The sequence below is a fragment of the Zosterops lateralis genome (assembly GCF_965231275.1).
Source record: "Zosterops lateralis genome assembly, chromosome: 14".
NCBI lineage: Eukaryota > Metazoa > Chordata > Aves > Passeriformes > Zosteropidae > Zosterops > Zosterops lateralis.
In genome coordinates this window covers 9,679,490-9,740,598 of record NC_139774.1, presented here as the reverse complement: position 1 = coordinate 9,740,598, position 61,109 = coordinate 9,679,490, and the positions used below count along the sequence as shown (strand labels likewise).

General features: G+C 42.5%; 1 protein-coding gene across 4 annotated transcripts; it reads right to left on the bottom strand.

The window, feature by feature from the left end:
- Positions 1 to 4,430: 4,430 nt before the first annotated feature.
- Positions 4,431 to 35,097, bottom strand: SMAD5 (SMAD family member 5). Of its 4 annotated transcripts, none has more exons than XM_083872004.1 (7): positions 35,006 to 35,097; positions 16,302 to 16,819; positions 14,847 to 15,098; positions 13,554 to 13,673; positions 12,720 to 12,941; positions 10,177 to 10,433; positions 4,431 to 9,264 (listed from the first exon to the last, which is right to left on the bottom strand). In XM_083872004.1, the coding sequence occupies exons 2-7, from the start codon at positions 16,702 to 16,704 to the stop codon at positions 9,121 to 9,123; spliced, it is 1,398 nt and encodes a 465-aa protein (XP_083728130.1). In that variant the 5' UTR covers positions 16,705 to 16,819; positions 35,006 to 35,097; the 3' UTR covers positions 4,431 to 9,120. The 4 variants fall into 4 exon arrangements, with proteins under 4 accessions (XP_083728130.1, XP_083728128.1, XP_083728131.1 ...); XM_083872002.1 differs by having other exon boundaries at positions 16,302 to 16,902; positions 35,006 to 35,093; XM_083872005.1 differs by lacking the exon at positions 35,006 to 35,097 and adding an exon at positions 26,525 to 26,581.
- Between the last annotated feature and the right edge of the window lie 26,012 nt (positions 35,098 to 61,109).

The following is a 61,109-nucleotide window of genomic DNA, read 5'->3' as shown; positions in this document are numbered from 1 at the left end:
CCCGGAGCTCCCAGAGCATCCCCACAGCCCCCAGCACATCCCGGCTGAGCAGCAGATGAACCAGCGCATTTCCCCAAACGAGGAGTGCTGGGGGAACCAGGGCCAGGACACGAGGTACCTGTATCGTTTTTGATTAATATTTGTGGATAAATGCTGTAAATATGAGCCAAGAAGATTTGAAAGAAAGTCACTGAGCCACGCAAGTGAATTAATTTGTTTTAGACAACATGCGGCTGGGTTGCAGCCTTTTACAAGCGGGAACATTGTTTCTTTCCTATGCCAAAGACTGACTGCGTTTTGCCCTCCTGTTTTTTACTTCTGCTGCGGAGGAAATTTAAGCAAGAACATGTATAGTGAATTGCTCAATTCAACCAGCGCCACTGAAGCTCACCTCATGATTCAGACCAACACGCCCTACCTGAGCAGCACCCCGAGACCCGTGAGCTCCTCTGCTCTCTACATGTCCACAGCCAGGGTGTTAAAAGAAGGGGAAATAAACAAGCCAGACCTGGTGACTTACATCATTCTGTTTTTCTTTCTGTTCTTGACTGTGACATTCATTGTGTTCTTCATAAACTGCCAGCTGAAAAACTCTTTTTTTGCTACTCTTCCTTACGACAGATCGCTCAGGGAGGCGAGGAACCCGTGGAGGACACAAGCTGTCTGACACTTCTCGTTCCAGCAGGAGCAGGCAGCACAAACCCTGTGCAGTGAGGAGTTAGTGCCATGTGCCAGGGCATGGATGGGACCCCCTCTAGAGCAATGGGCAGCGGGAGATTGCTGAAAATGATGCTGTATGCCAATCTGAGTAGCTGTAAATAAAAAGCTCTGTTATGAACTGAAGAGAAAGCTTTAGTAAATTTATACAGGTTTTTTTTGCAAAAACTTGCCCCGTGATTCCAGATTAAGCTCTGTGTGTATGCAAATGTCATCACCCACCCATTCAGTGTCCATACAAGGATAATTTTATTAACAACAGTCTCTGATTTGGGCATCTGGTGGAGCTTGTTCCCCCGTGTTTATAAAACCAAGCATCAAATGTAAAAAACCCCAGTGTTATTCACCTAGCAGCTCCACACTCAGATGAGTTTACTTCCCAGACCCTTTCTCCCAACTGCTGCTGGAACTGCATGGTGATGCTGTGGGAGGCCTGCCAGGCAGGAGGAGAAAATGAAAAATGTTTATTTAGGCTTTTGATTGTCATTCTGTTAAGGGTGGTTTTGATTGAATGCGTCATGGATCAAGTCTTGAGTTTCTACTTGTGTGAAACACTTATTACTTACAGAATTTATTTTCAACTTTCATAGCTGCAAAGGAAATTATTTGCCACAGCATGAAACCAAAATGATCAGGATGGGGAGAAGTGGGGAAAGAAAATGAATATATTTAATATTATGCAAACTAATGAAAGGAGTGAGCAGAGTGCTCCAAGTTTGCTACACAAAGTGGGTAAGTTCTGAAAGCCATAAAACACAGCTTTATAGGAACAGTTGCTTTACTGCACTTTGTTCTTCATCTAAACCTAGCCCAGTTAGAACAATGAATTATCAATAGGGGACAGCTTGATTCAACACCGGTCACTGGCAACTCCCACCATTTCAAATTACTAAATTACTAATTACTTTTTGTTCTAAAATCAGAACAAAAGAAGCTTCTGCTTAACACTGACAGCTGACAAGCTATTTTGTAGATTTGACAAGCTGATTTGTAAACTTGCAGTTACAGCTGCATGAAACTGGGAAGAGTGTCCATAATTCCCATAATTCACAAACAGTGGGCAAAGGGCTTGGTGGTTGTTTTTTTTTGTTGTTTTTTTTTTTTTTTTTTTTTTTTTTTTTTTTTTTTTAATCAAATGGCTCAACATACAGGAGAATTGCAGCTATCCAGGAACACACAGTCCTAAATCCTATTTTTGCTAGAGTTTTGGGTATTGAATCATCTGAAATGGGGTTCAAAGTGGTGTCAGATGCTGCTCCTAACCCTGTTCCTGACCTGCAGAGTACACTGTAGGAGCTGTGTGTATATTTGTGTACATAATTTATTCCATCCAAATGAAGAGATTTTGCAGTGCAATCATACACACATACACAGGCTTGCACTCGAGAACACAGACAAATTGTGTACATATGGAAGTCTGTTTGCAAGCTTTTTCTTTTTTAACCCAAAATTTCCACAGTTGTTAACACTTCCACGTCATTGTCTTTGTTACCATGTTTTATTTTGCTCAAATAAGCTAACTACATAACAGATTGCAATATTTTATTCCTTGATATGTGGCCAATATTTCCTCTGAACCAAATTTAACTGGTGTAATTCCAAGTAGTTACTCTTAATGCAGAAAGCAACAATAAATGCAAGTGTATTTCTCTCAGCCCTTTTTGAATAAATCAAGTTTTATCAAATCAGGCATTTCTTATTTATTTTTAAGTAATGACAGCTTGTTTTCAGCTACCAGCCATAATGAGTTTGGTTTAAGAATTTCTGCTGGCAAAAGCCTCAGAACCTGACAGAACACACGTTGCTTTGCACTCTTTATTTAAACATTCAAGTATAGCTCCAGAATAATCCTATTTTTCTCCACAGCCTGGTTGGAGTAATACCACAGAAGAACCTGTCATGCTGAGAGTGTTAACTGATTTTCTGGGAATGCTTTTATCCATGCCCTGTGTTTCTCTCAATATCCAGGATCATTTCTATTGCAGAAGGTGGTTCTATTAATGATATCCAGAATCATAGAACCCCAGAACAGCTTGGGTTGGAAAGGACCTTAAAGATCATCCAGTACCAACCTCCCTGCCATGGGCAGGGTCATTTTCCAATGCCAGGTTGCTCCAAGCCCCTTCCAATCTGGCTTTGAGCACTTCCAGGGATGGGGCACCACCACAGTTTCAGCTAATGTACAAAATGTATGTGTAGAAAACATTCTGTTTCACCAGGCTGAGAATTCAAGCTGACCAAAAAATCCACTTTCTAACCACAAGCACACCAGGCAGGGACTGACAGGCTTCATTTGCTGGAACTGTTTTAGTAGATGTATGACACGTGTGGAGTCCCACATGGAGTCTCCAACCCTTTCCCTCACTCTCTGCCAGTCACAGTCCTGCTCCTGACACAAACACACCATTCCCTGCATCTTTTACCAAACCCCGTTTTCTCAATGTGTCTTTTAAAAGACTCTGAACACAGCCCTGCAGCAGCCTCCCCTCTCCTGATGGCTTTTCCTCGAGGCAAACTGGAGGTCAATACACTGTAACACCAAGGATGGGTTGGGCACCAGGGATCTGGGGCACCAGGGATCTGGAGCACGAGGCCGTGAGAAGCAGAGTGGTCCCTGTTCAGAGAAATTCTTAATTATTGGCTTTGCTTTCAAAGGATGAGCAGCTCCTGTAACACTTTGAGCATCTGTACACCTTACATGCATGGCTAAGTGCTCTGCTGAATCAGGAGCTGCTGTGTTAAAGTAGGTTCTAACTCTCCCTCTGGGCCAGGGAAACAACTCCTCACTTCCACCTAGAAGTAGTGAGAAGCTTGGGAGCTGATGCCACCCTTTCAATGGACTATTATTATTGTGATATTTCATTCTGTGGTCTTCATCCTCTTAGTGGTGGATGGTTTTGAACGCAGCTGCCCCAGCCATTGGCACAGGCAGTGCCCACGGGGAGTTTGCCACAGCACTGGACTGAGTAACCAAGGAGAAACCAACAGCTCCATGCACCTCTGAGAGCACCCCATAACTGGGAGCTGGCTCATCCCATTGCTCTGCCTGAACACTGGGTTTGTTAACATTTTAGGGACCCAGCAGGACCCATCTTTCTTCTCACAGTTCCTCCTGTAGATGAGCTTCCCCATGAGCATTTGTTCTCCTGCACTTCCCCTTCCCCTAACAAAAATCAGGAGCTGAGGGTTTTCTATACCCCACACGGCCATGACAACTCCTGCCTGGAAAGAGCTCACCTGTAGGACTCACAAGTCAGTCAAACTGCACAGCAAGACAAAAGGCAAAGAATAAATCTTAAGAGCAAAATATTCCATGTCTGTCCGGGGTATCAGCCTGGTAATTAACCCAGGGCTGCATGACAAGGCTGTGTTGCACCATCTCCAAACCTGTACCAAACCACTGCAGCCAATGCAATTTGTACCTTACTTGCTTTAAGATTTCTTCTAGCAGGTTCAAGGAAAAAAAAACCTCTTTAAAATGAAGTAATGAAATAATTTAAGTCTCTGCTTCTGAGAGCACAGCAGCTTTTACCTTACCAAAAAGCTACAGAAAAGTATTTTTTAAAATTATAGGATCACCTTTTAAGAGGAGGAATATGTACATGGGAGAGGCACCAGCAGGAAGTTACATGTGATAAATTAACCCTTGTGTAAACAAATACTTGAGACACAGAGTTACAGATAAAAGAAAACAGGATCTGTGGGGTTTTTGTTTTGTTTATTGAAATATGAGCAGCAGTATGCAAAAAATATCTTTAAAAACATAACATAGCAAAACCTAGTAATCTTAAAATTACAAAATAAAAAGATGTTTAGAGTTAAATGAAAAAACCTCATTGCTAGAACTGTGTTTCCTACAATGTAAACAAAAGCATAAAGGTTATGCTTGCAACGAACACAGAAGCAGGTTTATGGGTTTATGGAGCAGCACAAGAAAGCAACATTATGTTGTAATCTGATGGTTTGGTCTATTGATTTGAATTCAGAATGGGAAACCCTCCTCAACAGAAACTTCACAACTAGAGAAGAAACTTAGTCAGTGTTTGTAATTTGAAGTAGAACATTTAAAAAATTGTTTGGTTTCGGTTTTGGTTTTGTTTGTTTGCTTGCTTTTCCAGAAATCGTATCAGCAACACTTTGAGCAAGTAAAACAGTATCCTGAAAAAGTTATTATTTCAGACTAGTGAGGAAGCCTGACACATTTTAATGTCCTCTAGAGTTAGTTATACTGCAAGAATCCAAGTTAATCTTACACCCAAGAATCGACAACTTTCACACTGTAATACTGTGGGGGAAAAAAAAAATCATTGCTTCAAGCAAAACGAAAAGAATTCCAGCATTTTAAACCATTCTATCCTGAATCCTAACACCTGGGCTGTTTCATCATTCTTTTGCCTGTTGGGCTGTTCTGTCAGGTCTGTCTCTCACCGGTCAGTCGTGCTAGGTGGTTTTATTTTGGTCCTGTAGATTCTATAACTCAGTGTCAGCCCTTCATGGACAACTACTTCATGCCTGATGCAGTTAATGAGTGTGATACACAGGGCACTGCCTGACTGCCAGCCCAGCCCAGGTGTCTAAGGAGCAACAGCCAAGCTGCTGTCTTATCTCAGGGACTGTAAAAGCACTCCCAGGAAAGCCTCGAGGGTAAGTCTGCTCCAGGCTCTGCTGGTATTGCCAAAGTTGTCAGTCAGTGCTGGGGTTGGTGCAAAGCAGAAAAATGTCCAGAAAGAGGAAAATACACTACAAAAGCCAAATCAGTTCTTACTGAGGAGTAACATTCAGTCTAAGCTGGGCTACACTGGAAAGGCTCCATCTGCCACTACACTACTGGCTGAGTAAATTTCCCCATCCCTCTCTCTAGACCATGGGCTGATTTCTGCACAATGTGCTGTACCAGGAGCAGCACTCCCTGCCCTTGCTACACTTTACACATCATTGGCACCAAATAACTTTCCATCTGATCTATCCAGGCACCCATATCTGAGATTTGTATCAGCAGCACCGATTAACAAAACAGGATTAGCAACACCATGAACCAGCAGCACACAAAATCTGCTAACCAGAAAGCTCCCAAAAAAGCCCTACTAGGAAGGAACAGAGAACACAGACAAATCTGACTGGGTTTGCTCCTGCAAGCCTGCCCTGCCAAAACCAGCAGTCACAAGGACATCCCAGCACTGCAGCTATTACAGTTCCAGAATATGTACACAAGCAGAAAAATGCCAGAGCACTTCAGTACTTAATGACAGCATCAGAAGTGGGTTAACTGGATATTATTGCAGAAATTATGGTTCAGTGCATGGGTAGCCAATCTAACCACAATACTAGCACTAAGCACCAGCTCTGGCTCACAACACCCACTGCAGCACCCATTCTTGAGTCATTCAGTTGGCCACATATAAGCATACAAGTGAACAGAGATGAAGCCAGGTGAAAAACATTTCAGATAAAGAAAAATCTTGTACCTACAACTGCAATCTTTCCTTAATTCAATGTGCCATACTGTTTATTACATAAGCTAGTCAAGAAATATAATATTCTGTAGTGTCAAATATACATATTCAGCAACTTGACAAACGTCAAGCCCCAAGAAGAAAATAGAAGCTGGATCCTGTGGCCAACTGACTTGGCATCTCATTCAATCACAAGAACTGTCTGTGGGTTGCAGCTCACAACAAGGAATGAAAGGGAAGAAATCAAAGCCAGAGTGGCAAATAATGTTACTCCCCTTCTCCTGAAGATGCACTCATCTGTTTTCAAACATACTTGAGAAACTGTTTAAAAAAACCAAACAAAACACAAAAAACTAAAACAGTAATACAGAAATTCCTGTACAAGAGAACATTAGGGTTCTGCAGAAGTGTTAGTTTATTCCTTTAAGGCAATTCATAGAAAACATTTTAATGACACGTAAACAATTTTAATCCTTTAAGATCATTTGTTACTTAGGTACCATAGGATGCATCATTTCCACATCTGAGGAGAAACTGGCATTCAAGAGAAGACACAAAAACTTGTTTCAAAAATATTTTTTTCAGGAATGCAGTAACTAACTGCAACACATAAGTATTTGCATATTAGTTTTCAGCCTCTCCCCCAAACACTGAACACTTTTCTGAAGAGGTGTTCAGAAGAGAAAAAGCAAGGTGGTTAAAAATATAATAGGGTTTTTCTGCATGCAAAATTTTGTATATAATTCACTTCTAAATCTCTTTACATGTTTCTTTCAGCCTCTTTTTTATGATATAAAGGAGGGAAATATGCATATGTTATGTAATTGATTTTAGTGTTTAGTATAGTGTTTAAATTCTCTACCAAAGTTTGCCAAATGCAAACACCATTCATTTCAACAGAGCCAAGTGCAAGGGCCTACAGCAGGGTCCCAGCAATCCCAGACACACACAGGCTGGGCAGAGGAGTGACTGAGAGCAGCCCTGCAGAGAAAGGCTTGGGGCTGACAGCTGGTGAAAAGCTCACCATGAACTGGCACTGAGCACTCCCAGCCCAGAAAGTCGAGGGAATCCTGGGCTCCATCCCAAGGAACATGAGCAGCAGGGCCAGGGAGGGCACTACCCCCTCTGCTCTGCTCCTGTCAGACCCCCCTGCAGTGCTGAGAACAGCTCTGGGCCCCCAGCAGCAGCAGGACATGGAACTGCAGGAGCAAGTCCAGAGGTCTCAATGCTGTAAGAGGACTGGAGCACCTCCCCTGTAAAGAGAGGCTGAGAAAGTTGGGACTGTTCATCCTGGAGAAGGAAGGCTGAGTGGAGACCTCATGGGAACCTTCCAGTATCTGAAGGGGCTACAGGGAAGCTGGAGAGGGACTCTTTGTCTGGAACTGTAGTGACAGGACAAGGAGTAATAGGTGCAAATTGAAAGAGGGCCAATTTAGCTTAGACATACAGAAGAAATTCTTTACTGTGAGGCTGGTAAGGCACTGGCACAGGCTGCCCAGAGAGGCTGTGGATGCCCCAACCCTGGTAGTGTTCAAAGCCAGGCTGGGGAGAACCTGGAGCAACCTGGTCTGGTGGGAGGTGTCCCTGCCCATGGAAGGGGGGTTGGGACTGGGAGATCTTTAAGGTCCCTTCCAACCCTTTACATTCTGTGATTCTTTAGATGTGGGAGAGAAATTCCATTAATCACATTAACACAGTCCTTCAATCCCATAAAGATGCCAACCACAGTTACAAGTCTTCTGATTGAAGCCTTGCCATCAGGGACAGGATCAAGAGCACTGTTTCATGCAGGCTACAAAGAAGTGATTACTTTTGGTCATTTCCAACAGGTCTCAATTAAATTACATGATCTGGAAGTAAAAGCTTCTGCATTCATTTACTCTCTTGCTAAGCCACTCACAGTCCCCAAAGAGACTCAAACTCATACTTGAAAGTGAATTAAATACAGTGTAATCACTAATACTGCATGATGTCTACTGAGAGACTAAAAAGGCCTAACACAGATCAATTCCAGACAGGTAAAATAAACAGCTAGAACACCAAAAAGAAAACAAAACACTTATTCCTTCCAAAGAGTAGTAAGCATTGCCATTTACAAATAGTAGTGTTTATGTTAAAATAGAGAAAGGTACCTAAAAAGAAATAGCCTTGGCAACCAAATCCAAACGGCATGAGTGTAAATCAAAGCAAAACAAGAATCACTACTCCAGAAACGTACAGGATGTTTACCTTGGATCAATTACTATTTTAAATGGTGGCTAAAAGAGATATTACAAAACCAAAGTGGGAAAAGGCTAAGAACTGCTATTCTGCATTAATATACAATGTATTTATGACAGCATTTTCCAATAGAAAATACAAGTGTTTTTACACCACTCCAATATTTGTAAAAAGTATATTTCATGTGTACACTTAAAAAAAAAAAATCACATTGTTCAATCTGAGGCAAATTAGCCATAATAAAGTCTAATCTTGCTTATGACAGATGTCAACCTTAAGATATTAAAACACTATGCTAAAAATACAGCTTGCAAGCTGGAGCTGCACATGTTCAAACAATTTCATAAACATTAAAAAATCCCAAATTATGGTATGCATTTGTTTTCTGAAGTCAGTCTTCATTAATTCTTGTCCCTACAGGACAAAAAGGTTTTCCAGTTAAGACATTTGTCTGTTTAAGTTTTAAGGGGAAGAAGGGGAAAAGTGTTCTGAATTTTTCAATAGACTATTTTTTCCCTTAGGGCTCAACTGTCACTTAAGCATCACAAGAACAATTTGAAATGTAAAACTGATTAGCTATACACAATGGAATTGGTCACAAAGGGATCTAAAAATAAAAAAAAGTTAAATCATAAGATCCATTCTCCATATAGCTCACAGTATCCACTGGAAGTTTCTCTAGAATTAGAATAAGTTCTCTAAAAATAAGGCTGAAGATGGAATTTCAGCACTATGAAACAGATGAGATGGGATTAAGAGGAGAACCCATTTGTGTAAGTACTTTATCCAGCCACTGGAGGGGCCCATGAAGATGAATTTCTATCCAGCACGGGGTGCTTGTGACATCCTGCCGGTGATATTCAGCTCCCCAGCCCTAGAAAATTAACAAAAAGCGACTGATCAGTTTGAGGACATGTCTTTTAAAATAACTGCAAACAAGAAGCAGGAAATCATGATCTCAAGACACTATCTGAAGGTAATTCACAATGAGTACCACTGATCCAAAGGACCAAAGCTAAGGCTGGGAAGGAGCAGGAGGGAAGCTGCACCTGGCAGCCAGAATCGAGCTGTGTGTGCTACAGCCTCCTGTGGAGCTCACTGCTGACTTGGGGATGACTCCTGGCCATGGCCACAACTCCCTTCTCTTTCGACCTCCTGCTCCCTCCCATTCACACCCTCAAACTGAGTAGTATTTGTCATAACCGACAAAAACCATGAGTTATCTTTTGGACAAGATGCAAATAAAATGCCTGGAAAGCCCAAGCTCCACACTAAACCTGAGACAGACTTGATTCTTGATTAAACAATGCTCAGGAAATGCTCCTGTGAGAATAACAGCACAGCTTGACTTCAGAAACTCAAATCATGTCTTTTTTTCCATAACCAGGGACTGTTTAAAACTAATAATCAGTTTGAAGAAGCTGAACATTTTCTTCCGTAATTATGCTCCTTTCTACTCACATTCTTTTATTGGACTTGTTATTCACTTTACTCCTTGAAATTCTGAGCATAAACTTAAAATCTCCTTTAACAAAATTACAGTAACCATAATGAATTAATTCCTGTCCTGAATACTGAAGTAACTGAATACAGAACCAACATTCAATACAGCAATCTCTGCTTTTCCTTCCTTGCACTGATTTCCTTCTCCCCAGTTAATCACTTTAAATATACTTATCATTGAAAGGAACCACATCAGGCCAGAACAGCTTTGCTACGGTGCCAATGGAATTACTGCTCAATACCCAAACCCACAATAAACTTAAATACCCTCAGAAGAATTTACCTTTACAAAACTCATGCGAATGGTGCACATTTTGGTGAGCTCATAGACTGCTTCAAATCCATGGTTGACAGACTGAGCTAAAAGCTGAGCAAACTCCTGATTGTTAAAAATTTTCAGACTGCATCCACTGGGAATCTTGCATACAGTTGTTGGATGAAAGCCATGGTGGTAGTTGCAGTTCCTGCTCTGTACAAATATGCTGCTATCACTTAAACACTCAGCATAGACTTCTCCACCAACATAGTAGAGATGAACTCCTTAAAAACAAAGATAAGAACATTTCAAATTACTTTGTTGTCTCTGATTTTGAGGTAGCTATTGTGAATTCTATTTTACTGGGAAAAATAAAGTAAATTTCTGCCTGAGGAGGTTTTCAGAAAAGCTTTTGCTCACACTATAATGCACTGTCTCATTTCAACACAGCAGGCTCATGATACACCAGCCACTAGATGTCCTTCTCTGATCAATTACAGAATAAAACGAAAAAATTACTGCCACATTTCAACTGGTATTTCAAGCTATTTTTCTAGAGAATTTATGTGGATTTTAAAACTCCGGTTTTATACACCTGGCAGCTTCTGAACAGAAATAGGTGTGTCCTGGGAGAATGATCAGTGATGGACATGAATGAGAAAGTACATCCACAGTCTGCTCTGATTTTCAGTACATTTTATCAAGCCAAAGGACAGGTAAGTCCAACTAGTTGCTCCACTTCATTACCATCAGGCTTTACAAACCTTAATACCAACAAAGCCCTTAGATTCATCATATCTGTCTGTGTTCAGCTATGCACATGTTTTGAAGTCTCTACAACATTATTACTGACTAAAAATTAATGTACAAAAGCTGCCCATCCCTTCAGCACCCAAACTCAGGTGCTCACTGCTGCTTTACTGAGACATCTGCATTCCTTCCCCTATCCCAGTTTTTACAGGGTTGGGATACAGCTCCATTGAAGTCTTCCCTGCAATACCCTCAGAATCCACTACGGATATCCCGTGGTGTGCCAGAGGGGGCTGCAGCAAGTCAACAGATGCAAGTTAATCTTTCAGACAGCAGCAACTGTTGTGAACATTGCTAGAGCCACTTGGGACTAAGGTACGATGGAGGTTACAGAGGAACTGCTGGCTTCACCAACTACAAGCAGCTGTCAGAGAATCTGGGGTGGGCAAGAATGCATTTTCACAACACAACCCTATTTATTTAAAAAGACAGACCACCATTTGCCAGCAGTAAAAAACCTTAGCACATAGGATGAGGTGGTTCTAAGGAGGCAAAACCTCAAGACCTTACAATCAAAAGCCATAAACAACAGTATTTTATCCCTAAGCAACCTTAATTGTTGTCAGAACAGTTACCATAAAGCAAAGTTTAGGTTCAATAATTGCTACTAGAGATGCAGACATTTTAAAGCTCATTACTATGCTACAACATGATGATGGGTCCTGGTTACACTTCTGACCTTAGGCAGATGCACAAGATTTCTCTGCCAATACCATCAAAAGGGGTGAGCCAAAACAAAAGAGCCTGACAAACCACCCACGCTCCACAAATCACTTGTTCCCCTTTGTAATATTATTTATAATTTTTTTTCGACAACTGCATTGCAGAGCCAAGTTTCCAACAGATACAAATAGAACTCCTGGTCTCCAAATTGTCTGCAAAATTTTGTCATATTTATAGTAGTTTCTAATTAAAAGAATGTTATGGGACAGGGTGAATTTTCATCATTCAAAACTCAAGTCCAACTTTACCAAATGCTCTTAGGTGGTAAAAAGGCTTCTAAACATGTGCAAGAGAAACAGGATTCTCTTCTCAGGACTGAGTTAATCACAACATATATATATATATATTCAGTAAAAGTGTTCTACAATTTAAGATAATCCAAGCACATTCCATCAAAGATGAAAACTGTGCATCTCTATGTAGTATCAGCCAAAACAGTACAGGAAAACTAGAAGATCTTGCAAAACCTGCTGTCTCCAGGAATCCCTCCCACACACATCCACGCCCCATGGATTCACTCAGACAAATGAGCCCTTGCAGTTTTGCATTAGCACTTCAAAGTCCTGCTGCCAACTCACCAAGATATTTGAGCATACTGTAGACAGCAGGTAATACCTTACAAAAACAAAACAAAAAACCTCTGACATACTGTAAAGGTGTATGGAGAATTTGGTTTAAGAAATAGATATAATGTAGAATATCATGGCATATCCTGTAATGTTTCTTGGTGCTGAAACACAGACCACTGCACATCATTTACCCTAACAAGCAAATCCCAATGACAATCTAGTTTGGTAAGGAAGGGGTAATATTTAGTCTTTTTAATTAGTGACAAAGAAAAATGCCTGCAATTCCTGACTAATTAGAATCAAACCATGCCTAAGCTGTTTTCTGGTACAGGAGAGACAGATAATGTATCACATCTCAGATTACCTCCAGCACTCCCATCTGAGAATAACCACCACTGCAGTAGAGAGAAATTGAAATAAAAGCAAGGACTTGGTTTCTCATTCAAGGGTAAGAGAACTCAGTGTTACCTTTGCCAATGTGCCGTCGAGTGTTCTCGATCGTCGAGTTGCGATTAACGTTGGAGAGCAAACCTAAGCAGAACCTGTTCTTGTTATTGGAGGGGTCTGTAAACCCATCTACCAAGACACTTGTGGAAGATGCATGGAAAGCCTCCCCAACACGGTTGTTTAACTCGTAATACACAATGGAACACCAGTGTTTGGGTTCTTCATAGGCAACGGGCTGAACATCTGAAAAGCAAATGCAATCACAGTTTACATAAGCTGCAACTGTCAAGCAGTTCCAAAACACCAACAGCTAATTAAAATCTTAGTGAACAATTATGATGGGCAAGAAGTGTCCTGATTAAAATCTTAATGATTTTAACCATCGTGCATTTTAGCTAGCCTGTTCATTTTATGATTATTTTCCAATTTTAAGCCTGATATTAAACAAAAACAACCTTACATACACACACACACAAAAGACTATGTGATAGCAAGTAAAACATAACTCTTCTGCCCACTTTCAAAAAATCTTTTATAAATGAGGACTCAATTTTCAGAGCCTTTGTGCAAATGTTATTCCAGCAACAGGCAAAGGTAACAGAAAAGAAATGAAAAAAAGTTCAACTCACTGTAAGCCACATTACGCACCTGAGGCTTTAAAAGGAAAAGATGAAAATAAAAATAAGCAAGGCAAGTTTTATGCTCAGTTATGTCTCTTTCAGCTCCAGTTTGCCTAGGAGGACTGCTTCTACCTACCAGCAAGATTTACTGCCCCATTTGAAGTTATTCATTCAGTTTAGTCACGAATTGCAAGAAGGCAAACTATGTAATTTTACACCAGACTATAAAACTTACCTCTGGTAGATATATTTGGCATGATTTGAGGGATCATTGTATTGCTTGTGTCCATAGACTGTGAATTATCCTGCCCCATTTGTTCATCAGGGGGCATATATGCAGGAGGTGGAGTATCAGCTACAAATATGAAAAAAAAAAAAAAGAATAAACTTTAACAATTTAGAGTATTTATTTATACATCTACAGTTGTAAACACATAAAAATATTCCCCAACAAGATGTTAAAAAATCTGGCCTCACTTTCAAAAAAATCTGAACACAGCCAGCTGTCTTTACAGTAAACTCATTCAATAGCTGAAATTTTACCTATGGGACAATAACAAGATTGGAAATTTGAAAAAAATAAAAGATGAACTTTTTTCTTTTTGCATTTTTTTTTCTTTAATACCTGCACTTCTGCATTTGGGCAAGATGACTCTGCTTCCCCCTTTCTGTCACACAAACATGAGCTTTCTTGTCTACCCTCTTCTCAGTGTTAAGAAATAAAGCAATAGAAGAAATGACTATTTGCTTAGTATAATAAAGGCCTAGAACACTTTGGGGTTTTTTGGTGCTCCTGCAGGCTGAGTTCATTACAAAAGCGTGGATCTGTTTTCTAACATCAGCACAGCACTTGGTGTGGCAACACCCCACTATGGCCCACAAAAGCATCCACCCCAGTGATCCCAGTGCTTGGCCAACACAGATACCCATTGACACTTCTGGAACTTCTGGGGAACTGAGCAACCAGACAGAACAAAGATTCGGGCAATAAACTAGTGAAAAAAATAAAATCTTTACTCTAAATTAAATTCCTGGCCTTACAAACCACACCAATAATCAGACAGAATCAGTAAGACTTCTTTCCTTGGTCCCTATTAATTGTTTCTTCTGTATTTTCCAGTTAAACAGAACCAGTTTAATCCAATCTGTTCCCAACAAAAATGTTACTTTTCTCCAGTTAAACACCATATTTTAAGTGTTTTTATTCAGTGAAAGACATCAGTAAACTTCCTGCTCAGCATCCTACATTTGCTTTCTTTTCATTGCTAAATATTCCTCTAAAATATGGATTAGTTATTCTACAGGGAAGGTGTGCAAAGTAACTCACCAGTATTACATCCATGACAAAAAAACAGCTGGAAAAATAAAACTGTAACAATTAACCCCAACCAGTGACAAAACTAGGAAGAAAATCCCATAAAAAGCAAAAGAAGAAGCCATTTATGGCAAATATCATGAATTCCTGAGGTCACACCAGCAGGTGACATTTCAATGATTTTTATTGAACTGCCATTGAGACAGTACTCACCTGGCAGCTGAAAGGGGCTGGATGGCCCCGAGCTGGCTGGGGAGCTGGGGTAAGTGCTGCTGGCTGGAGAAGGGGGGTAGGGGCTGTTTGGGGAGATGGAGAACGGAGTGCTGTTGGGCTGCTGGAAGGAGTCTGGAAACGTCGCGTTGTGCGGCATGTGGGGCTCGTTGTGGCTCAGGTTCCTGAACTGAACTAGCAGACTGTGCTGGGGGTTGAATTCACTATGTCTAGGCACTAACACTGGAGGTAGAACTGCAAAAAACAAACAGAACCCAGATACATTTAGATTAAACCTGAGGTGTAAGAGATACAAATAATGTGCTGTTCTGCTCATCATGATAATTTCAACTCTAGCTGGGATGGAAAGTGGAGCAGGGGATGGATCTGGCATGCCTTTACCCCATCCTCTCTCCTTTTTTTTTTTTTTTTACATCATGCTTGATGGAAGATTCAAACTTTACTCTTGCAAGAATCACAAAACCACACACATATTTCACACAACTCAAAGACGACCTTTTTAAAAAAATAATAAACCAAACCAGGCTACATGTGGCACATACAGAAATACTGATGCAGAAGTGCAAAACTCACTTCTGCATACCTTAGCAAATCAGAGAAAGTGGAAATACAGTCTCTATTGCTACAGTCAAACTATATGGTTACATATCGTCCTTTCCACTGAAGAGAAACAAAATCTGTACTGCCATACATTTGAACTTCAGGACTGGTGGAGTCTGGAATTCCAGTGCTGCAGCAGTGCACTTGAGCACTACAGTCAATCCAGTGGAGTTACAACCACTTTGGGGAGCAAGGGAAACAACTTCTCACCACACTGTCCAGAGCAACATTCTTCATCTCTCCCACAGCAATCCCAATCCTCCTCACCTTTCCCACAGCAGCATACTTTAACAGCAGGCTCCTCACCTGACACACATCTGACACATACAGTCCTCTAATCATCTCTCTTGGTTCTATTCATCTCTGCTGTCCCCCAACAGGAAATCATGTGGGGAACTCTACCCTAGAATTTTATTAATTTTATTTTTCATCTCCTCAGTTCATGTCACACATCAATTAAATAGCAAGCCCCTGAAAGGCAGCCACCAACCTCCTTGCAAGGACTGAGATTTTGAAACAAGTTTCTCAAAGAAACTGAACCTGAAAGAACACATCACTGCTTTCTATTTCACAATAAAGGAGAACTTTGCTACTAACTTTAAGGGCAGCAGGCTTAAGAGGTCTGTGGGAAAATGGTGATTTATCCCAAAGAAAACAGCTAGTACAAAATGGACTGCACACCTCCCCCAAACCCCACCAGTAATGTACACTTTGAATATTCCTCACCCAAACTGCCTCTTTTAATCGGTTGTACAGTACCAGAGGAGGATGGAGTGAATAGTTCAGTGGTTACTAAAGATTCTGTTCAGTTTTTAGGACAGTAACGTTCAAACATACCTGGGCTCTCCACCCTCTTGTAGTGGTATGGATTGATGCAGACTTCCTTTTGTTTGGATCCAAAAGGAAACTCACAAATATCCAATGGCTTCAGCTCGTGGTGGCTCTGCAGGTCGGGCCAGCGCCACACACGGCAGTAAATGACGTGGGGAAGGCCCTTCCTGTGAGAGACCTGCAGCCGTCCATCCAGGGAGCGCGGGATGGTAACGCACTTGCTGGGCTGCCCTGGGCTGCTCAAGGCTTTCTCCAGTTCTTCCATAGCACCTTTTTTCTTTTTCAGCTTTTTTACCAAAGCGTCAACAGCTTTTTCTGCCCATTTTTCCTCTTCATCTCCTTGTTTCCAGCCCAACAGACGCTTTACAGCTGGGCTAGTAAAGGAGAACAAACTGGCCATTGACGTCATTTGACACAAGTCTTCAAAAAGTTTGTTGGGTTTTGTCTGTTTGTTTGGTTTTTTTCCAAATAAATGTCAGTGTATACCCAAAGCAGTTATTGCAACTGATGAGCCGTACTATTTCCTGGAGGATGACAAAGGAACATAGAGATGTCAGTGATGAAGTCTTCACATCAAAAACGATGATCAATTCCTCCAATTTTAGCACTAGTAAAAAGATAATTTAACAAGGAATTAGCAAACCAGTAAAAGCTGTGGTAAAACAAAAAGGCAGATATGAAAAGACTTCCTGTTTCAACCCTAGCATTGCACCTGATTTTGTTTCAAAACAAAATCCCAGTGTGATACTACGCTCACACTCCAAAAAAGGAATCAGTCCCCAAAGCTCACACTACTGATTTGTGGGACAAGGGACCATCAAGGGATGACAGAGACAGCACAGTTGCTGTTAATATTCCTTAAACTGATTACTTTCTTTCAGAGGATAGGCTTGAGGAATATTCTTTAAAACCAACAATATTCCCCTGTCACAGTGCTGCATTAGAAGACTAAACTTGCTATGAAGAAATGAGGAAGAGGCAAGAAGGAACCACCAGTCTCCAATACTGCATGGAAATACTCAGCCTCACAAATGGATATTTCAAAAAAAAAAAAAAAAAAAAAATCCTAAAGCATCTGCTTTTTCTTGAGCTCTAATTAGTCACCCCATATTTCTGAGAGTATTAAAAGAAATTAGGAAAAAATTGTAGATGAAGAAAACAAAGCACAATTAAAAGAAAAACCCAAGAAAAAACACAAACCAAACCTTCTCCAGCCACCCAGAGAGATGGTCAACCTTTTTTTAGCTGTAGCTAATTTTATGCTGCACTTCCTTATATCTTTTAAGAAGAGTATTTGAAGAGCTAGATATTTTTAGCCTTGGCAAAAAAAATTGTTTTCTTCTCCCCAGAAAAAAGAAGGGGGGAAAAGACACGGTGAGAGTAAGTACTAGAAATGTGACCTTTACTACAAAGTGCCTCCAAAGGAGAGCAGCAGAACAACTGGCTCATGAATGGTGTTTTACCACTCACCAGCCCTAATGCAAATCCTCCCCCCAGCAATTTAAGGAGTACCGATGACAAGAGGAAATGATGTGCTGTGGCAACGAACTGATAAGAACTTGTAAAATCCCTTGTGAATACTAAATAAGCAAGTATAGACAATGAGCAGCTGGCAAAAAGCAAGAGCAGAGCTAAGAGAAAGGATGTCAATAACAAAAGATGCTTCCTCTCTTGCTACAGAGACTGCCAAACAACATTGTCTCTCCACTTTTGATAAACCACGGTGAATTAGAACACCTACCTAGCCCGAGACACCAAATCTGCACATAAGAGAAAAAGGAGGTGGGGGGGGGGAGCAAAATGTTAAATATCTCTGTGCTGTTTCTTTTAGATTGCTATCTTTAATCAAGAAGATCTTTTTTCCTCCCATCTCTGATAAACTAAAGTCATCTGATAAGGCTTTTCAGTGTCTGGGCACATTTACAGGCTCACTCAGGCACTTGGACAGATACTTTCACATAACAGAACCCTGTACTAAGCACCATCAGCCAAAGCTACAGCAAATATCCTTAGGCAAGGCATTTATGTCCTGCATGTAACCATCCTGTATTTTTTATTATGGAATTAGAGGGTGAGGAAAGCAGGGAACAAACCCAAGGAGACACCTGGTGTTCCTTTACAGGAAAAAACCTCATTTATTTCATGCAGTAGCTTAATCCCATTGGTACTTCTTTGATTATTTAGCTTTGTTTCAGTAATATGGAAATTAAATGGAAAACCAAAACAAACAGAAAAACTGTTTGAAGGTCTTTCTTCCTAGAGCTCTCTCTCTCAAAAAAAAAAAAAAAAAAAAAAAAAAAAAAAAAAAAAAAGAAACTAGGAGACTAGAAATCTCCCACTGCTTCAGTAACTATCTAGAAGAAGGTATTGAGAAAAAAAAATAAAACCCACAAAAATTACCTATCACCTGTTTTCTTCAGAAATATCACCATGTCTGCACTTTCATAGTAATTTAGTTCCCTCAGATTGTTACACATGAGAACCTTTGCACCCTTCACAGTAACAGGAAATATATAAAGGGAGATGAACTTGGCCAGGAACTCAGACTGATTTTTTTCTTTTACTGAGGATAAAAGTTTACTGTTTCAAAAAGTAAAAGCTGTTTATAGTTGCAACTAACTTACTTTCAAGCCTTGCATACATTCAATAGCTGCAAGATCAGCAACTGCTCACACCCCTAGAAAAGGAAATGAACCCACCTAGAATCTCAGACCAGAAGACAATTAAAATGTTCTATTTTTGCTTTCAGCTATGCTTTCAAAGAACCTTAAGCATCATCAAGGCAGAAGATGCACTGGAAATTCCTCTAGTTAAGTTGAGTTCAAAGTAGATCTTAGACATCCCCTGATTTACCCCATTACAGGATAATGGGATAAAAATCCAGGATTCTGTGCTACGATAATGTAAAATTTTATTTTGTTTTACAGCATTTTGAACATAATGCGTCAACTAGAAAAGATATTTTATTGGTTTTATATAATTTCAACATCACTTACCCACAAGTATGCTCATGGAATAAACAAGCTCACTAAAAGGAAAGGAAGTTGGAACAGTTCTACAGAGATGATATTTTGCAGTAACAGTATTTGCAGGGCAAGTGTCAAGGGAATTATGATAAATGACTGTCCTACAAACTATCATTTTAGAAACAATCTTCCTGCAGTAAGTAACACAATTAACTCTAAAAACTTTACATTTGTCTGAGGGCCCATCAACAAAAGTAAAGCCTGGTAAAACAAGGATTTCAGAAGCATCAGAACAGATTTTATCAAAACTGCTTCAACTTCTTCAAAAAAAGTTTCCACATCCATGCCTGTAGCTCTAACCACTGAAAAATGAGACTGTTGAAGTTTAAAACCTTAATGCCATTCACTGTAACTCCATTCTGGCCACTTCTGAGGCTTTCAAGACTTCAGTAGAAGTGTATTTGAACCTGTTCAATAAAATCAAGGGAAAGAAAGAAAATTCAACAAAATACAAATAGGCTTTGAGAAGTACGAAATGACACTGAATTTATCCCACTGCACACTTTCCCAAGGTTCATTTTGGAAGGCAAAACACTGAAGGTTTACAGCTTTTGCCTTTTCTTAAGAAAACAAGGCAGAATTAAAAAGCCTCATGAATCATGAGCTGGCTTCATGAGCTATTTAAGGCCACAAAGCAGCAGGTTCAGGTATTTATGTAGAAACCAAACATTTCCATGTAGAAACTGCAATTCATGTAGAGTTTTTAGATTTCTGAATGTGTGGCATAAACCACATTTAGAACATTTACTTACATTTGCTGTAATTTCAGCATCTAATTTGTGAAAGGTTTCTAAGCAATCCTGACATCTGCCAGGAACAGCTTCCCCAGATCCATCTGTACTTACAATCAATTTCTTCTGAGGCTTAAAAGCACAAGTTATGAGCTGTGATTGCTGTACCACAGAGCATCACTGAGCTTTGAATACACAAACAAATGCTTTAAGGAGTCACATTTTCATTCAGTGGTGCACAAATTACTCGTATTGCTGCACCTCTAGACACAGCTGGTAACAACTTTCATGGGGAAAAAGGCTTACTGAAATTTCCTTAAGAAGCAGTGGGTCTATTATGCATTACCTTCTTTTATTAAATAACCTTTCAGCTGAGCTACAAGAGAACATCAACTGAAAACCACACTATTACATTAAAAAAACCCAGTTACAAACACTCTTTAAGGAGTGAGTGTAATGAATTACATAGAGTAGCATGGGGGGCTTTTAAAGGGCAAATATAAAAGGAAGTAATTGCTGTATCAAAATTAGACTTTGGGGCATGCATTATTTACACTTTTAAAGTTCTTGTTAATGACTACAGCAAATGGAAGGAAAGTGGTTGGGTGAACAGGTCCTTTGTTTGAACTCCCTCCTTACTACTTCATCCAGCCAGCCAGATATAAACAAAGTTGGCCAACAAAACTTACATTTTGTTTCTGCAGATGGGAGAACTCCACCATCTTCCATCTGCCACCACAAACACTGAGCAACTTGACTTCCTTTTAGCAGTTCTCATGAAATTTTCTTAGCCTACTACATTGGCAAGTTCAGTAGGTTCATACCAAAGTATCTCCTTCTGGCTAAAAGGAGCTGAGCTAGAGTCACTGCAGAACAGAAAATCTGACATTATGTATGGTGTACCTATTTTCATGAGATGCATTTTGTTTGCAATGTGTTCTCTCATTGATTCCAAATTAATTTCCCACCTGCAAAATCTAGGTTTGATTAACCAAGCAAACCATCATCCCAAGCATCAGGGATTGATACTTTCATAAGCACAAGAATAAAATGGGTAAAACCATTTTAGAATGGGTAAAATCAATGACCCTCCATTCCTTCCTACTGCCAGTACCAAGCCTGAGTTCCAATGTACAAGGACTATTCTCTTCCCCCTAATTTACTTGTTTGCAAATTCAGGGAGCCTCCTGTAGCATCATACCCCATCTGGAACAAGGAACTTCACTGCTGATGATTAGAAGCTGTTTTGAGACTGAGCTTCATACAATAAACAAAGCACCACTTATAACCAGCAACACAACTGGGAGTTCATTAGAGCTGCTGCAGATCTGCAGTTAAAGCTGTTCTGCAGTCAGCTCTTGTGCTTAACTTTATTGCCCTTCAAACTCAGAACTGCTCAAGTGTTTTAACTCCATACACACATTAATATACATATTCACACAGAAAGCTCAGAAACTCAACTGCAGTGTATTACAGTGTGCTATGCTATATACACAGATCAATACTTTCTTTAAAACTACAACCTCACGCATCAGTTTCACCTGGTTTTATTAAAATCCTTTTTTCCTTATAAATTTCCTGACAGGAACTGTGCAGGATTGTGCTTGGGTTTTATCATCATTTCCCAAGTCTACAGCTTACACTGCAGCCCAGCACACAGTCTCATGCACATACTGGAGTGTGTTCTTAAGAACAAACACAGGAGTAACATTTGCTCCACAGTTTCTCCATACACATCAAGCATAGAGCAAATCTTAAGGTGATACTGCGGTTAAAAAACTTGTTCAATAAACCTGAAGGGCCTGCATCCTTCAAACCAATGCCAAAGCCTCTCCACCAAAAAGATTTTTCTTACATTACCCTATGCAACATCCCAGCCACAAAGAACACCAACAATGAAAAATCTTACTTTCCCCCTTTTCCCCATAAGATTAAATAAAAGAGGAAAGAGATTTTATAAATTATATCAAAAAGGGACTTGTGGTATTTTCATCACAACTGGGCCTGCAGTACAAATGTACATCCAGCTGACCAAAATCTAGGGTAAGTGCTTTTACCCCAGCACTAGATATCTTCCTTCAAACATGCCTTGTAAGGCAATATAATCTAACTGATAATATATGTAAACAAGGACAGAAAAGAACTGTCTGGTGTCCTCAAAACTTCTACTAAGCGTGACTGCCCTCCAAACAAAAATCTACTGACAATTGCTGACAGGGCTTTCTCACACAATACTTTTGCTTTTAATTTCCACATCTGTACACCATCTAACACGGTTAAAAAAAAAAAAAAAAAGCTGAAGCATTTAGCTCTGTCAGCTGAGAATTTAACCAGCACTCTCTTACAAGAAACCTAACAAACTCTGAGGCCAAGCACAAGCAGCAAGTAATACAATGGACATGGAAGATACGGCTCAGACAGCAAAGTGATGCTTCTGCTTCTTCTTAAAGTTTTCTCAAAAACTACTTTCCAAAAAAATAGTATCAGTGATAATGATTTATACCACAAAAGAGGTCCAGGAAAAGAGATCACTAAGAGAGCTTCACTGCATTTCCAAAGCACCCTCGCTTCCATCTGATGTCAATAAAAGCTCAGAAAAATTATAACCAAAGAATACTTTTGAATTTGTTCTGCATCATGGCAAACCTTGAGTTTAACTCTCATACAGGGGAAGGGAGAGGGAGGGAGAAAACACCAAAACTTGCCATGCCTAAAAAGTACTATCTATTTCTTAAAGCATCCACATTTACAACAACAAAAAAATCCCATGGCCCTGGTCTCTGCAGTTGCTCTAATTACTGTGCAATTAGCTTTTGTAGAAATTCTCCAAACTATAAATTCTATCTTTGAACCAAGACCTGTCTCCCTTAAGTGTTTTGTCAGAATTGTACATTTTCTCACACTCCTGTTTCAGCAGAAGCATTGTGCTGGCCAATGCCACCATCAACAGCAGACAGCCCTGTTTTTAAGGTTATTCAAGATCTACCCTAACCAAAACTGATAACTGCAACTTAGAATCTATTTCTTAATTAAAATTCCAGAGAAAAGCACTGCTACATTTCACTAAACATGAAAACAAAGGCCTATGCCTCCATTGGTACGTTAGTAGACATGGACAAGCAAATGGGTGATTAGGAATGACCTCAGTACTACACTTGGAGACAAAAATGGGAAAATAAAGGGCATCTTGTGCTTTTCACAAACCCTAAAGTATGCTAAAAAATTAACAAGCTGGACAAAGCCTTCTAAAAATTTAGATGTTCATGCGCAAGACCATTAAAGACGAAGATTCTAAATACTCTGTGCTGGCAACAAAAAGTATAACCTGGAAAATGGGATACACAAAAAGCTTTAAAAGAAGGAGAAAAATAAAGATGTATATGTGTGTGTGTATACACTTCCACTCCAACTAAACTGCATTAAGCCTGTGACAAGTTTACAAAAGCTACAGGATTGGAGGGAACACTGACAATAGTAATTCAGCAAGTTTTCTTTTTTTTTTTTTTCCCTTGCACAGAATGAATGAATGGCAAAGTATTCTAAATTTGTCAGTTTGTGACATGCACTGACCCAGAATTCAGAGACACTACTTCATAGCTGGTGTATCAGTAGCAGGGACTGTGACAAAGATCCTCTGTCAAGGATGACAGTGCTGGCAGGCTCAACCTTGGTGGTAGGTCAGTAGGGAGACAGACTTGGCAGGCAGTGCCCTGCACCTTGCCAACCCACGCTGGTCAAGCGCTCCAGTGCCAGCCCAGCTTCTCTACGTGGTCACAGGAAAGGGCTAAAAAGGCTCCCAGAAAACAGAGCAGGAACTTGCACTGTGACTAATGATAACGGCCAAAGTGTTAAATTACTGCTCAACTTGCTTTTAATGAGCTGTTTATCGTTAGCCATGAGGATATCTCAAGTGCACTCAGCTCACACAAGAACAAATCTTCTCATTCTGAACACCAGCTCCTTACCTGTTATTAAAAAAAAAAAATCAGTAAAGATCTCTAAAAAAACATTAACATATTAAAATTCTTTTTACCAAACCTAACATTTGAAGAAACTTGTACCTTAAGCAAAAACAAAACCAAAACCAAACATGAGTATAACAAACAAGGCCTTAACTGGAAGTACGGGAAGACACAAGGACCTGCACAGAATTGCCACAGGAGTATTTCTGCAGATATGTAATTCCAATAAAAGACTTCCTAGCATTTTCCTTAGACATCTATAAAGAAAACAGAAAGGACAGTTTTCTGCAATTAAAAGTGTCCTCCAAAGCACTAAAGATCACAACATAATTTGCAAAGAACATTCAAATAAACCCAAGAAGTTCCTTAATTGAGCATGAGCACTCCACCTTGGGTGACATTTTTTTCCAGCTCAAATAATATTCTGTGATCATAAAAACTCTGCACAGATCACCCACTCCAGGTGCAAGATAAAAAATCATGACCTCCTAACAAGTACAAAATAGTACAGGGTCAACAATTATAGTTCCATCAGAGATTAAAACTACAAACCTCAAAAAAAAAAAAACCAAAACAACAAAACCCACCCACCACAGCTGTACACAGCAGCACACAGTTGTGATTTTTTGTCATCAAGAGGAAGAAATGCAGAGGAAGCCTCTCTTCCTTCTTTTCCATTTCTCAGCCTCATCATGATTGTCCATCTGGGCTTCCACTAGGAAAGCCCTTTTCAGAAAAAGAGAAAATTCCTATCTCAAATGTATGTCCTCCACCTTTGAAAGGAAAATAAAGGTTTGAAAAGGTATGTATCCCAGTAAGCACGTGGTTTGTTGAGGTTTTATTCTGCAGAAATAAGTGGCATTAAGCACTTAGCAGCAATTTCAAGGCCAAGTGAACAAAATTTTAATATCAGAGGTAAGACTAAACCACTATCAAACGGTAGGGATTAAGACATTAAATCCAACACAGACAGGGCACTCTCAAAAGTTACAACACGCTAATTATGAAACATCTTCAATTAAGTTATTTGCTGCTTCTATTAACTTCCACTACCACTAGCTGCCAACTTCATAAAGCATTACAGGTTTTGATGAGCACAGGCACATGACTGCAAGTGTTTGCACCTTCTTCTTTATTCCAGTCAAACTGTGACTCCTCAGAATATCAGGAGAATATTCAGTGCAGAACTTCTGTAACTGACACACACAATGAACTATGCTCATTTCAGTTTTCAGGATTTTAAAGCCACCCATGGAAGGCTAATTATCTGAAATTAACGAAGGAATGAAAACCAGCAGGAGATTTCATCTAAAACCATCATATACTGACAATCTAATTTCCCATGACAGACAAAACTTTGCTGATGCAAATTCTGACAGTTATTCCTTGGAGGTTTGGTTAAAGCAGCAAGACCAAGTGATTCACTACATGGAATTTCTAAATCCCTACCTATTCTACCAAGAGATTCAAGAACTATTCCTGAACCTATTCAATAAAACATTCAACACCACTGCTGAATCAGTTCTTCCCCATCTCATTCCCCTACAAAATATCACTCAACTACCTTAAGGTCACATAAGAAATCCCACAACTGGAACAGAGCACAGATCACTTGATTCCCAGTCTTGTGCTTTTAAACCGCAAGAGCATATTTCCTCTATTAAATTTACAACCCGCAGAAGACAAAAATTGCCATTCTAAATGACCGAAGCTGTGCATCTGTTGTCGGGCAGCTGTCAGGGCGAGAAAGGCCAAGGTGGACAAGTGTGTGTTTGTGAGTTGTGTGTGTGTGTGAGCCCTCACATCGCCTCCTGTGTGTGTCTGTATGTGTGTGTGAGCCCTCACATCGCCTCCTGTGTGTGTGAGCCCTCACATCGCCTCCTGTGTGTGTCTGTGTGTGTGTGTGAGCCCTCACATCACCTCCTGTGTGTGTGTGAGCCCTAACACTGCCTCCTGTGTGTGTGTGTGAGCCCTCACATCGCCTCCTGTGCGTGTGTGTGTGTGTGTGTGTGAGCCCTCACATCGCCTCCCGCCTCTCCTCCAGTGCCTGCAAACGTGTTTGTTGCTCTTCCCTCGCTCAGGCCTGACTCCAGCTAAGAGACTCCTCGTCTCAAAAAAAAAAAAAAAAAAAAATTAAAAAAAAAAAAAAACCCCAAACAAAAAAACCCGAAAAAACCCAAACAACAAAAAAGTAAGAGACAACTCCCCCGAGTCTGTGCCGAGCACGGCGATGTTGGCTCCTGTACCGGCCCCACGCGTGTCCGGGCAGCCCCGCGGGCGGCCCCGCGCTCCGCTCTCCCTCCCGGGGCTGCTCCTTCCCCCACAGGCCTCTCCCGGCCCCTCCCGCCCCGCCGGGACCCCCCACGTCACCGCGGGCCCGCTCCAGGCCTGGGCCCGTCCCCACCATCCCCCTCACCGCCGCCGCCGCCGCCCGGAACCCGACCCGCAGCGCCGCGGCTGCCGCGGCCCGCAACCCTCACAGCCATCCCGCCCGCCCCGAGCACACCCACCCGGCGCGGAGCAGGCGGCCTCCCCGGGGGCGGGTGTCCGTGAGGCGCCGGCTGGGCCGCGGCCGCCGCTGCTGCTGGTGCGGCGAAAGTTTGCCGGGGAGGCGGCGGGACGGGACGGGACGGGAGCGGCGGCGGGGCCGGCGGGGCCAGCGCCGGGACCCGGATGTGCGCGAGGGGCGGGGCCGCGCGCGCGCCACGGCGGCGGCGGGAGGAAGCGGGAAAAGGGCCGGGCCCGGCCCGGGGGCCGTGTGGGAAGGGGCCCTGTGGGGAATTGGCCCGCGTCTCTCCGTGAAAGCGAGAGCGAAATCAATGCAAATAATAAATCGGGAAATAAAGCGTGCGGGGTTCGGTGTGCAGGAAGTAACGTAGCGCGTACTGGAGGAATAGAAAAGGGGCACGAAGGTCCCGCGGTGATGGCGGGCGCTCTCCCCCGGTATCGTGTGTTGCTGCCGTACTGCGGCCCACACCGGCCCCGGTACCGTGTGCTCCTGCTGACACCAGCCCACACCGGCCCCGGTACCGTGTGCTGCCGTACAGCGGCCCACACCGGCCCCGGTACCGTGTGCTGCTGCTGTGGGACACCGGCCCGGGGCACCGGGGCTGTTTGCACAGTCACAGCCTCACCTGGGCTGGAAAAGACCTGGAGATGACTGAGCCCAACCCATAACCAACACCACAGTGCCAGCCAGACCGCGGCACTGAGGGACACGTTCAGTCTTTCCTTAAACGCTTCCAGGGACAGTGACTCCACCACCTCCCTGGGCAGCCTCTTCCAATGGCTGAGCACTATCTCCGTGAAGAAATTCCTCCTGATGCCCAACCTGAACCTCGTGCAGCTTAAGACTGTCCTCTTGTCTTATCATTTACTCGCAGGAGCAGAGCCCGACTCCCACCTGGCTGTAACCTCCTTTCAGAGGCTGTAGGGAGTGGGATGGTTCCCCCTGAGCCTCATCCCATGTGGGACTGGGTGTTATCCACAATGTGCTGGGGCAGCTGAGGACCTTCAGGGCGCTGTGTCTCTGAGTAAGTTACTAAAATACTCAGTAAAACTTCAGGAAAATGTGTCAGCGTTGTTAGGAATGGCTCTAGAAAGGAAGATTTTCCTACTGTGTATAAAGGTGCTAAGGGACAAACTCTTACTGTCCTCATCGTGTGATGTGGAGGTGAGCACTGTTGCCTCAAAGCTGATTTTGGACTGCACAGAAGAAAATTTCAGAGAGATATTGGGCCAAAAACACATCCAGCATTCCACAGCAATGTCTGACCTTGGTTAAGCATACTGCAGGCACAAGTGTTTTCTTGACATTTTTAACTGAGTGAATTATTAGATATGAGGGTATATTAAAGAAGAATTGGATTCCATGCAATGACTTCATGTAAGAAGGTTTTAATTTTTTTTTAATTGCTCTCAGTACACAACTGACTTTTGAAACTCCAACCACCTCAATTTCCACTGAAACTAAAGAATGTGCTCTCTTCCACTGAAATCAGTTATAAAAATCAGTTGTCCCTGCAGAAGGCTCTGATAGCAGGGAAGGCCTGGCCAGGTCTTGTTTGCTTTACCAGGGATGAGGTGCCGTAAACCAATGTGTGCTGCCCCACACTCAGCGCTGCTCTTCGGGACCAGGTGGAACCACTCACCACAAACCATTGTTGAGGTCTGAACTCTGATGGCTTTGAAAAATTTAACTTTATATGGGCAACAGGAAGATCCACAATTAGAGGAAAGTATTTCACACTTCAGCTCACAAAGTGATTTTAGGAGGAAACTTTTCCTACAGGACAATTACTTCATAACCCAAAGGCTGCTTTCCTCAGAGAAGGCTGATCATGGCCAGCTTCAGACACACTCCTGAACTAAGCTAAATCCTAGTCTGGTAACTACAGAAATTCCTACAGAAGAGTTTCTTCTTCTCATAAAAAAAATTGTGTAGGACCAGAGTTATGGGGCAAACCCATCATTTGTACATAAATTGTGTCTCTGTTGTAAAACAGGTAACTACAGTTAAGAAATCTAGCGTGCCAATTGGATCTGGCATGGCAACTGAATCTTGCTATCAGATTCCTTTTGGAAAAAACCAGAAGTATGCAGGTGCAATGAAAAGTGATTCTATATACATATAAAAATACATATATAATTAAGCTAAAAAGAAGCCACATGAAACTCTATGTTTTATTTGTGTAACTTAAAGGCAAAACATCTACCAAACAGGAAAAAAATCAAGAAAAAATAATGTAAAGTTGATAGAAATAGGGAAAAATATCAAATGAGCCGAGCTGAAATTTCAGTTTCAAGTATATTTGAGCTTTAAAGAAATTTTCTTCTGGTTCAAAACTACATGGCTCTTGATTATTTTGGATGTAAACAGAAGTTCTTAAGAAGTCAATTAATAGCCCAACAGGATATCTCTACTAAAGTTCATGGCAGCAGAGAAGGAGCAAGGCTTTGGTGTAATTTAGTCCCAGAACAGAGCTAACCTTTGGGGACTCCTCTGTCTCTCTGCACCAGCAATTGTTCTGCTTTGGCCAGGCAGTCCAAAATACGGGACAAAAAAAACACCCCAACAATAACTGTTGGCCTTTTTCCAAATCTTTTGTGTAACTTAATTAATAAACCGAGTAACAAACAACAAATTGGCAGCAGGCATTTTAGGTGTTGTTCATGTGCCAACCATCATGTCTCTAGAAAACAAAATGTTCTCCTCTCTGGAGGAGTTACAAAACAGTTGTATAGTGCTGGGTGAATCTACATCACAGAGCTCCGATGCACTTCCTGCTGCGGAGGTTTCAGAGCTCCAGTGATGAGGAAAGCTGAAGGTGTGCACACAAGAGTATGGGAGGACAAGGAAAACGCCAAGATTTCCAAAATTAGGTTTCCCTAAAAATTCTCGATTTAAAACTACAGGCAGTTGAGACATGTCTGCTTGCGGCACGCCCTTCACAGAAAATAGTGATTTTTTTAAGCACAATGCAGAGGCTATTTTGGAGTGTGCTAGCAAGAAATATGATAATTGGTCTGAAAAGTAGGTTTCTTTTTTTTTTTTTCCCATGCCATTTTGTCATAGACTAATGTTGAATGGGCAAATCCCAACTATCAAACCCCAAAAGTCAAATTATCTCTTTGTAGTCAATGAGACCGATAAAATAAATGACATTGGCTATCTGATGATTCAGATGTATGCCCTTAAGGCCACAGGAAAATTAACACCACTTTCACCACTGCCTTTTCATACATGGTCTCCATCATTTGGATCTCTAGTGCCACATTCCAGTGGGTCCACTCTAATAACATATCAGGTTCAATAGAAGGACAACATGGAGACTCAAAGCACCCTGAACACATTTTCCAGAAATTGTGTGATTTCACAAATTCCTGAATTTCACAACTCATGGAACCATCGATCCTATTTTATCACTGCCAAATCCACATTCTCCAGCACACATCCATGCAGCTGTGTTCATCCAAGGAAAAACACCTAGCTAACCTCCCCCTTACCTGAATGTTTTAATTATTAAATTATGTTAGATTCTGCAGAGACAACTTTGGGGCCTGCCTTGTAAAGGTACTTGTACCTGTCTGATTCCTTTGTGCACAGGCTAATGGCAATGAGGATGGAAAAACACCTTCCCATAAAGGTGAGTTACTGTAGGTGTTCATGTCAGAGTGAGAGATAACCTCAAAATCTGATCAAAGTACAAAACAGCCATCAGATATCAGGCCTTCCATGGCTGAGAAGTGTGAAGTTTAAGACTTATCTTAAATTCCATTGTTTTCATTTTACTCTCCAGATTTTGAATACGATTCCCGTATTTCTTAATGAATTTTTAATTTGGTTAGAAGTGAATTAGTATGAAAATCAAATAGATTTTTTGAATTATATATTTGTTTGAATGATATAAGGAAATAGTCTTGAAAAACAGTTGCTTTATTACAAAACTTTGGCCTTCCTGTAACTTCTTAAATGGCTGTATTGCTCAATTTCATTCTCTATCAACTTTCTAAATTGTTGGGGGAAGAAGGTGGAATACGGTTTAAAAAAGAAAAATAAATTATGTAAACAGTTGCCATGTCTCAACCCACTTTAAGCATTTGCAAAGCCACTTTATGTTAAATAAATCCTTTAGTGAGAAAGATGGGTTGGATATTTAAACCAAATCTAGCTTACAAACAGAATTGGGGGAAATGGATAGCTCAAGAAAGATCCACTCTCACAGCTGTCAGCTGAGAAGAAATGGGGGAAGGGGGAAATGCTGAGAAAGGAATTTTTTTTTTTTTTTTTTTTTTTTTTTTTTTTTTTTTTTTTGTGGCAGTGAAGAGAGGAACATGCCATCCCTATTTGAAAAGTTTCAGGGTGGGAAAGGCTAAGGAGGGGCTAACATACTACACATACCTTTATGTATATTTTTGAGGCAGAAAAACAGTGTTGTGCTTAAGCAGAGTTCAGCAAGCGGAGAGGGAGGTGACACTCGCTCTGGCCATTTGGTTCTCTGAAATAAGGCCACAATTGACAGCAGGCTGAGAACAGGCACAGGAGGTGCTAAGAGGCTGCCTCCCAAGAAGACAATACAAATGCCATGTACCTTGCACCACGTATGTAAGAAAATGGAAATAACCTTTAGTGTCTGGAGGAAAGATACTAAAGTGTTTATCTAGAAGGCCCTCAGAGGTGTAGGCTCCGGCAAAGTTACACTCACTGGCTCACAGCCTTTGAATCCCCAGAGCTAATTCTCAAATTAAGTACCCTGTTATTGTTACAGCCACGCTTCTGGGTACCTTGCATGATAACTCACACAGAGAAAGAGAGACAAGAATTACTCTTGTTTCCTGAAGCTACAGATAGAAGACATTAACATGAAATTGTAGACCAGGGGAGAGAGGGAAGGCAAGCCAAAATTATTCTTCCCAGCAAGTTTAAAGCTGCAAACTTTTATTCCTAGACTGGAAGAAGAAATGGGATGAGACATGTACCTGAATAATGCTATGGAACATCTCTGGGGATGTTAGAAACAAAGACACAATTATGTAAAAGTTTGGTAAGTTCAGCTTCACTCCACAGAATAAAATTGTGAATATACTGGGAATAGCATATCCAGTTCAACAGATCTGAGAGTCACTTAGGATGCAAAACGGAACACATAATTCAAGAAAAGAAAGTCTGGAAAACATGTTAAAAAGGCAAAATCCTAAGAAAAGAAAAAGAACACTGCAGGAAGAGTAAGATGTGTGTGAAGGAATGAATAAGAGCATTTGCTTGAGAACTGTCACAAAGTCCACATCAGAGTGAGAACCACCATCCGTTGACATCTGTGGATAGAGTCCATCAGGGCAGAGTACTCTTAAATCAAATCTTCTTGGAATGGGGTGAAAACCTTCCCAGAGAAATGGGAAAAAAGTCCCAGCTGATGAACACAATATAGTGCTCTCAGAGAGGAAATGATAAAGAAGATAATTTTAAACAGCTTGATTCCTTTGAATATTCCTCTGGTGTTATTTTTCTGGACCATCTCCAGCTTGCCCTCACCATCACATCAGCAGTACAGAAACATGCAGTGCTCTCATTCTTCTTAATCAGTGATTTTTAACTATTCCCAGAATATGACCTTGCATTACAAGAGCACTTTCTGGAGTCTGACACCTGCTAAGCTCAGGAAGAAGTTGGCCCTTGCCTCCTCAAAGCTGTCTGCAACAACCAGACCAATTTCCTATGGACAACAGTGAAGTTGAACCATGGAATTGGGATAGAATATGTAGTACAGAAACAGGATGAATCTGACATCACAGTGAGCTCCTTGCATGTACCATAACCCTGTGATCACTATGAGCTTTTTTCTTTGATGAAAACTGGGCTTCAAATTAGCCATGAACAAAATTGTGCCTTCCTTTCCTAAAGGTTTACTCCCTTCCCTCCATTTGTTTTACATCCCATACCAACAGATAAACATGGAGATTTATGGGGGAATTCTGCAACATTATCTCCTGCATGGTTCCCAGTTTTTCCTAGGGTTTTTCAGTGCCCAGCCCAAGCACTGCATTCCAAACATGGTCCCTTTTGGTGGTCCCTGGCATTTGGGTGGGACACAGGCTCACTTCAGAAGAGTAAGGAGATCTGACCTGAGACCTCACACTCAACATAATCACCAGCTGACACAGTCATGAGCTGTGTCATCCATTTCTTGCAGCAACAGAAGGAACCAGCATCCACAATAACTCTGCACTGAAAACTTGCGCTTGTGGCTCCATGGCCAAAACCACAGGAGAACTATTTTTAGCACAACAGAGCTCTAAATAGTGGAAGCACTGAAAATTTAGCTCACATCATGGGCCAAATTCTTCTCCTGGTTACACCCACTCTATGGAGAAGCTGGAGTATAGTAAACAGAGACACTCTGAAACAGAAATTAATTTTTTTTTAGAAGTGGAGTTTTGATTATGAGCAAAATAAAGTGTTTTAAACCTTAAATGAAGAAGGGTATGCATCCTCCAGCTTTCCTCTGGAAATAAATGAAAGGAGAAAGGAACGGTTTGAAACAGCAGCTCTCTATTACAGTAACTGTATCTGTTATGATAAAGGTAATTCTTCCCACTGAGTATATGTGAGAACCATACCCAGAGCTGACATCGCTCCATTCCCCACACAGCCACTTTTGGCCTAGACCAGTGAAAAGAGCACCGAGTTTATCTGTATCTGGAGAGAAAGCGACACAGATGAGTGTAACCTATGAGTAACAAATCAGGTTTTAATAGCTAGGCCTACACTTAATTACTCACAAGCCAACTTTCTAACAGCCGTTTTATCACCTCAGGATTTCCCAACACAAAACAATTAGTGATGGCAGTGCAGAGCACTCAGGCTTTCTCATCTACAAACTGACAGGACCTGACTTTCTCCTTCTGGGTGTAATTCCAACGGAGTCACCAAGTTACAGGGTGCTGAGCCTTTATAACTTGCATTTAAATTTTGTGGCACACTTAGGGACACAATTTTTTTTTGCCAGCCTCATGACCAAATAGTTGGGTTTAATAATTTCCTTTACCATATCAAGATCTGCATATACAAGCATAATAATGCCTATTGTAAATTAAAGTGCTTTTGGGCGTAGTGTAATACAGGTTTTGGACAGTGTGTTGCAAGCTATTTGCTTTCTCTTACCAAAATTTATACCGAATTTTCTTTTCCTTTTTTTTTTTCGTTGTTGTTTTATGTTTCGTTTTGTTTTTGGGGGTTTTTTGGGGGGGTATTTGGAGGTTTTGTGTAGGGTTTTTGTTGTTGTTGTTTGTTTTGTGTTTTTGTTTGTTTGTTTTGGATTTTTGTTAGGAGAAGAGAGAACTGGATCATCTTCTAAACCCAAAAGTTTTTGGAAAAGCCAGTAATATGAGAAAAATCATAAAACAGTAATATAGTAATGATAGTTACTTCTCACTCACTATCTTATTGTTGATGAGTCTTCTTGCACTCTTTAAGCACTGCCCTATGACATATGTTTTAAAAGGAAGTACAGGAAGGAAAATCAAAAAGCAAACAACACATTTTCAGTTTGGCTACATTTTTTCTAATCTGAAACAAATTAGTATTGTTGTTGTCTAAATACCTTCCTATGTAACACTGTAAAGGGCAAAAAATAAATTCATAAATGCTCCAGCTGCTCAGCTGGGCCCCGTGTAAGGCACTGCCACTAAAATAGTTCACAGCCCTAATTACAATTCGCCACATCTTGGGAATGACATTTAGGATTCTCGAGGTGCTTTTAGATAATTTTTAGACTCCACGTAAAAGTTCAGCTGTCACAAAGTCAGTTTTATTTTGTAACAGATTTTATCCCTTTGGAATGTTATGTTTGGAGTGAGCTAAAGATACGGAAAAATACATGCAATATGGTTTGCTTACACGACTGAAATTTAACTCCTAAAACAAAGCTGAAACTTTTTTTTTCCCCCTTAATGTTCATATTCCAGCCTGTGCTTGTCCACAGCTATTTAGATTTGGAAGTGGGGGCAATGGGGGGAGGAAAGGAGAAAAATCTCTCCCCTACTGCACTATTCCGACTCCATTAGTGGAGTCAGCGAGAATTCCTGCTCTCCCTCCAGTAATTAAATAAATATTTAACATTGCGGGATGTAACTGGAATCCCAAAAGTTAACAATAGCCTCGGCTATCGGTGTCGCTATCTCGGGGGTTCTGTTTTCACAGGGGTATATTTAGATCTCTCGGCCACATCATCGCCCACTTGCATTACGGATGGTACAGCCCCCTTAAAAAAAAAAAAAAAAAAAAAAAAAAAAAGGCAGAGAAAAACCAAGAAGCTCGGTAAAATCTGGAAACTTTTCTACAGTGACGCCATCTCCGCGGATCTCCTTCCCTGCTGCACAACCTCCTTCAAAGCCCGACAAATGCAGCGGGGCCGGCAGCCTCGCGTTAAAAACAAAAACCCAAACAAAAAACCCCAACAACAACAAGCAGTAAGGAATGAACACGGCATTACCTTCCAGCAATTACTGCAGCTCCATTTTCTGGCGCTGTATGTTGTCCCCTGTCCCTCCCGAGGGCTCCCCGTGCCGTGTCCCGGGGGAGGAGCCCCGAGGGTCCCGCAGGGGACCGGGCGGTGACAGCCCCGAGCGGCCCCGCTTGGGAAACTCTGCAAAACTCGTGTCTCGGGTCTGCTTTTGCTTCCTTCTTTCATCCTGTAATATCGCCCTTCGCTCCCGTGCAACGCAGCCATTTTTTGTGCTGTGTCTTTCCTACAATCCCTGGATTTTGCCGGTGGAAATCCTGGCTTTGCCCAGGGCACGCTGAGCCCTTTCGGGGATTAATTTATCTCAACTACAATCACGGTGTATTGATTCTTTGCATTAAGTCTCTCTTAATAGGCACAATCTGAGTTTTTGATGGATAGAAATGTGTATATGCATCTATAATACATATGTATACTCATATTTAAGGTATTCGCATGCTGTGTCTGTGCTCACATCAACACACAGCTCAAAATTAGGGAGTTTAATTAGGATAATGGTGCTTTTCATGTAAAAATTACAAAGTATGAATGATCTTTATACCAAGCCTATGTTTTACTAAGATTTTACTACCCTGGGTGTATAACCAAGATGGCAGAAACAGAGAGTAACATTTGTAAATGAGAATACAGGTCTGCAAAAGATTGTTCTCTGGTTCTCTGTGTGTCTACTGAGCTAAACACAATTAAAACTGATTAGTCTTGTTGACAAGAGCTCACAGAGGTTCCAAAGTCCAGTTAACAGGAACAGTTTAACAGCTGCACCCCTTAGAAGAACCTCTTAAAATAGAAAATCAAATTTATGCAATTAGATGCTTGCAGAATCAAAACATTTATTATGAAAATAATGAAGTTATTAAGATTATGGTTAATCATTAGCCCTTGCTCTCCATGAAGATGACTAGAGCTGTGCATGAATGACCAGCTCAACCCTCTCAGATCCCACTTTGGGAGAAACTTTGTGTCTCCCTCACCCTGCAAGCCTGAGTTCCCTTGCCAGGACATCAGTGTTCTGACAAGATTTGAGCCAGCAGTGGAAAGGAAGGTTAAGACCCTCTGTGAAGTGTTGGCTTGTCAAAGGAAACTCAGACTTTGCAGATTACTGCTGGTTTTCTTTGAAGCATTCAGCCAGAGTGTGAGGAAGATAATATTCTTGATGTTTTCAACCTGGATTTCTAAAAGGCTCTTGGTAACGTCTCACACTTGTTTTAGGGAAGATTATCTGCCAGGTGAGAGGAGGCAATGGTCTCCTAAGGCTTATAACCACTCCAAAGAAAGGCAGCAGAGTGGCAGCTTCTGGTTCCTTTTCACAGCAAGGGAAGCAGAATTTCACAGGGAAAGTGCCCATTGGAGCTGCTCAGTGTGTCCCTGGAAAAGGCACTGAGATGAGCTGCGGATAACACAGTCATGTACCAAAGTGAAGGTGAGGACCTGGTGTGAAGAACTGCAGGACGAGTTTCCCATACTGAGTGGGAAATTAAAGGTAGATGAAATCCACCCTAGATATAAATGCAAAGTAGCACACATGGGGGTGAGGTGACATCCAAGATTACATGATCTAACATCATCCACTAGCTTTGTATGTTTTGTAATAGTGCAGTGCAGGTATTGGATGAGTTTCTGATCACCAAGGAGTGCACTGAACGTCAGGAATTGCTACAAAGGCAATAGCAAACAAAGCACAGATGGTTTCCATGCTGGGAGTTCCTGGTGCACCTGCATCACAGATTCCAGACAGAGGGCCAGTTCTCCATCTCAAAGAAGGAACAGTACATCTGGTAGAGGTACAGACAAGGCAAAAGGAGCGATGTGAAGATCAGATGGGTCCCATGCAGAGCATGCCTAAATAGCCTCTTCCATCTGGAGAAGAAACAGCTGAAAAGGGATATTAAAGACATCTGCACAAAGCCCAGATTGAAAAGGTGAAAGAAAAGCCTTTGTCTTCAAGTTCTGGAGGAAGAAAGCTTAGCTGCAGGCTTTTGAGAACAAAAAGGTAGTTCTACACTCAAAGGACAATAACGAGTTCAAATTTCTGCCACCAAACATTGTGGATACTAAAAGTTTACATGAATTTAAAAATCAAAACTGGTGACAGAGGAAATTCACAAAAGAAAAGGCCATTAAAAGTCAATAAATATAAGACACTGGTCTCTGGCTCTGGAAGGCCTGTGGTTGCAAATTGGTGGGTGAGGATTCCATCACTGTTTTCCCAGCACTTGCATTCTTCCTCTGGGCATCCCTATTGTGGCTGTTGGACAGGACACTGAGCCAGCCAGGCCTTTGATCCTGCCTGCAAGGCTCATACTGCTGCTCTTCACGTGCTGTCAGAACTGTATTTCATTCTGGAGCTCATCTCTCACTGCAGTCATATTTTATTGTCAGTAATATCACAAATTCTGGTCTGAATTTTTCTAAATTGTGTGATACTCCAGTTCTGCCTCTCCACCATTCTACAAATATTTTACATCTACATAAATTAGACATGTAAAGACATCTGTTAATAGGAATAAAAGTCTTCAATTCAAAAACTGTGAAATGGTTTTCAGTTATGTACCACTCTGGCTTTCTCAATAGGCTCAGAAGCAAAGATTCCAGAAGGTCAGTAAAGAGTTTATATTCTGAGTTTTGAGTTTACAACTCAAAAATGCATCAATTATTCTAATCTACATTAACAAACTATTATTAAGAATTCCACATAAAAGGTAATTTTAATAGAAATCTCAAATTAGTGAAGCTTCAGCATGGTAGAGCATGACCATGTGAGCTCATGGCCCAGTGCAGATAGCGAGTGAGAGAACCCTGTTGCATCTTTTCATCCACATTTTTGCATCACTATGTACAACAATGAAGGTTATGTTTTGAAACAGGCATCTGTTCTCTTCCAGTGATACCAAGGCAGTGCAATAATGGGAAACGTCCCTTCATGCCAAACAAGGGGAAAAGAAAGAAAAAAAAAAAAAAAAAAAAAAAAAAAAAAAAAAAAAAAAAAAAAAAAAAAAAAAAAAAAAAAAAGGAGGCTTTTTTGCATTTTCTGTGAAGAGAAAATGGTAGCAGGCATTTGAACAATCATTTGACATTTGAAAAGTTCTGTTTGATGGAAAAAGAAAATCCTTTCAAAACAGTCGTGCCAGTGAGGAACATCTAATGGAGAAGCAGCTTCCAAAACTTGAGTTTGACAATTATGAGATGGGATTGCAGCTGAACTTCTCCTTTTGTCCATTCTCATCCTTCTCTAAAGTAGCAGTAAAATACAATGTATTTCATGAGGTACTTTAACAAATTTATATAGACCAGTGGAAGAGATGTAGGTCAGAGAATTCTTTGGTCCAACTCAAAAGCATGGCAATATACTTGAGGAATATTTGATTATTACCCTTTCTAAGAGGAAAGCATTTGTATTGCTATTTGAAATATGAAGAAAATTAGGCTCAGCTACAAAACGCCACATGTCCAAAATCAGTCAGATATATCAGTGGCAATTTCAGGGCTCAAGCTTTTAATTCATCCCCCACTTTTGATTCCAAAGACTTCTGTGATGCAGAGGATCTTGGGTGTATAAACACAGAGCAGTTATAGTTGCTCTGCAGTTCCCACTACCCCTAAATTCTGACATTTTGGGTTTTGTAGAGCAAGGAGGTTTTTCCATTCTAGATTGCCAAAGAGCTGTTTCTGAGAAAGCCACACAATTCAACTTGAAATAAGCTCTTTCCTGCCTTTCTTACACATAACTCATCACACCCAGATTTTAATATATGTGTTCTTGCCTCAAACCTACTCTTCTAATTTATTGTAGGAGTGATGTTTTGATTTTCATGCTGCTGAAGAGATTTCTTGGAAAATTCTGGCTTTAGTGCCAGGTATTATTAGTGGGATAGTTGGAACTGCTGATAGAAGGCCATAAACTTTAGTTTTAGGAAAATACTGATTAGTGCTTACATTTAAGCATAAGAATAATCTCCCATTTATTCAGTGAAGTATTTATGGCTGTGCTTTACTTTAAGCACATGTTTAAATTCAATTAACTTCATTTTAGTAATGGACTTAAGTGCTTTGCTCTCTCAGGATAATAAGACCATTGGCATTTCATTTAGCTGGCTGAGCTTGTTTTTAAGTAAATTTTGTACTCTCAAGCACAAACTGACAAACATGCAAATAAGAGTTACCTTTTTGCCTGAAGACCGAAAATGATAAACCAAGTAGTTTTCCAGTCCATGAGGGGAAACACCTAGGCAAGGAATAGATTTTCATTTCCCTGATACTATCATATTAATTGTCTGGAAGTGAAACACTGCCTTGCAAGGAGGCTTTGTGCCATCTTTGATCTCCTTCTGTACTTGAGCAAGGACAGACATAGGTGTTGTTTTCCATTGAAATGAAAAACGTTTGTTTGCTTGTTTTCTAGACAAAAGCAAATGTCTTTGAGACATTGTGGGCCACAGCTCCACTTGATATAAATTGGCACATCTCTTTCATTCCAGGGGAATTACACTAATTTTGCACCTCAGAGTACATCTCAGAGACTTTCCACATCATGTATAAACTTGAATAGAGAGATTCTGTATCATGAGGTGAGATCATAATATGAAAGTGTTTCACAGACATAAAACTTCGAGGTCTGGGAATGCTTGACAGTAGCTAGTAAATACAGTATAGTCTAGTCATTAAGTGGGACCAATTGTTTATAAGCAGAATAAACCAGTTGGTAGGCAGAGCCAAAAAGCAGTTTTCTTTACCATGGCACTCCTAATTAACAGCTTTTCCCCACTGAAGCAATAAAATGGAAAATTATGGTTTTATTAAGTCTTATGTGGCTCAAAAAAAGCCCTTTCAAATGTCATTAACACTTGATTTGTTCACCAGAGAAGTAACCATTTTAAAAAGAAGTAAAAGAATAATTGAAAAATTTGAGCATAAACCAGCTTACAGAACTGGCAAAGCTGTTTCTGATGCAAATTGTGAACTGGCCTAAAACAATGCCAATTTTACCACCATTCAGTGTTAAAGGAAATAAATTGTGTTATGTTGTCATAGTTACTTCAATTAATGTGAAATAAAACACTTTCAGTATTTTCTAACACTGTTAGTATTTATGGAACCAGACCAAATGCAAGCCCAGAGAAGTTGGAATTTCTGGTTTTCATACAATTACTTCTATGAATAATATCAGCAAAGGCTCAGTATGAAAAAATACCTTGAGCACATGTACCACACCTCCATTTTTATATTGTGAACATTACTGCAATTATTTTCACATACAGGAAAATGTATTCCTGGCTGAAGAACAACAATACTAAACAGGTATTGGGAGAACATCAGACAGGAAACTTGGTACCTTCAAAACCAAAAGTTTGGAGTGATTCACAGCCAGTTTAGAGCAGCTCACCTCTGCAAGAACTGGCAAGTGGCTGTGGGTACAAGCAGCACCTGAGCTCCACACACACTTGGGCATATCCATTGTGTACCCCAGTGAGATGGTCCAGCCCAGAGAGGTGGAAGAAGAGTGGGTTTTCCCTCCTCCAGGCCAGTATTGCTGCAGGAAGTTCATGTGCATGAGAATGGAGTGAGACTTTGAGAAGTTTGCGTCAGCACTTAGGGGTTTTCTCTCAAATCACAATATTGGTGCTGCTGGTGGCTCAAAAATTTACAGACAGCATAATGCTAAGTAGGATGGCTTCCCCACATCCTGCCCTTCATCTGACTGATAAACATCTTTTTCTAAGTTGAAGAAATACTGGGTTTGATTTGAAGAGGTCCCTCTGGCTGACTGCTCCCCATTGCCTCCCTTTTGTCCTTTCCACTTACTTTCACAGGCTTTGCATAATTTGCATATAAGCCCTAAAGATATTGTTTAGTCCTTTCTTCTGAAAGGTAAAGAGTTGGAGGACAGAATGATTTCAGGCTGTTCAAATTCCTGACATGGAAAACCCAGTGGTTAGCCAAAAGTAATCCTGTTATTTCCACCAGTTTTACAACACTATAACCATCACTTCCCATTGGGTGGTTTTGAAGCTACATCAGTGTGAAGGGAGAACAAAGTTAAACCATCCCATGTTCTGAGTACAGAAGGGCTTTGGAACTTCCATAAAACTTCACTTCCTTGTTGCAAATGATAATAATTCAGGACAATTCTTCATGGGTTCTTTGCATTTAAACATCAAATGACACGCAGGGCTTCAGAAGCACTCACAATCTGTGCTGCGAATCAGAGGAAAATAAAGCAGTAAGAGTTAATAACTTCTTTGGAGCAAATCATCATTTACAGCTGGTTCACCATTAATGTGTACCTGAACAACCACTCTGAGTTCATAAAGTTCAGTGGATTCAGTAAATTTAAATGAATTATTGTATATTAAAGGCCAAGCCATATGTGTTTTTATGCAGGCAAAAGGTTTGCTGTTTCTTTCTGAATAGAGTCTGATTAACAACAACAGAATTCAGCTCTATGTTAATGCACCATTTAGTGCCCCACTTTTACACACTGCAGTGCTGCATCTGTGCCCATTTCATGTTCTCAGCTAAGTTAAAAGTCAAAAAGAATAGACTGGAAAGGTGCATTACAAGTATCTCACTCACAGTCTTGCTTTTAAGCTGAATGGCTTTTTTGGTAACAAAAAAAATGGCCTCCTTTTTCTGACTGGAGGCCTTTTCTAAATCTGAATCTGGCTTTTAAAATTCTTTATGGTAGCAGAGAGAAAAACCTCATAATCTCTGTTGATGTTGTGCTTACAGATTGTCCTCCTTGCACGGGGCACAAAGAGCTGCCTGGTCCATGAGTGGTTCTGGGGGGAATCATCCATTTTTATCACTTTCAGTTATTGTTTCCTTCCCTTGCCACAAATATTTCCCACAGTGCCACTGTTTTCCCTTGGCCTCCTTACTCATCCAAGCTAATAGTTAGGGGCATACTGGGCATTTTGTTATGCTTTTTTTTTTATGTTCTGGTAAGCATGAAAACACTCAGTAGGGATTCCATTATGTTTTTAGCACTTGTGTTGAAGGGTGAAATAACTTCACAGCCTGTCAGAGGAGTGATGCATCATGAATAGTTCTTTCCTTTATTCTACATATTTTTATTTAAACATTCTTAGCCATGTTTTGTAACAAGCTACTTTCACTGTAGTAGACTGTCCAGAGGAGGGGGATCTGTTTTAACTTTCAAATGACCATGAAAGATTGGAGAGAAGCAATAAACAAGAACATCTCTGTAAAGTTATCGAACTTTTTGCAGTAATCTGAGGCTGGAGATCCAAATGCTAGCAAAGAATTTTTACTTTTGTTCAAGGTTTGCTACCCTTGTTTTCAAAAATTTTCATTGTTTTCACCTGGGTATTGATTTCTTCTCAAACTGTGGCATTTTTTATCTCTTTTGTAATTTCTTTGAAGACTGAATGTGTCAGAATTTAGATGGAGACAACAATGGACAAACCAGTGTCAAAACCCCATTGGGTACCTTTTTACTGAAAATCTTCAAATTTTTGTCACGAAATTCTGTTTCCAACACAAGAAAATGTCAGCTTTGACATTTTTACTCTGTTGCAAGAATTCCATCTCATTACCACATCCAGCTAAATAACTGCACCAAACCTTTTATTAATGGACATCTCTGATGAGTGAAATACCCAAATCCCCTTTTAGGATATCAAATGTGTGAAGGTCATTTAGCCTTAGTGGGTGGCCCTGCCTGGAAGGGACTGTGACACAGTCAAGAATGGATCAGGGAAAAGAGGAAAGGGTATTTTTCTCCCCTTAGAGCTTTTCACAGTGCCATTCAAACCTGAAGTCACTGAGTATTTCTGGCTCTACCTCATCTCTTTAAAACAAGTATATAATCCATGGAAGGGTTTTGTACATGGACGAGTTAAAGTCGAGTCACAAAAAGATTGCAAAATCTTCTCTGTCTCATAGTTTCCTTCTGGCTTACCCAGCTCCCTTTTACTTTTACTTTTGGAAATTCTCAGGGGTTGGCCAAAGCCACCAATGTGATGGTGCACTAAACCAGGATGGCCCATGATTAGCACTACAGCCTTCATTATCTTCCCTTATGCACTGACCTGTGCTTGCTGTTAACATTGCTTTATTAAGCAACAACATTATATGTTCCTCCAGATGTCCACCTTTAAAAACAGTCTAGATATCAATTATTGAATGCTAAGTTGAAAACCTAAGAGCAATATCTTCACAATACTTGAGTCGGGAGCATCTGTTGTCACTTTGCCTTAAAATCCCATTCATGGTGAGTATGACACATGCTGCCCAGAGGCAGGCTGAGACTTAGGTCATGACTCAGAGCGCTGTTCATCTTCCTTCCTTAGGGTTTCCTTCCTCCCTGTGTCCAGGAAGTGGGTCCTACACCAGCTTTCTGCCTGGAACAAAGCATGGCCCCACGGGCAGCATCTCGAGCTAACCTCTGGCAAAGGAAAGGAGTTCACTGCACACACAGCCCCATCAGTTCCTGTGACATCCAGGGGAGGGACAGAGCTGCCCTGCTGAGACTGCTCACTTTGGTGCTGCCCCTGGTGTTAGTATCAGGAGTATCAAGAGCATGGAGCTTGTCCAGGGGTGTGTTTAGCAAATCCAGACCTGGCCAGGTTTGAGGACTCTGTGTGAGTTATTTCATTTCCCTCAGCATTCACAGGCCCAGGATGCTGGTAGCCAGCAGCTGTGAAAAGCAGGGTCATGGCATGCAGAGACTGCAGGCTGTGCTGGCTGTGCCTTGCCCAAAGTCACAGCGACATTGTGATGGATCTCTAGAAATCATTGGTCTCATATAAACCCCCACACTGGAACCAGAGCTCTGCTTCCCAGCTGATGCACAACAGTCTGGCTGGGATAGTGGACCCCCAGGTACCACATGCAATGATAAGCTTCCCATCTCATCTTCTGCTCCTAAAGCAAAAAACTAGGGGGGAAGGGGGGGATGACACAGGAATATTTAAATTAGTCTTTTACGCTTTGGAAAAGATGGCAGTGAACTCGTCTTGGGCATCCTGCACAGAAACAGGAGACTGAGAACCCTCTTCCTAAATCTCTGTAGTTCTGTGCTGATTTACAAGTCCTAAAGACAAAGTTAATTAACAATATTCCCCTTATGACCTGAACTGGGAAAATGCTTTTTCACCCTTGGTTAGGAATATAACCTAAGAATGGTAACACAATATTATCCTATTGACAGAGTAGGAAAAGATTCAGAACTGATTAAAATAGATGTCTATGTGGATTCAGTGGCACAGATGTGCAAACTAAAGGGTAGCACCAAAATAATACCAGAAAGCTTTAGAAAAGCAGTGAAACATTTTGGATCTGTCCTCAAGCTGCATTGCCATTGACTTACTGTAATGGGAAGAGTTGAAAGGAAGCTTTAGCCTCAAAACTCAAAGCAAGCAATAATGAGGTTCCTAAAATGTAATGGCAAATTTACATCAAATAAGGAGAAATTTTGGGGAAGTTCTTCATCATGTAACTGAGCTGCTCTTTTAAGAAGTCCACATAGTGTCAGGGGTTTGAAAAAGCTATTCAGTAAATTTAGCAGCATGAAGGTAAGAGTAACTTGGGGATTTTTTCAGTTCCATAATATTGATAACAAACCCCTTTCCTTTTTTCCAGTTTTATGCAAATTCTGAGAAAAACCTTTTTTCCATTTTTTCAAAATAAAATCAGCATTTATTTTCTGATCCATTTGTTATGGATGTAACTGTGAACAGCAGGATAAAATTGCTGGCTGCATGCAGTGTGTGTTTAAAGGACACAGACCAGACATCAGGCTCCCTCCTGCCTCACAGACATTTTATCAGTTGGAAGAAAATTAATAAAAACCCAGAACTGATTTGCATTTGCAAGCTCAATAACAGAGAGGGAATGAAGAAAAAGTAATCACACAGGAATGTACAGAACATTAAAACCAGCAGCAAAAGACAGTGTACAGTCAAAACACAGGTGCTTCATCACCATATTTTCACTCAAATACCCCCATCCTCAGAAAACCTGCACAAAAATCCCTGGAAGAAGTGGTGGGAGGACTCTGGAGGATGAAGGAAACAGTCTGAGGAGAGCATGGAGCTGGCACTGAAGGATCACAGGCAGCAAAAACTATTTGGGTTAAACTTCTTCACATCAATACAAAGCTGCCCAGTCACAGGCTGGGTTCTCTGCTGGGTGACCTGCTTTTATCTTCCCAGAAGAACAAATAGGACCTAATAAAGAAAAAGGACCTTTAAGGTTTTCTTGGTTGTAAATTTTACAGTTAAGTCAACATCAGGTTGAGAAGCAGACTCTTGCTGAAGAAGGGGAGAGGAGAGGGCAGGGCTCAGCAGTGCCAGCTGCCATAGCAAGTGGCCTTTTCATGCTGAGTGTGCTGAAACTAAATCACAATGAAGCAGATGCTGTAAGTCTAGAAGTGTCTGTGTTGTATTACTCTGGTCACACACAGGGGTGTGTGAAGGGGAAGAAAGGTGCTTGGACAGCCAGAGCCATTAAACAGATGTCTGCCACACACTTCTACCATCTCTGGTCAGGAGAAGCAAGGAGAAGAACCATGAATGCCCACAATTACCAACCAGGGGCCTGATCCACGGTCTATTGAAGTCCATTGAAAGGTTTCCATTGACGTCAGCAGGCACTGGATGGGCCCCTGGAGCTTCACTGAGTGCTCACAACATCATGACTGATGTCAGCTGGAGCTTTGCTGGGTGAATTTCAGGACTGGCTCAGATGCCCAGTTTCCTCTCGTGTCAGGATGGATAAAAGGGCAGCCTGCAAGGACAGGGCTGCAGGTCTTTGGGCTGGTTCTAAACCAGGACCAAGCTCCTGCATATTGTGCCGCAGCCTTGGGCTGTGCTAAATTAATGCCATCTGCTCCTGGCCTTTCTCCCCTGGCCTCCTCCCACCTCCTCCCTCAGGGGGCTTCTGACAGTAGAGAATAGCTGGAGTACAGTCACAAGCATCACGCCTCTTCCTGTCCCTAACACACCCTTTACACCCTTTGTTTCTCTCTAAGTGTCATGGGTGGAGTAGGATCCCAGTAGCTGGCTCCGAACCAGCTGGCAGCATCTGGCCAAGCTCAGCCCCATTTCTCCCAGACTTGGAGGACCTGAAGCAGGCAGAGCCTCGGCTCTACAGTCTCCAGGGGTTAATGTGGATTTTTTTTTTTCACCCAGGAGAGGAGTTATTTCCAGTGACATCACTCCCAGCTGAAAGCTTATGAACTTTCCAAATTCAGAGGAGAATTGCAAATACCGTGTGAAACCTTTCCTCACCCGAGGTTGAAACCTTTGCCAAGAGCCCTCTGAGGGCAAGGATCCCACGGCTAGTCTGAAAGTTCAAAAGGTAGGAGCCATTTCTCACTATCAGCGTTTGTGAAACCCAAGCGAAAGGAAAGATCCTAATTACATTTGGCATTTCTAATAGTCAGTCTCCCGCTAAACAAATGACATCATTTGTGGCATTGGCAGTAAAAGAGCCCACTGTAAGGGACTGTAAACAACAGTCCATCCAGCTTCATTCTACTCTAACAAAGGAAAGGGAAAGGGGGGAAATCTCGTTAAATGACCATGATGTCCACTTTTTTTTTTTTTTTTTTTTTTTTTTTTTTTTTTTTTTTTTTTTTTTTTAGGATTAGACATATCGTGATACCTCTGCAAAATGGTTTTGAAAGGGTGGATGAAGCACACCCAGAAACTGGGACTTTTGGCAGCCCCGGGGAAATCCCTGCACTCTGCAAAGTGAAGCAGCTCAGGCTGGGGGCTTTCTGGATCTGAATTTTGTGAGTCTTTAAAGATCTATGAGGTTAGTGTGAACCTACCTCTGATCATGGAATGCTGTATTTGGTATTTCCGTGGGATGCATTTTCCAAAACTTATATTCCAGTACTTATAACCTCAATTCCTCTTGGAAAAATGTGTTCTCCTTCCTCTTCACCTGTGGTGGTCACAGCTCAGCTTCCTCCTCTGTTCAGGGGGGAAGGGATGGGCGTATGTAAGCCTAGAAGGAGGTCCTTCTAGAGAGGAGCTAATCAGCTCTTTCAGGGATGAACTCTGCAGGATTTTGGTGTAGGAATGAATCAGCCTGGCCTGACCAAAGAAATACTAGGATGCAGAAGCTCTGCACCAAATCATAATTTAGGGAACAGACAAAAACCTCTATATATCATATGTAAGAGTAATGAATTTCAGTCTCAGGTTGTGTATTTTCTGTTTTTTCTGTGGAGCAGACTGTCACAGGGCTGTGCTGGGAGTCAGGGCAACGCCAGCTCAGTGACCCGTGCTGCCAACACAGGAAGATTCTTCAGAGCTCTTCTTTCCTTGTAATGATCCTGCTTGACTCTGCTTAGTTTGTGATATTTGAGGGCATTGCAGCATGAGGTGGTAAGAACACAGCCCATTAATTGTAACAGGATGCTGGTAGGGGAGGTTTGATATCTACATGCCCGTAACTGTAACCTGCATCTAGCTATTTTCAGCCCTTCATGCAAATAAAAGCAACATTTACATTCAGTTTGCCCTTAGTGCATAGATGTGATGGATGATAAATTAAAAGTACAGGGCAAGGACAATACTCATTTGTTCCATGGCAAAGAGATGCTTTCTTTTTTTCCTTGCCAGGTTCTGTAGAGAAATGCCTTTTGCCAGATTTCTTTTTAGGCAATTGCACTCACCATTGAAAAATGGCTGTTCATTTGGGCTGGGAGATGGAGTATTATCTTAATACTTCCCCACTACTCAGTTTTTGAAACCTTCTTCCTAGCTGCACTTCAGATGGCTTCCTTATCCCAAGGAAATGGCTTCACTTTGGTCCTTTTTTTTTTTTTTCCATTTGCAAAAGTATGGGATACATTCTTGATCCAGGCCTATGGGAAAATCCCTTCACTTATGAAAGGGGATGTGTTCATAATGTTCCTTTCTCTTATTAATTTAGTTACAAGGCACTCTCTGAGTCCTGCTCAGTATCACCATGCAAACCCTTTCACGCTCGTTAGGATTCATTCATAGCAGCACTCGCCTTGCCGAGTGTGAAAGAGGCCATTTATGCCTAATAATGATAATAACCAGCAGTTGGAGGCTGGGAAAAGAAAGGAAAATAAAACCCTGCAGAACTTTACAGGAAAGGACATTTAGTGTTGCCAGGAGGGTGAGGAGGTCAGACATCTGGTGGTTAGTCTCGCCCTGGATTACAGGCAGGAATGCCTGGCCAGGGAGGTGGGGCTGAGCTGGCCACCCTGGTAAGGAGGTTCCTGGCTGATGAGATATGGGGGTCCCCCAGTGTACCCCCCATTTCCACCAGGCTTCTTTTGTTTGGGGGGGCAGAGCACACAGTGAGCTCATTCTGCACAGCCAAACTCCTAATTATCAGCAAGGAGAAGTTAATGCCCTGGAAGAATTTAGGATATTAAGTTGGGGTAAAGACAACCAAGGAAATATTTAGGAATTCCCTCAGAAATCGAGGCATATTCATCCTTGTTAGCCATGAAAACGCCCAAGACACAGGATCACAGAGACCTGTGTGCCCTCACTGGGTGGTCCCAGGCTTTCTGGGCACAGAAGCCAGTGACAAACCATCCTCCCACTTGTAGGTCTTTCCATAAGGAGGCCCAGGAATTGCTGCTTCATTCCACTCCTGTAAGGAAGTGGAACATTGTGAGAGTGCTGCACCTGAAAGTATCCAACCCCTACAGAGTGCTCCTCAGGGGGCAGTGGGATGGAACACTCCTAGGGTCAGCTCTCGTTTGGCCAAGGTCACTAAAATATAGAGAATAAAGCCTAGAATAATGTTGAACCCACAAGTTTTGCCTTAGTATCAAAGTGATACAAAGATACACAGTGATTCAAAGTGATACAAAGATCTTATTATGTTTTTCCTTTGGTGTTCCAATTTCAACCCCCCCCAGCATTTCATTGTAAGTTATTTCAGACATTCACTGTGTTCAGTTTATGTTCATCTCCATCTATTTTTAACAGAAAATAAACTGGAGCAAGACACTATTTCTCTGGAGTATCATGAGACTGCTTGATCACATCTTTTCCTGGCAGTTAGTCCATCAGTTTATGAATTATTTTGTTACACTGAGTGCATAGTTGATAGTTTAATGGCTGGGAGTAATTGTTCTCAAAATATGGATGGAGCTGTCATGAAAACACATAGCTAGGGTTGCTAAGGCATGGTTAAATTAAGGCATGCATTGAATTCTCTGTTGTTTTAGCTGTTCTTTCCTTGCCATGTTTGGAGAACATCCTATCTAGTGCAGTCTTCCAGGACATCTCACTGGATTCCCCATCAGGCTGTGACTGACCCAACACTTTGAGTCACCAATTTGCCATCCCTGGGCTCTGGCCAGGCCCGTGCAGCAATGGAGGGGCAGTGACTGGTCTCCAGCACTGCCTGTTTTACAAAACCAGCAATTCCTTCCAGCCCCTTTGAACTAAATTCTGAACAGACTTGCACGTCAACAGAGCATTTGGCTCCATGATGCACAGGAAGGTTTTCAAGAGCACAGAAAAGTTCAGACAACAGTAAATTCTAGAATCTGATTTTTAAGGATTTTAAAAGCACTGATAGCAACAGATGGGGTCCAAGGAGATTTTCAGAGACACACATTGAAAGTGTCACCTTGGGTTTGCCTCCCACAGGCCCATGCAGCAATTTGTTCAGAGAAGGGCACTACAGCAATTCCAATTAGAAACTGAGATAAAGAAAATTTTCGTTGAGTATCTCTGTACTTCTGATAGAGCACAGCATTTCTGCTTCTCTTAAGAGACCTCAGCTGACAGCAGTTACATCTCTGGTCATGTGTGACGTGTCACTGGGAATGTTTTCCATGCAGCCTTACTGACAGACATCATGTGCATGGGTGGGGTGTGGGAAGCATAATTACCCTAAAAGTGGTTCCTCATAACCAGCCCACTTCAATATTCTTAGTAGGTTTAGTCTGTGCCTCCCCATCTATGCACAGTGAAAAAGAACATGTACCAAATCCTTATTTTTGAGTAAATATCTATGAGAAAAGAGCATTACTGGCAATTCCATGCAAGGTCTCAAATCCATGCAGGTATTTGAAACATGAGCAACGGGAAACCTTCAGACTGAAACTCAAGGAGAAGAAAACAACAACAAAAACAAAAAGCACAGTCCAAAAGAAAATAAAAGGCCAGTCTATGAACATGTGGAAATAAAATTTTCAGACTTGCTAAGTGAAAGAGAAGCCCTATATTTATCTCAGAACATCCTATTGCTCTGGACAAAGGAAATTCACAGCAATAAGAACTAGCAAAGAAAATAGTTTATCATCATATCCAGTGACATAGACTAGTAACTACTCTATGCAACTGCAGTCAACACATTTCTTGTAAATCCAGCAAGTAAATATTCACTGTCCTGTATGTGATCTTCAGCCTGCAGTGAGGATGACCCCAAGTACATCCCCAGCACATGGGAAAAGGATCAAAACAAAAGGCACATGATGCTTCTTAACAGAAATGACATTATCCATGGAAGGGACAAACACACATGGCCTTCAGATTCATGTAAAACAATACCAGGGCTGCAGCAGGGCTGGGGCTGGGAAAAGCAGATGCTGCCCAAAGTGGGATCTGCTTGCAGAGTTTAATGTGCACAACACACATCAGGAAATCAGAGCCCTTTCATGAGTCAGAGGAGCTCACGGAAAGTGCATTTCCAGCAAGCATCAATGAACCAAATGACAGAGCCAAGAGGCAGAATTCAGCACAGGAGCCCTAAGGTCACTTGGTCTGGTTGAGATTGCCCGTGTGTTCAGCTTCTTGGTAAAAAAGGAGCCAGCTACAGAAACAAGGCCTGGCTTAAGGTCAGGAGCTACTGAAAAATGTAGGAACAATTCTGCAGCATTTCTTCTTAGAGATGCTGTCATCCACAGCAAGGAGCAGATCATTTCAGCTGATGCTCATTCATGTAAAATTAAAAACTCACACAAAGCACAAGGGTCTCTGAGACACACGAGGAGAGGGGCAATCCCCCTCAAGCCACATGTTTTTGACTCCTCCAAAGACAAATTCAGTTTAACCCTCAAATCCAGAGCTGTTTATGCAAACGTAAGACCTCTAGATTTTAATATGTGCCAAATCCATTGCTTTGGCTAAAGACTCAGATTAGCTTTGGGCCAGTGTAACAGACTAAGTGACTTACTGAAGTCACCTTCACAGTGCCTGCCATAATTTGATAAACCAAATACAAGATGCAAAGAATTTTAGAAGCATCCAAAGGCAACACTGCCCTCCTGGTACAGTACAAAGCTGTGCAGACCAAATGGAAGTTACCAGCATTGTTTCTGACAACTAAAACATCTTAATTCTTTTAGCATTAAAGGGAGTTTGCAAAAACATCTTCATTCTTCCACATTCAGAGTAACAGATGTGGAAAATTTAAGCCATGTTTACAACTGAGTTAGAGCTAGGACACGGCTCAACCATGAAAAAAAGACAGATAAATCTCACTAGATAAAATAGACAAATATTGGTGGTGTTTATGTTCATGGTGTTCATGAGTATCTCCAGAGGAATTATCTCCATGAATGGTGCTGGTGGAAGGCATGGAACTTCCTCTGTGTGTGCAGATGGGAATTCATGGTTTTCTGTGCATACAGCTTACAGATGGGAGAGAAAGAAACTTCCACACTCAGCTACAGCTGCCTGTGGGAATAGAAAAGGTCAGGTCACCACATTTCAGGTCCTCCATTCTTCTCCCACACCAAAGTATTTGCAGTGAAATCTTGGAGATCTAAGGAGGCAGAAAAGACTAAAGCTTTTCCTCACCTATCATTACCAGGCACAAAGAGGTGATGCTCAGAGTCCCAGCAAGGAGGTGCAGGCATCTGCATCCTCAGTCCTCACCACTGCAGCACTCCCAGCCTCCGTGGGTCTCCTGTGGGATCTTGTGGGGCCACTGCTGTGCCTTGTGAGCGGGGTCAGGTGAACAGCAAAGCTCTGGCCAGAAGTGACCTGGGAAACAGCTGGGTCCTGTGCAGGGAGGTGGCCACAGCAGCGGTGTTGATGTTGGCTGCCCGCCCTGCCCGGGGCATCTGAAGGGCTGGGGCATCCAAAGGGCGTGCAGGGAGTGCAGGGGCTGCAGCTGCCCGAGGTTTAGGATGTGAACGAGCCTGTCAGGGCAAAGGAAAAACAGCTCATGCCCTAAAGCTTCCCTGTTCTTCCCTTTCCTTTCTAAACAAAAAACCAGCTTATTCCAAGGCCGAAAAGACTATTAAGAACACAGGGGTGACACTTTCTCTAAAAGGATTTTTTAAAAAGTCCTGTGATTTTTCAGAGTGTTATCTTAGGGAGTTTTATCCCATGGGCACCACGTGAGGCTAAAACTCCCCTCCGCACCCGGAGCGACAACCCTCGCTCTCAGTGAACCCAGCCCTGGCACTGGCACACCAGCTGCCAGCCAGGGAAACATGCAAAGCAGCCACTTGAAAAACAAAATTCCCCACTTTCTCGTGCATGTGGAATGAGCATGATTTATCTGGGAAGGAATTTGCCCTCAGTGTTGATCTCCTTAAAAGAGACTGTAACTAAAATAGCTACGGGCTCCTCGAAAATTAACCAGTTGTCATATTCAGTGGCCTCCCATTATTTCCCCTCGTGTTAACCCAAACTCTTATCCCAGTATCGATGTCAGTATGTCCTTAGCCCCTCTCCCCAGCAGACAGGGCAGAGATGGGCATCCCTGCAGGGTGATTGCTCATTCCACAGAGGAGCTGGAGCACCACTGGCACTGGCAGCTGGAGCAGAAGAGCTGTTCCCAGCCTGCCTGGGCAATGGGCTTCCCAACAGTGGGAGAGTTATTTGGGAGGCAGGGAAAAAGCCAACTGACACAAATTGCTCACCCAGACAAACAGTCAGGATTGCAAGTATCAGGAAGCAGGATTAGAATCACAATTTGTTGGCACAGACATTATTGGCTTAATATTGTTTGTGAAACCTAAAATGAATTGATTGGGGGAAGGAGGGGAATCAACCACCCACCAAAAAAACCTCGCAAACAAAACAGTCTGTCCTTTGTAGGTTCGTATACAAACTCTCCCACACAGCCTGGGACCAAGTTTTGGATCAAGGCCTCAGCTTGGCTTTCATTTACTGGCCAAAAACAACGGAGTGGATTTACAGGGGGGGCAGGGCTGGGCCATGCGAGGGAGGTTGTCATCTTGTGTTGGCTGGGCTGGTTCATGTTTCCCTGTCTGCATCCCAGCTGTAGCAGCCTTTGCAAGGAGGAGGGAGAGGAATCTAACTCACTTTCAAAAGGTCCTCATTCCTGATGAGTGCTCAGAGCTGGGTAGGATTTAACCCCTCACACCTACAGTTGTCAGCAAGAAGTGATATCAACTATGAAATGCCTGGGGTGATGGGGCACACCTTGGTCAGGAGAGCTGCTGAGGGCAGTGAATGCCTGGGGAAGCTCCAGACAATTAGGTGCTGTCCCACACTGAGGCATCATCAGGATGTTTGTTCCAGCATCATAAGGATGATGAGGTACTACCTGATGCAACAGCAGGTTTACCAAGTCTTTTAATTCAAGTCATTATTCACAAAAACCTTTGGTTCAGTCTTTTGTTTAGAAAAAAACAAGAGGTTTTAATGACCCTTTAAAGACATCACTACAAGGACTGCCAGATTAACTTGCCAAAACAGTGTTATTGAGCTCCTGGAAATTCATGGCAAGGAAAGGTGGCTTTAATGTACCTCATTTAACTTCTCTTATTCAGAGGAGTCAGCAGGTGTGTTTCTGTGAAGCACTCTGGATACTAATGGAGACAGCGTGCAGCCAACAGCCTGTTCCTTGCTAGAACTGGAGTTACACAGCTGGAATGAAAAATACTCTTTTTCTCTTCTCCTCAGAGGTCTCCAGAGGCAAAGGGTTTTTTTTCAGCCTCTCAAGATGCAGGCTTTTTATTCTTCTCCACTGCTTCAGCCAGAATTTATCCCCACCTCACTGTGCACTTCACTCAGTTCAGATACCCCATTCCAGCAAACTCCCTTTGATGGACTAATGCCTAAATATAGAGTCTCTTATTTATGTACTACTCTTGCAGTGTCAAAGTAAATACTAAGTGATTTTCTGGAACACAGCTTGAATATCTGCCCTAAACAGCTGATTATTGCTCTTGGAGCAAAGCAGCACAGCCTGGCTCAAGTGAATCAATGTCCACAGGAACAAAATCAGGTGTCACAGGTGGGATGGGACAGATCTGTGTTTGAGGCACAGAAAACCTCACTGTCCTGCTCACTCACCTGGGGAACTGCTTTAACACCTCACCTGAAACACCACCCTGCAGCTTTTGTACTGGCCCCAGGCTGGTGCAGTTCCCATGACCCAGCACAGCCTCTCCCATTTTCCTTCCTGCAGACCCAGCTCCTCACGAGGTGCAGTCACTGCCAGCCCCACACTCACACAGCACTCAGTGCTACAGGCTGAATTCCTTTTTTTTTTTTTTTTTTTTTTTTTTGCAAGAAGAAACTGAAAGCTACCTCTTGCACTTCCCGAGAGTGACTACTGACAGTGACTTGTGATCCCACTGTTTTACCACTCAGATAAAGGCTCTCAAATAATTGAAGATTCACTGATTTGAAACAGGATGCTGTAGCACTGCTTATCCTGCCCTCAGGCAGAGTGGAAGTGGAACAATTCTGGTCTTTGCTTCTAAAACTGCTCCATCTGATGGTGAACTGATGTAAAACATAATCTTACCCTAGAAATGCCCTTTGCTCTAATCTTCCACCCCAAACAGCAGCTCCTTTGGCAGCCTCGCAGCAGGATGCCAATGGCCACACTGAGCTATTTAAACACCTCTTAGTACAGAGGCTCAAGTGCTTAGGAGGGGGATGTTATGAAAGTACCAAGCACAGTTACCTGTGGAAGGGACCCTGCAGACCACCAACTCCAGTCCAACACCCCCAGGGCAGCAGCCTGGCACTGGAGTGAGAGTTTAAAGTGAGGTGATGTCTACTCCCTCCTCCCCAAGCCTGGCAGTGCTCCCAGAGGCAGCCTGGCCCCATCAGAGGTGCTGTAGGTGAGTGTGCAGAGAGCAGTGCCCCTCCAGATTCTGCCAAAGGGACATCCTCTACTCCTGGGAATATAACAGCAAGGGAAGAAGGAGACAGAAGAGGAAGAGACAGATCTTTATTGCTTGACTTTTTGCCCCCTAGGGAGAGCAGTGCTGGGGACCTCTCCCAGCTGGCCAGTGCTCACTCTCCCACTTGCTGCTGGTGCCAAGTGTGTGGCAGCAAAGATCAGGATTGCAAACAATTGCTACTGGGCTGGGTGCATCCTAACACGAGACAGGAGACAGTTGGAGGAGATAAAAAGGGAATTATTCTGCTGTTTCCCACAACAGAACGCTAGACTGTGCTAATGAGAGATGAGGACACCTTCTGCAAGCAGAGCAGTTTGAAGCAATTATGCTGTTTCCCTTGTTTCATTAGACCTTCCTGTGTTGCTCTGAAGAGCACAATCCTTCCTGATGTCCTGTGTCTGCTTTGCTCCATATCCATGTTCATTTTCTCCACTTATTTTTCTTCCCATGCAGGTATTTGTGGAGCCCAGCAGCTGATGGGCACAAACTCCCCAGCCCCTCCGCCCTCCGCTTCCCTCTGTGCAATGGGTTTCTGGAAACAATGTTGGATTGCTCCTGCTTACTAAATCAGTCCTGGTTTTTACAGCACCATTTAAACTACTTCCTCAGGAAATTTCACAGGCACACTGGCAGGCATTGATTTCAAGCAGAAAATATCCCAGCAGGAAACTTAAAAAGGAAAGATGTGCTGTAATTATATTTGTTCTGGGCTCGCAAGACAGAGGAAGACGAGATATAAACTAACACATGCACTGGAGCTATAAGGTGCAGTAATGCTGTCATTAATACAATCAAAGCACTCCAGAGCACAATTCAGAGCACTTTTCTTGCAAACAGAGCTTCGAAGCTGAAGTGCAGCACTTTCTATTTGGTCACACACGTGAGCCCAGCAGCATCAATGCTGAATGGCACAAACCATTTTGTCTGATCACTCCACAAGCCAGTCAGATTGGCACAAACAGTTAAATAACCGTGACAACTTCTGCTTCACCAAAAGAATGGACATGCAAGTCCAGCCTTTCAGTCAATTTCTAGAAACAATAAATTCTTTAATAGAAGAAAGAAAACTGTACAATGAAAGGGGAAAGAGACTCTGAGACGTATGAAAGTACTTTACACTGTCATAACTGACAGTAATTTTAAACAGCTTCTCTAAATCTGCCTTTTTCTCAGCCAGTTTAGGACCTGCACCTACAGTGTGGCCTTTACCTAAATGAAAACATATCTGTGGTGCCTTTTTCCTTCAATGCACACATGATTTACAAAGCATGGATGGATTTCAGGGTGATATTCAATTTCAAGTTAAGCTCTCAAATGAAGAAATGAGGGTTGGGGTAGGGGATGACTAGATTTAGAACTCCTTTTGTTTCAATTAAACTGATTTCAGGTCTGTTGTCTGAAAGGAGAACCCCTCTAATCAAAGGAATCCTCCTCTGCTATCCTGTCCCAAAGCCCACCCCTCATGTTGGGCAACATGGACAGTCCAGAGCCAGACAGTATCACATAAAGGTTTAGAGAGGGATTAAATCTGTTCCACAAGATCACTGGGGATGAGATTGAAACCACAGACCTCATTGAACAGGCTGTGAGTGGGCAGCAGGAGCCAATGAACAAGAATGGTTTCACTTTTGATGTCCTTGAACCTGCACTGGTGAAGACAGTTACCCTGCAGAGCCAGTCCTTCTCCAAAGCAGGAAAACCAATAACTTCACTCAGGGGATGAATACAGTGAGGATTTTGCTGAGATTTAGCCATACTATTGGAAAAAAAAAAAAAAATCAGTATATAATTCCTGTATCTGAAAATCTGTCAAATAGAAACTTGATTTTTTTTCTGAACCTGATTTTGAAGTAACACTGTCATTTATATTTGTGACATACAATTATCACATTTCTTTATAACACACAGAGGAAAACACACTGATTATTTTTAATCTCAGAGCAGATTTACCTCTTGTAGTTTTCAGGGGTAAAAAAAAAAATCTTATTACTGGTACAAACAGGAAATTGGGGCATAACTTTATAACAATGTTTTATAGCTCTGCTTTGTGGACATTCCTGGAGTCCCCCCTTTCTCTCGGGGTGACTTGTCCCACTTTCCTCAGCAGGGAGCTGAAGAAGAAATCAAGTTTTGATTTCCAGGCTGGGCTTTGCGCTGTCCCAGCCCGGCTATTTATACCGGCGGGAACAATGGGTGACCTTGGCGCGGCGGGAGGGGGGCTCAGCCCGTGCCTCGTCCCGCCGCATCCCCGCCCGCTCCTGCTCCCTGCCCTCCCCGAGCCTGCCCAGCCCTGGCCGAGGGTGGGGACACGGCACAAATCATAAACAAAGCCACAGCGCTCAAGGCTCCGCCGACAGCGCGTCCAAAGGCGGGGAGAGGTGATTCCTCCCTCCCAGGGCCGGCAGGGATAAACTTCCCTGCTGACCTCTGCCATGGGATTGTTTCTGCGCCACCAACAGCTGCTTCTCCCAGGCGGGCAGACCTCTCTCTCCCTGGTGGGTTTCTTCCTGGCAAACAAGGCAGGTGTCCCGGTTTTCCTGCCGGGTTGTTTTTGCAGTAAGGGAACTGCACTTGCAGAGGCGCAGGGCGTGTCCCCTGCTGTCCTCACCCCGCCGGGTCCCCGCGCCCCGCTCCTGCAGGGACGGGGATGCTGCCAGAGCCCACCGCCCTGGGACACGGCCCGGGACAGCCCGGACAGCCTGGCGGGGCCCTGGGACACAGCCCGGGACAGCCCGGGACAGCCCGGACAGCCCGGACAGCCTGGCGGGGCCCTGGGACACATCCCCGGCCGTCTGTGAAAGCCCAGCCACGGCCAGCGAGCAGCTCAAGGACCCGGGAAGGAAGGGGTGTCAGGAACCCTTCCCGCAGCAGTTTTCCCTCTCTTGCCCCGGGGTCAGACGGACGAGCCCGCCGTGCCCAGCCCCGCCCGGGGCCGCAGAGGGGCGGGCGCTGCTCCGGCCGGGCTGTGCAGGGACACCCCACCAGAGGGAACTCTTGCCCAGGGCTGGGAGCGCCGGGATCCGGCTGCCCCAGAGCCGGGAGTGGCGGGTACCAGCCATCCCAGAGCCCGGAGAGAGGGATCCGGCATCCCTCCTGTGCCCAGCGCCCCGCTCCGCCTGGCCAGAGGCAGCTCTGTGCTGTCCTGCTCTCCCTGCCTGGGTTCAGCTCTTCCAGAGGAGACACCAGATTTTCTGGGTAGGGTGGGAGGCTCCTGCAGGCAGAATCTCATCTCCCGCAGCGCAGGGGGAAGAGAAAAGAGGGCAGCCCCACCTGAATCCCCTCAGCACGGGGCCGTCACAGCTCCCCTGAAATGAGACTGTTGGCTCAAGTCAAACTCCTGCAGTGATGGCACGGAGCAGCCGCCCTCACTTTGAGCCCAAGCTCAGATGAATATCTCTGGATACAACTGTCAGAACCCAGGAGAGCACAGCCCTGTTCTCATTTTCAAAGAAAAGACACTTGGGTGTTTCTTGTTCCAGCATCAGCTGCCAGCAGTGCATTGAGGAGGGACACAGGAGTGACAAGGGGCTTTTGGCCTCTCAGCTTGGCAAAGCTGCTGAGGAGCCACCAGGTGCCCACTGCAAGAGCACGGGGACTTAAACATGTCAGCACCTCCTACCCTTCCACAGCCATTCCAATCAAACCTTGGTGAACGAGAGAAAGTTCTCTTTCATGTGCCCATGAGACAGACCAAGATCCAATAACCAATCACTGGGAATCACTTTCCTTTTCTGCCTCATTTAGAGCAGGACTTTGTATTTGCAGTTTAAATCCAAGGAGAGAGAGAACATTTCATCCCCCACCATGATATTTGTGTAGGGATTTAATTCTGATTTTCAGATTTCCCAAGCAGAATGGAATTGAATCAGTACATTTTCATACAAGGGTTTAAATAAATGGATTCCTCATTTCCCATAAATTCCTCATCTCCCTTTCTTGTGGGATCTTCCCATCTGCACCTTGGAGGAGAGATGGAACACCCAGTAATGCCCAAAACCAAGAAGCCAGATACAATTAACCCCTTTGTGGGTAGACTGGAGGCTGAATGGACCAAGGGGACATTATCAGAGTGGCTGTCTAAGGCTGCACAATCTCCTCCTCCCTCTCCTGCCAGGACCCTCAGCTGGCAGGGTGTCCAGGGGCAGCAGGAGCCTCCTCCCATGGAAGCAGTCCTGAATCCTGGCTGCCCTGGGGGGAGATTTTTTTTCTCTCTAGCATGTATCCAAGTATAATTAAGCTCCCACAATTGGATTAGAGGTTAGATTGCCTCCCCAAATCCCCAGGAGAGCCACAAGAACAAGGAGAGGATATGGAGCTGCAGTTTGTGCCAGCACACACCTGCAGCAAAGCCCAGGCAGCCTCACAACCAGCACCCAGCAGGTCACATAACAGGGATAACAGCAGCACCCACAGCAGCCACTGCCTCCTTCTCCCCAAAGCCTGGGTCAGCAAAGGCAGCCTCAGAGCAGGAAGGCTGGGATGGGGTTTAATTGCTGATGGTGTTTGCAGAAGAGGTCCAGGGGTGAGTAAACACACACAAACATTTATGAGCAGAAGTCTGGGATTAGGCCCAGTTTCCAGATGGCTTCCTTGGAAAGGCTCTGGGATTGCTGCTCTGTCACAGCAGTGTGGTGCTATCAGGAATACCACTTCAAAACCTTTCTCTGGAAATGTTCAAAGCACAGAGGTTTCCTTCCAGACCCACATTCCCAGCACCACCTGGTGCCTCCATCCAAGCTGCATCTCCCAATCACATCACTAAATTTTTACAGAATTTGGCTTAAAAAGCCTCTTCTGCCTCACATCATCAGAAAAGAGATGGCTGGGAGTTTCAAATTTCATTTCTGCTGTAAAAACATCCACCAATTGTCAGGAGTTTTTTGCTCACATCTGATGGCACCACAGTTCAAACATGCTCTGAACGTGCCACAAATCAGATCTGGATTTTTAATTTTAAAGATAATTTTACTGTGGAACAATTTTCAGTGGTGATAGGAGTGGTAGTTCTAAATGGTACTTTTAAAAAGTTCTAATCCCCCATATGCACGACTCCACCTGTTTAATAATAAACTTGGTACTGTTTAATGGTGAGATGGCAAAACTCCAATCTCAAAATTGCCCCCAGCCTTTGCAAACATCTTGTGATTTCTTGCTGAATGATAAGGTCCAAAACAAGCATCCTTTCCCTGAGTGAGAAAGAATGACTGCAAGCAAGAATCACCAGGGCCCTGCATTATGTGCAGATTAATTTTTGTATTGATGTTAAGGGGGTTTCCTTTCCTGATATGATAATTTCCTTTAACTGCTGAACTTGGAAGGGAGCCATCCCTGTGCAGCTGGGCAGGGCTGCACTGTACTGGCCATGGAGATGATATTTTTGGAGTGTGGGGGCTGCTCCCCAAGTTTCACAGTGTGGTGTCAGGGGGAGTCATGCCACAAACTTCAGCAGTGGGAGCACTAACTGCTGCCTGGCAGAGGAGGAAAGCCCCCAAGCTCTCCTTTGGTTTGCTGCCCACACAGCAAAGTCTCTGAGGAGGCTGCTGCTCTGTGAACACAGCAGCTCCATGCCAACTCCTGAATGTCCCACTAAAGAGCTCAGGTGATGTTTAGTCTTAGTTTTCCCTTTTTGGGCAAAGGGCATCTCCTCACCAACAGTGCCTGGTGTCCTCAAAATACCCCATCCTTTCCTGGCCCTTTGATAGTTTAAAACCATTACCCTTTGTCCTAAAAAGGTCAATTGAGGTTAGATGTAAGGAAGGTTTTTACAATGAGTGTGGTAAAACACTGGCACAGGTTCTCCAGACAGGTGGTGGATGCCCCATCCCTGGAAACATTCAAGGTGAGATTGGATGAGGCTCTGAGCAGTTTGGTCTAGAAGGTGTCCTGGGTCATTACAGGGATGTTGGACAAGATGACTTTTACAAGGTTCCTTCCAAGCCAAACCATCCTATGATTCTGTGATCCATCACTTGTTTCCTGCTCCAG

Bases quoted from the DNA above. Each gene is read 5' to 3' on its own strand.
- SMAD5 (XM_083872004.1), bottom strand. From the start codon at position 16,704: ATGACGTCAATGGCCAGTTTGTTCTCCTTTACTAGCCCAGCTGTAAAG. The intron at 15,099-16,301 runs GTATGTTTGAAC...TGTTTTTTGCAG, and splicing joins CAAGAGGGTGGAGAGCCCAG to TTCTACCTCCAGTGTTAGTG. The intron at 9,265-10,176 runs GTAAATTCTTCT...TTAATTTTCTAG, and splicing joins TTCGCATGAGTTTTGTAAAG to GGCTGGGGAGCTGAATATCA.